Source organism: Solanum dulcamara, chromosome 8, assembly GCF_947179165.1.
Source record: "Solanum dulcamara chromosome 8, daSolDulc1.2, whole genome shotgun sequence".
NCBI classification, from domain to species: Eukaryota; Viridiplantae; Streptophyta; class Magnoliopsida; order Solanales; family Solanaceae; genus Solanum; species Solanum dulcamara.
The window spans coordinates 68,632,829-68,704,917 of NC_077244.1; the positions used below are offsets into that span (position 1 = coordinate 68,632,829).

The following is a 72,089-nucleotide window of genomic DNA, read 5'->3' on the forward strand; positions in this document are numbered from 1 at the left end:
AAGCATATGAGAGATGCTTATACCATTTGACATACTATAGCTGAATGACCTTACAGGGAAGAAAAATCCAAAAGTGACTCTAGTGGGATCTTTTCAATACTTTGGATGATCATATAGGAAAGAAAATTTCAAAAAAAAAACTTTAGTAGGATCTCCTCAATAATTGAATGACCATATAGGAGTCTTTCCTTCTTGTTAAAGATGTGGTAAGAATGAGTACATTGTCCAAATCCAATATTTGGAACTCACTTCTCTCTTCAAATTTTGGTGATAAATTTTTCCCCAACTCAATGTCAGAAAACAAGCCGCCAAAGCTCGTGAAGGTTGTGGATCAAACTCTAGCAAATCGGCGAAAGCAAGAGATTATTGTCATATAGGACACAACACAATATTTCTTATGCCGACAATTGGATTTTAACACTTGTAGGTTGTAATATCAAAGAGTTGAATCTAAGAATAAAGAGACCTATTAATGAAGGAGAATGTGATTACAAACAGTACTTGACCAAGGCAATTTTCAATGCCAAAGCACTAAACTTGCTAAATTTGAATGGATTTAAGGTTAAATTGCCCTCTAACGGTGTAATAATGTTTTCAACTTTGCAAGAGTTTCACCTATGTGACGCTTTTTTTGGACGAGGAATTTATCCAAGCTCTATGCACAAACTGCTGCAATTTAGAGGTTTTATCTTTGCAGTGCTTTGACGGACTGACCAATTTGTGAAACTTGTTTAAAGAAGGTTAACTTGGAATTTTGCCCTTCTGGATTCGAATTGGTTGATATTGCTGCAATTAATCTTGAAGATCTTAAGATCTCAAGTCATGGGGATCTACAAAATCTTGAAAAGTTCGACCTTGAAAACTATGAAGATCACGAGTGACAGGCTCAAACAGCTGATAGTTAATGATTGTCGTAATCTGATTGCAGTTGAATTAGACACTTAGAATTTGATTGCCATTCATTGCCAACATTGAAAATGAAAGCTTCAGTTTCATTAGTAGCCAATATCTCATTTGCCTCAGCAAAAACCCCTGACAGCGATGGGTACCGCCGAATTTTCTTAGTAACTTCAATCCATTCATGGCTATTGAATTATCTCCAATAGCGTGAACTGGGATTAGGGCCGCAGACGTAGCATTTGAACTATGCTGAACAGACATGACTTCTACCTCGACTTTGTCCTTTTCGCTATGCATCAGCCATGCTGATGAACTGAAATGACCCTAATCTATCAAAAAAAATAATCTTGGTCCCCATCTTGGCATGCTTAAATGAGTTTGCTTTATTGCATCTACTGTAATCTTCATCAGCTACTTGTAGTACAGAGTTTCAATGGACAGAAATTCAAGAGAAGGCAAACTGTCCTGCTTAAGTTAACTTGAAGTTAGCTTTATGATCATATTACTCTAATATCTTATACTGATCAGCTAGTGTTTTGAAAGGCATCCCTACCTACTCTATGTCTTTACTGCCCATATCTGCAAATGTTGAAAAAGGGGTTTGAATAAAATAACCTGACTTTATGGGGATGAAATTCTAAGAAGAAAGGAATGCAGTCAGCATTTAGTAGGACCGACGGGCCCATAGTACCCAAGAATAAAAGAAGTAAAGGTATGGGAATCAAAAATATGAAATGCTCAACAAAAGTTTGCTCTTCAAATGGAACAGGAGGTACGATGAGCATGGATGAATTCTGGAAGAATGTGATAGCAATAAAATATAGCAAAACTGATAACTGGTGCACTACATCGGTGGCTACTTCATACTGAGTTGCATTATGGAAACCAATTGGTAGAATATTTTAGGAGGAATTTATGGATGGGGAATAAGAAAAATGAAGACATGCAATGGCAGGAAGATCAATGGTCGGATAAATGGCTGGAAGGGTCAATATTGGAAGAGCTTTTTCCTGAATATAGTCATCCTCAAGAATCGCCCAATCTCAAGATGCTACATTGAGATGGATAGAAATTTTAATTTCAGAAGTTTCAGCGAGTGATAAATAGATAGGTTTAATTTCATCTTCTGTTGCAGAAACTGGAAGCAGTATATGTGGAGGTGGATCAAGTTTCGATAGTATGGACAGGCTGCATGGCTGGCAGATTCTCAGGTAACTCCTGTTACAAAAGTTTGCTTCAACAGAAAAGTAGCAGTAACTCACTGTCCTTGGGAAATGATTTCAAAGATGAGTTCCTATAAAGTTGCAAGCTTTTTATGGAATACAATTTATGGTGCCTGTTTGACACAAGACAGCTTACGAAGGAGAGGATATCAGTTATGCTACAGTAAGGATCATCAGTATGTTCTGCCACTTACTAGTCCTTGAAATTATTTCCTCTGTTGCATGTTATTGGTTTCTGTTGGTGAAATTACAAGATGACAAATTATAATTGAAAAATAAAATGAAGAAAATAAATTCACTTCTTGGCTGAGACGCGAATATCTCGCTCTCTTTAAGGAGATTTAAGCCCACTGCAGCAAATCTTTTCACCGGTCCAGCAGTAGTCCTCTTGACTTGTCCCCTCCAGAATACAACAGTCTTATCACAAAATGTAACTCAACAAACTTAATGCACTCAATGTTTTCTTCCATTTCAAAACAAAGAAGACTTCTCTATTTAGAGGGGAGGAAAACATTCAAAAGATGAAAAAAATAATGGAATGTCAACATTAACATTTAGTGCACAATTATTATTTAGTGCACTACTTACTAGTGATAATTAGGTTAATTTCTAAATAATGGAATGTCATCATTAACATTTAGTGCACAATTATTATTTAATGCACCACTTACTAGTGATAATTAGGTTAAAAGAAATTATCACTTAGTGCACCACTTACTAGTGATAATTATGTTAAAAGAAATTATCATTTAGTGCACCACTAATTATGTTTAAAAAACATAATGAATTGAGTAATATATGCACTAATGCAAAATAGAATAAAGATGACATTATATGCCATCAATGGACAATTGCTAAAATTGCAATTTAATAAAATCTAAAATTGCAATTTAATAAAATGTTAAAATGCCACACTAACCGTTTCTATTTCTTTATAAGTACCTGCTCTTTCTATCTCTTTTCCACATTCACAAAACCGTTGGGATTTGTGAAATCGAAACCATATGCAGATTTTTCACTCCATTGGCTGATTGGCAACAAGCTAAGATCCTACCCAAACTACACTTTTTGGTGTATCATGGTTGGGATTTGAGAAATAAAAGGAGATGGAACATCATGCAACAAATTAGTGCAACTTACTGTAACCTTAGAAAGTAGCTTGAGAGTTGAGTAGCTTGAGAGTGAGGTTTTTACGAGTCTATCAATACAGTTATCATATACACTTTATATTTTCTTTAAGAGTAGTTAAGAATCTTCTGAACTCAAACCACTTTTGTACTTTTGATAGAAAAATGCCATAGATAAAAAAACTAATTACAGCAATCTCATAGCCCACTTTTTTAGTTTATCTCTTTGTTCATGTTGATCAACAGAGAAACCATATTTAACAATCTAAAATCAAAATCAATTGCAAGTCAGAAGCTTCATGGTAATGAGTTGAGGAATCTTGACATTAGTATTTAGTAAGGCACTGGAAGAGCCCGTGGCAACGCTCCATGAGCTGCTTTGGACATTGTATGGAATTTGCACTCCACTGATAACAATTGGCTTTCTTCAACAGTGATTGTGTTGATTAGTTGTAGAAGAATGTGCTCGAGTTCTTCCCCATCAATCCACTCGTGGACCGCTGCTTTTACTAGTGTCCTGTTTTCGTTTATCAAATTCCAAGCAGGGAAATCTTTTCTTGGCATGACAAAATCAGCTTCCCTGAGCTTCAAACTGGGGCAGAAATCGCCGATTCCATCACCTAGATAGATCATTATTTTCTTCCCTTCCTTAGCCATGGTGGCTTGAATTCTTTCTACTATCAGACCCTGCATTAAACAGAACAACAATTAGGAAAAAGAATTAGTTAATTACATGTTATATTCTAAAATCATTTTTTTTTAAATGGATGGAGTATTTATTTACCTTGCACATGTTGGGAGGGCAGAGATTGCATCCATGAGGGGATGTGTGAAAATCAACATAAGGGAGGATTCGAAGCCTGCCTTCCTCATCGACGTAGCCTGGATTCGTGTTGATCTCCGAGAAACAATCCCTAATTCCGAGATGCTTCAAGATTGTTTCAATGAAGAATACATTTGCATCGCTTATTACCCTCAAATCACAACTGAATTATCACACATTGGAATTAGTATAAACCCATAACAAATTCTCTGATTTCTATGAAGCAGATTTAAAGAAAGCAGAGGAAATACAAAATGGCTGTTCTTGAAAGATACATACCCTAATGCATGTGCTGATTTAATGGCTGGGACAATGCTGGGGTGTATGGGAACCCGTTTCAGTACCTCTTTAATGTCTTCAATAGTTTTGCCTTGTATATGAAGCTCCTTCATCATTCTATCCTGTAATTTGAAACCAAACGGAAATTATCAGCCACTAGCAAGAAACAAAAAATGCAATATCATATCATTGTTAGACAGCCCGTTGCACAAAGATCAAGAGACAAACATAAAAGTATAGTACGAAAAAAGGGAATAAAATGAAGAGCAAACGAAAACTAACCATGAGAGAGTTCCAGGGCATAGTGGGAAGAAGCTGATTAAACAAATCAGTAGCACCCAACTCATCCACCACCCAATTATCACTATCCACGTCGATAATCGTCTTGTCGAAGTCGAAAACCACTACAATTCCAGCCATTTTTTTGAGTAACTTCTCTAAGGGTTAAAGACTATAGAAGAACTTTGTTTCTTGTTCTTTTGGAATTTATTTGGTTTTGTGAACACCAAACTGAAGAGGGAGATTTATAGGGAGGGAAAAAAAGGGAATTAGGTACAAAAAATAAGATGCTAAGGGAATATTACACAAGTTAGTGGTAAGTTAACGCAAATCCACTCAAATTCCTATAGCCACTTGGTTTTGTTCTTTCGGCATCCTCAACTTATTTTGGATATTAGCCGTTAGATTTTGGTATACTTGATTGTCACGGATCATCCGACGGTGAATACATACATTTTGCTTTATGGAAAAAATAACTTTCATGTATTAGCCGGGAGGTTTATGGAAATTCGAAGGAATATGACAGAATATTCCATGCAGGGGAATTTAGTTCTCCGAAAATTGAACAAAATCCTTCTAAGAATTACATAGGAGAATAAATCTACATTTATGTGATATAATATAGGAATTACTTAAGAATAAATCTAGATTTATTTATGTGATGTGATATAGGAATTACGTAACTATGGGTTTTTTCAGTGTTCTTTGATTATTATTTTTGAGGGAAATTACGTGAATAAGCAAATATATACTAGTTAATTAGTTAACATAGTTATAGTTTATTTAATTTGTAATTCTCCACTAACATTTAGCATTAATTATGGTTCGAGTTTGTATAATTCAAAATTTGTATAACCTTTGTATGATATAATTTTGTATAATATAATTTGTATAACTGTTTAAAGTTCAGATATTTGTATTTGTATAAATTCGTTATTTCGAGTTTATAAAAAAATAGCTCAATTATCCGCGAATTATACAAACGAGGCAGTTTAAACTATAGTTATAGCTAAGGAGCCCAATTAAATTTATTATAGTGGCTATTTATGAATTTTTTTTTTAATTACTCCCTCCGTCTTATACTAGTTGTCCCTTTTTTTCTTTACACGCCACTTAAAAATCATAAATAAAAATGGTAGTTCTACTAATTTATCCCTTAAATATTTTTTCTTCAAACTTTACAAACGTGTTTGCACTTTCAAAAAGGAATTAATTGTATGGCTAAAAAAAATATTTTAAAAAATAATGTTCTCTTAATTTTCTAAATTGACAATTAATTTGGACATTTATTTTTAATAAAATGTGAACAACTAATATGAAATGGAAAGAGTATTACATAAGTGTCATAACTCGAGCCTGCACCCTAGGCATGACCAGCACTCAAAGTGGTCACAAACGAATCTTTGGCCTGGTTTATTACTATAATGAAGATTATAAGACATGTGTAGAAGGTTTTAGAAAAAGAGTATGCAATAACTTTAAGCATTATTTTACATATATATATATATATATATATATATATATATATATATATATATATATATATATATGTAAAACAATGCTTAAAGTTATAACTCTACTGACTCGTCTATGAAACTTCTAACATACTGAAGATAGGTTACTAGGACAAGACCCCAGGCTACCTAAATACTCACTTAACAATATATACCAACTACTAATACTTAAGATAAATTGAAATCCTCCAAAAGTAAGGAGGTCTTATTAAAGTTGGATAAAAGTAGTATTAATTTGTGTTTGTTGTCATGAATACCTGTGCCGAATAACGCCAGTACATGAAATGTACGTTATGTAAAATAGAAGAGTGAAACAATTGTCTAAAACTTAACATACTAAGCTGATTTGAAGCAAGGTCAACTGATTAGTAAAACATGTCTGTGTGATTTAACAAAAAAAAACTTTAAAACTGAATATATGCAATAATATCAAATACATAAAATAATATAACATTACTTTTCTTGGGAGTTTCTCTAATCGAAAACCATCACTTTGAGCATTGTGATGATACAATGTCTTGTCTACGTTGCCATAGACATCCAATACCTTGTCAGGGTAAAGGACAAACTTAACTAATGGATTCAATCTTTGAGTCCTTACCAGGGGCGTTCTAAGGAGTCGCCTGCATCAACGACACGATCATATCCTACGCTGGTGGTGCAATTTTGGAGTTTGAATTATCTAAACCCTCACCTAATCCGGCGTTCAATATTACTCCCAAAACACACAATGTGCTCAATAATTGTAAAGATACCCCACTATAGGGAACATGTCCCACTTTAAGTCTATGCTCAATAATACTTGAAAACTGAATTGAACTCAACTTTAAAAACTTGACTATGCTTTTGTGAAAATTTTACTATGCTTTCTCAATGTGAAATATGCTTTCTTTAAGAAACTGTCTATACTTTCTTTATGAAAATGTGCATTTTGATTCAAAAATATACTTTTTTGAAACTTTTCAAAATTAATGCACATACTTAAAGCAAAATATACTTTCTTGAACTCTTTTTTAAAATACTTCTTTAAAATCTTGAAACTTATTTTACTCATGAAAACAATGCATGTGGAATGTTATGACAAGATTCTCAACAACCTTTAGCTAAGAAGGGGTCATGTGGTAAAATAGCAGGAACCCAATCAATCAAGGATTATTAACAACATGAAGTATAATGATTTCAATAATAGAAACAATAATGGGAATATTCTAAATAGAAGAATTCGACAAATCATGAACTTTGGGAAGAAATCTTAACTTTGATCTTACTAACTAAGATTATAGATGTAGGGTGTGAGAAAGAACTTAGTTCCTCAGTATGATGGTCTTACATACCTTACTGATGAAACTTGAAGAAGAACCTTGGAAGATGAACAGTAGCCGTCCGACATTTCTTAAAGCTCCGTTGAAGATCAACTTACACTTTCAGCCAGTCGGTGAGTCCTCCTAGTTCCTGGAGGATATTGGGCCTTCCTGTACAGTTTTTGGATTATCTCTTCTTTATTTAGATTGTCGGTAGCCATGGGCTTGTCATTGGCACCTTTTAGACTTGAATAGAGGCTTCATAGACTGAGATGTGAGGAGGTCGAGCGGTCATCTTGAGGATTCCTATTTTGATTATCGTCTTGATTGTAAATGTTTGGCCTTCGGCCCTTATGATATGAGAAGTATTTCTTAAATTGAGTTTTCTGCTAATAGAATGTGCTTGAATGAATGAGTGATTGTCCCAAGTGGTTCGCTCGGAGGTCAGAGATGGCCTTCGGGTGCCGGTTACGTCTAGGGTACCCTCCCGGGACGTGACAGGCATCATATTTTTCTCATAAAATAAGCCATCAAATTTCGTATCAAGTAAATATACCTAATTTGCTTGTACATGCTATACTACAACAACAACAACAACAACAAACCCAGTATAGTCCCACCATGTGGGGTCTGGGGAGGATAGAGTGTACGCAGACCTAACTCCCACCTTAAAATGTAGGGTGGCTGTTTCTGAAAGACCCTCGGCTTAAGAGAGAAGAACAAGGGAGGAGAAACAAGGAAAACAAGACATAGGTCAGTAGAGCCAGGCATATAGCAAACAATATAAAAATATGAATAATGAGAGAGATAAAGTCAGGGTAGGAAAGATTGGGGATAAATGAGCATTAACTACTATAGATAAAATAGGATACCCAAAGTAAACTGGGCCAACTAATATAAGCAGTAATACCATGCAAAAATCATATGTTAATAAACAAATAAGCGCGACTACGACTACTATGGAGAAAAGATAGGCCACCTAGCCCACTATCTTAGTCTGAGTCCTCCACAGCCTCATATCTAAGATCATGTCCTCGGTGAGCTGCAACTGTGCGATATCATGTCTAATCATCTCTTCCCAATACTTCTTCGGCCTCCCTTTGCCCCTCCTGAAACCGTCCATAGCCAACCTCTCGCACCTCCGCACTGGAGCATCTGTGTCTCTCCTCTTCACATGCCCAAACCATCTCAGTCTCGCTTTCCGCATCTTGTCCTCCACTGATGCCACTCCCACCTTGTCTCTGATATCTTCATTCCTAATTCTATCCATCCTAGTGTGCCCATACATCCACCGCAGCATTCGCATTTCCGCCACTTTCATCTTCTGAACATGAAGTTTCTTGATTGGCCAACACTCCACCCCGTACAATAGAGTCGGTCTAACCACCACTTTGTAGAACTTGCCTTTGAGTTTTGGTGGCACTTTCTTGTCACACAGCACTCTGAAGGCGAGCCTCCATTTCATCCACCCTGCACCGATACGGTGTGAAACATCGTCGTCGATATCCCCATCTTCCTGTATAATAGACCCAAGGTACTTGAAGCTTCTTTTCTTTTGAATGGCCTGGGTACCAAGCCTCACTTCCCCGTCAGCCTCACGCGGTAGGACATTGAAACTGCACTCCAAGTATTCTGTCTTGGTCCTACTCAATTTAAATCTTTTAGACTCCAACGTCTGTCTCCAGCCCTCCAGCTTATCGTTAACTCTGTTGTGAGTCTCGTCAATCAGGACTATGTCATCCACGAACAACATACACCAAGGCACCTCACCTTGTATTTGTCTTGTCAATTGATCCATCACTAGGGAGAATAGAAACAGGCTAAGAGTTGATCCCTGGTGCAACCCCATCGTAACAGGAAAGTGCTCCGAGTCCCCTCCTACCGTCCTTACCCTGGTCTTAGCTCCATCATACATGTCTTTAATTGCTCTAATGTACGCCACAGGTATATATTTCGCCTCCAAGCATCTCCATAGGACCTCTCTTGGAACTTTGTCATAGGACTTTTCTAGGTCAATGAATATCATGTGTAAGTCCCTTTTTCGCTCCCTATACTGCTCCACCAATCTTCTTACAATATGAATGGCTTCTGTAGTCGAGCGCCCCGACATGAATCCAAACTGTTTCTCTGAAATAGACACACTACTCTTCACCCTCATTTCTATCACCCTTTCCCACACTTTCATAGTGTGACTTAGCAGCTTGATACCTCTATAGTTGGTGCAGCTTTGAATGTCTCCCTTGTTTTTGTACACGGGAATGATTGTACTCCACCTCCATTCTTCCGGTATCTTCGATGTCCTGAAAATGACATTAAACAGCGCAGTCAGCCACTCCAATCCTACCCTACCTGCCTTCTTCCAAAATTCCCCAGAATCTCGTTAGGTCCGGTCGCTTTTCCCCTACTCATCCTACGAACAGCTCCCTTAACCTCCTCAACCTTTATTCTCCTACAATACCCAAAGTCGCGACGCCTATCCAAGTGCTCCAAGTCTCCCAACACAAAGTCTCTGTCCCCTCCTTCGTTCAAGAGTTCGTTAAAGTATGACTGCCATCTCTGTCTAATGTGGGATTTCTGTACCAGTACTTGTACATGCTATATTATATACACAAAATCATATCATGTGCAATTAGTCATATCTCATATTTTTTATTAGGCCAGCAAACTCTTTTTTTATTTTTCACACAATCTTCATATATTTGAATCAAAAGGAATTGTAAGACTCACACAACCAATAAAGTTGTATTTCACAATTTTTCAAGAGAAAATACATAGAAACCCCATTAAACTATGACCCTTTTTTTAAAAAGACACCCAAACTTTGCAAGGGTCCTATTACATCACCAAATTAGTTTAAAATGAAATTATTCAATTATTTTTGTGCATCTAACACAGAAAGTGTATATCACTCTCCTAAAGAACGTGAAAATTAAAAAAAAAGATTAAATTTTATTTTGCAATATTTTTTATTAAATATATTTATAACCTTTTACTTTACTGTTTAAATCTTTATTTTTATTTTTTTCTTCTTCTCCTTCCTAAGCTTCATCATTGAAGGAGGATGGCAATGACTTCAAGGATATTCTTTTCTTTCTCTTTCTCTTTTCATTTTCCATTTTGATTGGATTTCGATGACGAAGAGATTCAGTTGTAATTGATTTTCTCTGCAATAGCGACGATTTTATTGTTTCCTCTTTGATTTGTTCTTTTCCTTTTTGGCCGGCAGGGGTGAGAAGCGCCGGAAAGTTGATGGCGACGACATCGAAGAAGGAATCGTCGGCGTTATTTTAGGTGACACCTTATCAATTATGGGGGCTGAAATTATCCTATCTAGATACAACCCATGTTGATTTGGAGCAAAAATCAAAGACAAATTACACACAAAAAAGGATTTTAATAAAGATTTGAATTTTTAATTTTAATTTTGATTTGATGATAGAAATGGTGTTATAGCAATGGAGGTGATGGTGGCCACGTCACTGGATTGTCGGCGAAGAGGAGCAAAGGGAGGGTTAAGGCGTTAAGGAATTGAAGAAGGAATGGAAAATAAAGAATTAAAGCTTAAAAAAACAAAAAACATAAATAAAAATAAAGATTAGAAAATTATGTAAATTTGACACATGGCAAGCAATAATTGGTGTGTGATTGCACCTTCTTGCTTATAGGTGGGATTGGCAGAAAAATGAGATATTTATTTCACTTTAAACTAATTTAGTGGTGTAATAGGACCCTCGCAAAGTTTAAGTGTCTTTTTAAAAAAAGGGTCATAGTTTAGGGGGGTCTTTTTGTATTTTCTCATTTTTCAATATAATGTGACTTGTCAAGAAAAGTTTCATCACATGTTTTTAGGACATTTTTCATTTCAAGAATGAAATTTTTCTCCCCCAAAATATTTAATGTCAAAAGGGTTGCTCAACATTTTTTTAATCATTTCTTTGATAACATGTTAGAGTCAAATTCATCAACTCATATCCAACAATAACATGTGATTTTTTCAAGATTAATAAAGGCACTTGTAATACTCTTTTTAGAGCATTTCTCAAATATGCAAAAATCACAATTTCACAATGATTTTTTTCCTCATCTCATGAACCACCACTATTTTTAGAATTTTGAATATCACTTTGAGTTCATGAAAACTATTATCACTTCATTCATAAAAATATTAAGTAAAAAGTATTTTACCTTTTCTCTGCTTGAATTGAGCAAGTAAAAAAAAATATTTTACCCGTACATCTCTTCTCTTTCATCTCTTGAAGAGAGCGACGTTTGAGCAGAATGATGAGATCTCCAATCTTGATATCCGTATTTTTTCAAACTGTAACAGAAACATGAATCTCCTTAAAATTGTAGGTGTAATATACCACAATTACAATAAATTACAGTTGAAAATAAAATAAATAAAAATGAATAAAAAATATTCAGGATGAAGTGCGGATATCTTGCTCTCTATAAGGAGATTCAAGCCCACTGCGGCATAATCTACACCGATCCAGTAGTAATACTCTTGACTTATCTTCTCCAAGATACAACAGCCCGACAAAGTTGTACAACTCAAGCAACTCCAGATTAGTTAAAGAGTCCAAAGCTCCACAAAAAGAACACCTTCCTTCAATATATAATTACTCTTTTTTGTATAGTAAAATAGTTGAAGACTTAGAATAATTTCTTTGTCTCAACTCTCTCTTTCACTACATTAATCTCAATTTAAACACAAAATAACCTTCTCATCTTTTCTTACACTCTTTTCTCTTGTTCATTTCTTGCACACAAATCCATCACTATTTATAGGTGAGGAATTCTTCCTTGCAATGAATTGAAAGATTATGGGTAGTAAATTGGGTAAATGAATGGCCCAAATATTACATAAGTTACAAGAATAAAGAGGTAGAATAATGGTGAAATGAAGAGATGGTGGTTACAAAAGTTATCAATAACTAATGACCACATTCTACCACCATTGATGAGAGTAAAGAGGCACAAATGTAATGTCCACCTATTGACATAACATGATACATAATGTGACATATTATATATTTTTATTAATATTAAAATGTCACACTAACAAGTAATTTAATAAAGTGAGAATATATTTAATTAAATATTACTCCTAAAAATTATGTACAGAACGCATATGATGCATCTAATTTTTTTTGATATAAAAATCAAATGCGGGTAAATATTTACGGTAACAGTAACAAGAAGGGAACCTGAATTAATAAGAAAGCAAATGGTGTTTCTAGATTAGGAGATATTCGAGCATAATTCCAATTGTTATTTCAATAGTGGTGGTGGTGATTATGATCGATGCTTTAAAATATAAAAAAAAAAGAAGAAATATATGAAGAAATTAAGAGAATTTCAATTGTTATGTTAATAGTGATAGTGGTGATTATGATCGATGATTTAAAATATAAAACAAAGAAATATATGAAGAAATTAAGAGAATGTTTTATATATATATATATATATATATATATATATATATATATATATATATAAAATATAGTATAAGTTTCATTAAAAAAAAGTCAATCGAACCCATCTCTTCCCTAGCACTAAGTGAATCAGATTCAGATTATATGTGCATGTGGTCCAAATATTGAATATGAAATTAAAGTTATCAATTGAAAATGGAGCAAAAATATTCACCTTTTGAATGATGATATGTCGGTTCTTTCCAAAGGAAATTACGTAAAAGCTTTGCATAATTATTACGCTTTATCTGCAATATGATCAAGGTACTGTACTAGTAGTCACTTCGTGAAATTCAATGAATTCTGTATTTATCAGTGCTATGAACTCAAGAGTAACAATTCTGCAGTTATCAGTGCTATGAACTCAAGAGTAACAATGGAAGCTTCTACCATTAACAGAGAGGAAGAAACTAACTGAAGAGCTGATTTGTGAAATGTGAAACTTAGCCTCATTTCTATTGAATCAAGAGTATATATATGATCAGAAGAAGAGAATGAAAATATCTAATCTAAACTAACTAACTGATCACGTGTGAAGTGCTAACTAACTGACTAACTAATTAGCTTAACAAACTAACTAACTAACTGGCCTAACTAAATGTGACTGTTGTACAATAATCTCAACACCCCCTCTCAAGTTGGAGGTGGGGACAACACAGCCAACTTGTCAAGAATAGAAGAGTGTTTAATTCCCGTGAGAGCCTTGGTCAGAATATCAGCCTGCTGATCCTGTGTGGCAACATGATGCAAGGAGATGAGTCCTTGTTGAAGAACTTGCCTGACATAATGACAATCAACTTCAATGTGCTTAGTCCTCCCATTGAATACAGGATTCTTGGCAATATGTATAGCATACTGACTATCACAAAATACTGAGATTGGCTGAAGGAATGGAACGTGTAACTCAGTAAGTGATCGACTCAGCCAAACCAGTTCTCCCACTATCTTCCTAAGGGACTTGTATTCAGCCTCTGCAGATGATAATGAAATAGTGTCTTGTTTCTTGGATTTCAAACTTATTGGGCTACCTCCTACCAACACTATGAACCCACTGACAGATTTTCTAGAGTCAGGACAGAGGCCCAGTCTGAATCACAATAACCTCTAATATGAAAATTTGGTTCTTTAGATATAAACAGCCCTAAGGTAGGATCAGACTTCAAGTACTTTAAAAGATGGAAAGCAACTTGTAAATATGGTTCTCTGGGATCTTGCATGAATTGGCACAAATGTTGGACACTAAAAGCAATGTCCAATCTGGTATTAGTTAGGAAATTAAGGTTCCCAATTAGTTTTCTATAATAAGTACCATCTCTGAGGGTTGTTCCTTTATTTGCTTTCAACTTGGTATTAGGGTCAAGAGGAGAAGTTAGTGGACTTAGGTGCAGGCAGTCATACTCTTTCAATATGTCAAGAACAAATTTCCTTTGAGATATGACAATTCCCTGTTGTGTATGTAACACTTCCATACCTAAGAAATAGTGTAGCAGTCCCAGGTCCTTAATCTTGAATCTGTTGTACAGGTAGACCTTTAAATCTGCTATCTGGTAGAGTTTGTGCCTGTAAGGACTATATCATCAACATACACTGCTACATAAACTGACATGTTTTTTTTTTCTTCTTGAAGAATAAGGAGTAATCATACATAAAGTGAGTGTAACCCTTAGAATAAAAGGGCTTCAGTGAGCTTAGCATACCATTGCCTACTAGCTTGTTTAAGTCTATAAAGGGACTTATTCAATTTGCAGACTAAATTTGGAGATGTCACTGCAAGTCCGGGTGGTATCTCCATGTATACTTCTTCATTCAAATCTCCATTAAGGAAAGCATTGTTGATGTCTAGCTGGTACATGGTCCAACCTTGCTTGACTGTTGTAATGAGTAAGGCTCTAACTGTGGTCATCTTGACTACAGGGGAAAAGGTTTCAGTGTAGCCAATACCAGCTTGTTGAGTATAACCTTTGACAACAAGTCTTGCTTTAAGTCTTTCAATACTACCATCTGTTTTATGTTTAACTTTGTATACCCATTTGCAGCCTATAGCTTTCTTTCCATAGGGCAGTGGAACTAAATACCATGTGTAGTTAGAGTATAAGGCATTAAACTCTTGAGTCATGGCAACTTGCCATGCAGGATCAATGGCAGCTTTTTTGTATGAAGTTGTTTTTCTGTCAATGCAAACATTTCTCACAAAATCTTGACTAGCAGGAACTAAAGTATTGTGAGCTAAATGGTGATGATTGAAAAATAGAGCTCTAAAGGAAGTGGAAGGTAAAGTGGAAATTGGTATTGATGCTTTCAATTGTGGTATATAATGGACATAATTTTTCATATGAGCTGGTGTTCTAAGGCTTCTAGTGGATCTCTTAGGTTTAGGTGGATGAAGCTCACAAAATTGATTGGTTGATGCAGATACATATGGTGGTGGAGTAGGATCTGATGGGTGTGAAGGTGAGGATATTACAGGATCATGTGATAAACTGTGCGAAACACTGTCTATTTGAATTAGTTGGAATGTCTTGTGTGACAAACGTAGCTGATTCACTCAAAATATCAATTAAAAGAGGAGACTGCAATGAAGAAGTAGGTGGAACAGAAATAGAAGACATATGGAAAAAAAACACAGCTTCACGGAAAACAACATCCCTAGAGATATGTATTCTGTTTGTGGACATATTTAGGACCTTGTACCCTTTAGTTTCAAAAGTATATCCAACAAAAATGTGAGGAGTAGCTCTAGGTTCAAATTTTATTCTGTGGGGTATGGGTACAGTGGGGTAACATAGGCATCCAAAGCTTCTCATATGAGAATATAGAGGCTTCTTTTTATACAAGACCTCATAAGGACATTTTTTTTTCAACACAGTAGATGGGTGCCTATTTATAATGTATGTAGCACATAGGATACATTCTCCCCAGTACTTGATGGGTAGTTTATATTGAAATAAAAGTGCCCTGGCCATCTCAAGTAAGTGTTTGTGTTTTCTTTCCACCACACCTTTCTGTTATGGTGTGTAGGGACATGTTTTCTGGTTAATGATTCATTTGGTGTAAAAGAAGAGAGTTGCTTCTGTATTAACAAATTCCAGACCACTGTCTGTTCTAACTATTTTGATGGTGGCTTGGAATTGGTTCTCTACCATGACAATAAATGCCTTTAAGGTTTGTAAAGCATTGCTATTAGAACTCAATAGTTATATCCAAGTGGATCTACTGAAGTCATCTACAATAGTGATGAAGTATTCGAAGTGGTTGTGAGTGATTGTATGGTAGGGTCCCCACAAATCAACATGAATAAGTTCAAAAGGGTGTGAGGTCAGTGTGGTTCTTGGTTTGAAGGGTAGTCTTTCTTGTCTTGCCATAGGATAGATAGAACACATAAATGGATGTTTAGGTGAAAATTTGACTGGGTTAGTGGAAATATCCTTCATTTTGACAAAAGGGACATGTCCCAATCTATTGTGCCACATAACATTTACATCATCTATAGTGTATGCATGAGAACCAGAAATCTGAGAAATAGAAACAGAATCAGTCACATGATCTTGACTCTTGAGAATATAAAGGAGAGATAACAGGAGAAATAACAGGTGAGTTCTCAGCATTCAAAAAAGAACCACACTTCTTATTATTCAATGTGTGGAAAGGGCATACTTCATTACAAGTATTACACAAAGGTACACTATTACAGGAGAAGTTATTGTTCAGAAGTGCAGAATCAGAAATCTTCAAGCACTTGGGACATAGGAAGTAGAGACCAGCTTCTGCCCTACCAATCACCTGAGGCTCTTCATTGAAGGGGCCTGCATGAAATAATAGATTTTATTGAAACTGATAATGGAATTAGAATGTAAAGTCATAGTGTGAATGGAAATCAAATTATATTTGAAAAATGGCACTAACAACACCTTTTCCAAACTAATCATTGATCTTAATGTCACACTACCAATTTGAGTCACCTTGACTTTATAACCATTGGGTAGTACTACTAACAAAGGATAGGGTAGAGTGATAAAGCTATGTAAAAGGGATATATTGAAGGTCATATGGTTTGAAGCTCCTCAATCCAATATCCATGAGTCAGATTTATTTCTTAAACATTCACATGACAGTTTTCCAAAATCACTAGAAGAAGTACAGATAATTATACCTGCAAAGTCAGTTGTGCTATTAGCAAAATGTGAACTGGTGGTTGATCCTTCAGCTCCATCTGAAAATGCTGAAGCATCTCTTGAACATGACTATATTGGTCTTTAGTGAGACTCACATTGAACACCTCTTCATGTTTTTCTGTTGATCTACTAGTAGCCAAATCTTGTGTGCAATGGACATTTGTCACTGTTCTATTCCCATTTCCTCTATTATATCTAGGAGCATTGTTATTCTGACCATTGTTCTGATTGTATCTTAGAGGTGCTGGTCGGAAAGTGTTAGGTCTCTGAGTTGTGTTGTGCATATTGTTATTCCTTTGACCTGCTTGATTGTTGTTGTTTGGATAGACATGAAGTAGATAGCAATTCTCCCGGAGATGACTGGAACTCTTACAGCAGTCACAAAATCTGTCCTTATAATGAGATTGAGAGTTAGAGTTTAGTGAATAATTTGTCTTATAAGCTTGAGGTTTACCAGCACCTGCATGTAAAACAGTAGATTCCAAAGTAAGATGGTTGGCAGGCTTTCATAACTCAAAATAGATGACCTAACGGCCACCGCCCGACTAAACATACCAATAGTCATTTCCCTCTGATGTTCATCCTGGACCAACAAAGAGAATGCCTGTGCCATGAAAGGCAGGGGATTTATCATGAGTATGCTTCCTCGTATTACTATGTAGATTTCATTTAGTCCCATTAGGAATTGGATTAGTCTTTTGTCTTGCTCAGCTTTATGAATTGTTGCCTTTGCTCCACAAGTGCAGTTGCAGGTGCATTGAGTTTTAACATTGAAAGTGCTAAGTTCTTCCTAGAGTTTCTTCAATTTGGTGTAGTATCCTGCGATATCAAGGGAACCTTGAGACAATTCATTGATTTCTTTTTGTATTTGGTACAATTTTGCACCATTAGTTTTCTCATATCTATCTTCCAGCTCTCTCCAAAGCTCAATAGAATCCAGAACATATTCAACACTATCAGCTATCTCCTTAGACAATGAATTCAGAATCCAAGATGTGACAATGTCATCACATCTCTCCCATTGTCTATACGTTTGGTGATCAGGTTTTGGTCGTGGACATTCTCCATTGATGAACCCTAACTTGTTCTTTATTGATAATGATCGAAGAACACTGCGTCTCCATGATCGATATTCAATTCCGGTGAACTGCACCGGCACAAGCATCGCACCTGGATTATCAGAGGGATGTATATACAGAGAAATGCCCCCTATCTTAACTGGATCACGACTCATAAAATCTATTCCTACTTGGAGGAGATTCATCAATTTCATCACCATTTGTCATTGTTCAGTCAATCGAAGATGAAATTTTCTCGAGAAAAAAAAATGAATAAAAAGAAATCGCGAATCAGACGGAATAAAGGGATGAAGAAACGAATACTTCAGAATCAAGAGTGTATATCTAATCATAAGAAGAGAATGAAAATATCTAATCTAAACTAACTAACTGATCACGTGTGAAGTGCTAACTAACTGACTAACTAATTAGCTTAACAAATAACTAATTAACTGGCCTAACTAAATGTGACAGCTGTACAATAATCTCAACACACTTTTTTTACTTTTGATAGAAAAATGCCATACATAAAAAACTAATTACAGCAATCTCATAGCCCACTTTTTTAGTTTATCTCTTTGTTCATGTTAATCAACAGAGAAACCGTATTTAACTCTCTAAAATCAAAATCAATTGCAAGTCAGAAGCTTCATGGTAATGAGTTGAGGAATCTTGACATTAGTATTTAGTAAGGCACTGGAAGAGCCCGTGGCAACGCTCCATGAGCTGCTTTGGACATTGTATGGAATTTGCACTCCACTGATAACAATTGGCTTTCTTCAACAGTGATTGTGTTGATTAGTTGTAGAAGAATGTGCTCGAGTTCTTCCCCATCAATCCACTCGTGGACCGCTGCTTTTACTAGTGTCCTGTTTTCGTTTATCAAATTCCAAGCAGGGAAATCTTTTCTTGGCATGACAAAATCAGCTTCCCTGAGCTTCAAACTGGGGCAGAAATCGCCGATTCCATCACCTAGATAGATCATTATTTTCTTCCCTTCCTTAGCCATGGTGGCTTGAATTCTTTCTACTATCAGACCCTGCATTAAACAGAACAACAATTAGGAAAAAGAATTAGTTAATTACATATTATATTCTAAAATCTTTTTTTTTTAAAATGGATGGAGTATTTATTTACCTTGCACATGTTGGGAGGGCAGAGATTGCATCCATGAGGGGATGTGTGAAAATCAACATAAGGGAGGATTCGAAGCCTGCCTTCCTCATCGACGTAGCCTGGATTCGTGTTGATCTCCGAGAAACAATCCCTAATTCCGAGATGCTTCAAGACTGTTTCAATGAAGAATACATTTGCATCGCTTATTACCCTCAAATCACAACTGAATTATCACACATTGGAATTAGTATAAACCCATAACAAATTCTCTGATTTCTATGAAGCAGATTTAAAGAAAGCAGAGGAAATACAAAATGGCTGTTCTTGAAAGATACATACCCTAATGCATGTGCTGATTTAATGGCTGGGACAATGCTGGGGTGTATGGGAACCCGTTTCAGTACCTCTTTAATGTCTTCAATAGTTTTGCCTTGTATATGAAGCTCCTTCATCGTCCTATCCTGTAATTTGAAACAGAAAGGAAATTTTCAGCCTCTAGCCAGAGAAAAAAAAAATGCAACATCATATCATTATTAGGTAGCCCATTGCACAAAGCTCAAAAAATAAGCATAAAAGTATAGTACGTAAAAAGGGCATAAACATGAAGAGAAAAAGGAAAACTAACCATGAGAGAGTTCCAGGGCATAGTGGGAAGAAGCTGATTGAACAAATCAGTAGCGCCTAGCTCATCCACCACCCAATTATCACTGTCCACGTCGATGATCGTCTTGTCGAAGTCGAAAACCACTACGATTCCAGCCATTTTTTTGAGTAACTACTCTATGGACGTTAGAGACTAAAAGACCTTTGTTTCTTGTTCTTTTGGGATTTATTTGGTTTTGTGAACACCAAACTGAAGAGGAAGCTTTATAGGGAGGGGAAAAAAGGGAATTAAGTACAAAAAATAAGATGCTAAGGGAATATTATATAAGTTAGCGGTAAGTTAACGCAAAGCCACTCAAATTCCTACAGTCACACGGTTTGCTTCTTTCGTGATATCGTACGGTGGTTTTATGGTCAAAATTATTTTTCATTTATTAGTTGGGAATGATTTATGGGAATTCGAAGGGAATATGACAGAATATTCCAGGGGAATTCAGTTCTCCAAAAATTACGATTGAACAGAATCCTACTAGGAATTACATAGGAGAATAAACCTAGATTTATGTGTATACAATATAGGAATTACACAACTATATGTTTTTACGATATTCTTTATATTTTTTTATTTCTTTCTTCGTTTTATATTAGTTATGCACTTTTTTCGTTACACGCCCTTAAGAATTTTTTTTAGAACTTTACAAACTTATTTACACTTTAAAAAGGAAATAATTGTAAGGGTAAAATGAAAAAAATATATATTTCTCTAGTATTAATAAATTGAATAATTTAAAATAGCTATTTTTAGTAATGTGGATAACTAATATGGAATGGAGAAAGCACTACGGGAAGAAAAATGACTTCCGTGCGTCCGGACATAAGTAAGAAAATTCTCCTCATAAAATATATTTTCAAACACCAAAAAATAATTCTCTGTGTATAGTATTTTTGTAAAATATAATTTTAGCATACCAAACACGCATATTTGAATATTTAGCAGTGACAGTAGGGTAAAAGTTAATCAACACGGAAATTTACATCAAACATGTAAACTTATTATTGTTAAATAATTTAATCATGTAGGGATACATGTTAATTAGTTATAAATTTATTATAAAATATTAAAATCTATATACAAACTACATACACATATCATATATCTATATTCTTAATATAAAATTCAAATGTAGGTTAATATTTACGGTGACAGTAACAAGAAGGTAACTTGAATAAGAGAGCAAATGGTGGTTCTAAATTAGGAGATAATCGAGCTTAGTCTCCCAACTGTTAGTTTAACCGTGGTAATGGCGATTATGATGATTTAAAATATAATATAAAAATATATGAAGAAATTAAGAAGATGTTTTGTATATTTTGTTTTATATATAATATAAGTTTTTAACAAAAAAATTACATATAATTTTTCATTAAAATATAATTTGATGTAACCTATCTCTTCCCTAGCGCCAAATGAAACAGATTCAGAATTATATGTGCTATGCCATATTAAAGTTATCAATCGAAATGATGAAGCAAGAAATATTCACGTTTTGAATGATGATCGTAACGAATGTTAACTCATTCCGGAAAAAAATATGTGGAAGATTTTTATAATTATTATGAAACTATGCGATCAAAAAATATTTTTATGATTGAAGTTATATACTCTAATATAGGACTCAATATATTACTAAAATGCAATTTTTTATTTTCTTCCTACTATATTGAGCTCCAAACTTTAATGACATGCATATAGGATTAGCACTATTGGAGATTTGGAGCAGCAAGATTTGATCCCATTTATTTGCACAAAGTACAGGATGTATATTTGTGTTATTAATCTGTATTATTAAAATACTGAAAATCGAAATATTGAAAAATTTCATAAGAAACAGGAAGGTTTAAAGAGTATTTTTAAAACCAGTAAATAAAAAAGAATCTGAAAATATTTTTATTAAGAAAGAAAATCGAGTCTACTGAATGCACAGTGTTTCCTTTAGAAAATTATTCTCCCAAGTATCTGAGGTTAATGGAATATATCCTCCATGATAAAACAATCTTACTTGCCAGTGTATCGGTACCTAAAATCATGGTGCCAGCGAACCACTCAACGACAATAAAGAACACTAGAATTTATTTGTGCAGAAGAAGAAGTTCAGAAAATTCATTGTTGAAAAATGATAAGAAACCCCTCTATTTATAGACTACAAAGAGTAATATGAACATCTGCTTATTGTACCTTATTGAAAAAAGACACAACTCTTCAAAAAAAATTACAACCCTTCAAAAAAGTCACAACCCTTCATTTTTCATTTATACCTTTCAAAACCAACAATTTGTAGGTATATTTTACTTTTATCTTCATTTTTGTAAATATAGATCCAGTGGCATACCTTTTACTTTGTGTATCCATTTAATTTCTATGTTTTATGTATCCTAATATCTTGATTAGAATAGAACTTATTTATAGATATGGATAATTGAATGACCTAAACTTTGTCAATTTGGAAGAAAGAAAAAAACTTGAGAACAGTTTAACAAGAAAGGTAAAATAGAAATAGTGTCATGTATGATCCGTCCAATAAATTTTGTGATCGAACAATTAAACAACACATATAAGTTTTACCAAACGGTAAAAGTTTTGGCAAAACTTGCAAATAATTTAAGAAGGCATGTAGAATAAATGTAGTACCAAGTCTTGCCAATCAGGCAAAATTTAACAATTGAACAATAAATGCATGTTTTGTCAATTCGACAAGATTTATGAACAATTTAATAAGATAGATAGAATAAATGCATGTAGTGTGATGAATTCTTGACAAACAAGTAAAACTTATTAATAATTTAACAATTCAGGTAAACTTTGCTCATCCGGTAGAAGTTGTGAATAGTTTATACCAAAATTAGGGTAGCTCGTATAATTAACTTGTGAACATGGCAAGTTTTCCTTATTCTATAGAATTTGTGAATAATTGTTTACAAAGTTATGTCTAGCTTGACATAACTTCTAAATCAAGACATGGTCTGCCATCTGAGCAGATTTGTGAACAATTTATACCATAGTTATATCTTGCCTGGCATAATTTGTGAACAAGATATAATTTTTCAATCCGATAAAACTTGTGAAGAATTTGTATGAAAGTTATGTTCTCGCTTGACATAATTTATGAACAAGACATGGTATGTCATCTGAAAAGATTTGTGAACAATTTGTCTTGTAGTTATACACTACCTGACATACCTCTTGAACATGATATGATTTTCCAATCCGACGGGATTTGTATCAAAATTATGCCCCATTTGACATAACTTGTGAAAAAAATTGAAATGTAGATTTGACAACACTCGTAAGTAATTTAACAAGATAGATAGGATAAAGATTATACTTAAGATATTTCCTCCCAACACAATTTGTTAAGAGAGTATTTCATTCTTCCAATACAAATTCTTCAAGCCATGACAAAAATTAAACAATGGTCTCAAATGATCCTATTTGTGCAAATCTCTCTGTATGTAGCAGTGTCTTATGGACCATTTTAATACTCAGCCCATAACTTGTATGTTGGCCTTCTTCTCAACCGGGCTTTTGTAATCACTTACTAGTTACTGCACCAATTTCAAACGGGCCAAAATTCAATGGCTAGTAATTTACAAGCCCAAATATTTTAGTGGATGTTTAAGTTTGGTGGCTTATGACCAAATAGTTAAAAGTACTACTATTAATCAACATACTTATCTACAAGAATATCTTTTATGTTTTGGCAAAAGTAATGGTAGGGGTTCTTGACAAGATGTGAAACTTCACCTCTTTTTCCTTTCTTTTCACACTTCACTTCTCGTTTTGATGATGAAAGGCCACCTTTTTATATGCTTCATTCACATTTCTGATTCCTTTTTATAGCTAACCCAGATAGGTGGCTAGTCCATGTTGTACAGGGCCCGAAATGAATCTGATTGGGCTGGCACGCACGGGCTAATTCTTGGGAAGACTACCTAACTATCCGCGAAAACTAAACTAATTACATTCATAAATAATTAAATGGAAAAATTACCTAAATACACAATAACACAATCTATTTTATCATATTTTTTAAAATTCTCTATTATTTGAAAAAATTATAAAAATTTCTACTTGTTAGGAGTAGTGGCTGTCCACATTATGGGACCCACTATAAGAAAATTTACTCTTTCATCCTTATCTCATCTATTCATTCAGGCTATAAATAGCCATACACGGAGAAGAAATAAACACACCTATTTTCCTTCTATTCTGTTCTTCCTCCTGTTCCCTTATTTACTCTTTCTCAAATTGTTCATTTGTTTAAATTTTATAATACGTTATCAGCACGAGGCTCCGGCTATTTGGTTTTGAAGGTAACAAAAAGCGGTAAGAATTTTATTTAATTTTCTTTTCATAAAATGGCAAATATTTCAAAAATTGAATTTGTTGCTTTGGATATCTCTGGAAAAGATTACTCCTCATGGGCACTAGATGCCGAAATTCATCTTGAATCGATGGGTTTGGCAGACACCATCAAAGATGATAACACGGCATCTAGTCAAGACCGTGCAAAAGCTATGATTTTCCTCCGCCACCATCTTGACGAGGGTCTTAAATTACAATATCTTACATTAAAAGATCCCTTGAAATTGTGGAAAAATTTAAAAGAAAGGTATGACCACCTGAAGTTGGTCATGCTTCCACAAGCACGTTATGACTGGTTAAATCTGAGACTGATGGACTTTAAAAATATAACTGAATATAATTCTGCTTTATTTAGAATTATAGCTCAGTTAGCTTTATGCGGAGATGAAAACACGAAACAAGATAAACTTGAAAAAACATACTCCACATTTCCACCCGCGAATATGCTCCTGCAGCAGCAATATCGCGAAAAAGGCTTTAAAAAATATTCTGAATTACTTTCTCACCTTCTTATAGCTGAAAGACATAATGAACTATTAATGAAAAATCATGATAGTCGGCCAGTTGGTTCTTTGCCACTCTCTGAAGTGAATCAGGCAAATTCTAACCAACGAGAAAGAGGCCATGGCCCCAGTCGTGGTCGTGGTCGTAGTCAAAGAAGAAATTTTAATCATGATGCTCGGCTGACACCGAGAAATAACCAGCAATATAAAAGGCAGGGTAAAAAGCCAGAAGCTTTACCGAAGAATAATTCAAAAACAATATGTCATAGATGTGGATGTGTGGGGCACTGGTCGCGGATTTGCCGGTCATCAAAACGCTTGGTTCAGCTATATCAGGCATCGTTAAAGAGGGCAGAAAATAATCCAGAGACAAATTTTATCTCTGAGGACAATATTGAGCCCATGCATCTGGATGTAGCTGATTTCTTTAATTTTCCAGAAGTAAATATGAATGTTGATAAGCCCGATAATATTTAAACAATTCTCTTTGTTGTTGTATGTATTAAATATTATGTTTGTATTTTTCTAGATCCATGTAATAAAATAAAATTTTGTATAATAAATTATGTATTAATTATAATATTTATTTTCTTTCTTTGTGAACAAAATATGGAAATGCCTCAAATCTTGTTTGGATCAATGATAAATCACGAGGATATTTGTGTAATTGATAGTGGAACAACTCATGCTATATTTAAAGACGAGAAATATTTTTCCAATTTACTTAGAAGAAAAGCTAATGTTACTACAATTTCTGGTAATTCAAAAATGATAGAAGGCTCCGGAAGAGCTACTATAATTCTGCCTAAGGGAACAAAAATTGTTATAGAAGATGCACTATTTTCTTCTAAATCCCCAAGAAACTTGTTAAGTTTTAAAGATATCCGCAGAAATGGATATCATGTTGAGACACTAAATGAAATAAATATTGAATATCTTTGTATAATCAAGAGTGTCTCAGGCCAGAAATATATTTTGGAAAAATTACCAACTTTGTCATCTGGCCTATATTATGCAAAAATTAGTGCAATTGAAGCACATATGATCGTAAACCATAAGTTTACTGATCCAAATACATTTGTGCTATGGCATGATCGAATAGGTCATCCTGGATCAATAATGATTAGACGAATTCTTGAAAATTCAACTGGACATCCGTTAAAGAACCAGAAGATTCTTACGAATGATAAATTTTCATGTGCTGCTTGTTATCAAGGCAAATTAATTGCCAGACCATCGACCCTGAAGGTTGGCATCGAATCTCCTGGCTTTTTAGAACGTATACATGTAGATATATGTGGACCTATTCATCCACCTAGTGGATTGTTTAGATATTTTATGGTCCTAATAGATGCATCATCTAAATGGTCTCATGTGTGCCTGTTATCATCTCGCAACCTGGCGTTTGCGAAGTTGTTAGCACAAATAATAAGATTGAGAGCGCAATTCTCAGATTATCCAATTAAGGCCATTCGCCTTGATAGTGCTGGAGAATTTACATCCCAAGCATTTAATGATTATTGCTTATCAATTGGGATAAAAATTGAATATCCTTTTGCTCATGTTCATACTCAAAATGGCCTTGCAGAGTCATTTATAAAGCGCCTACAATTGATAGCAAGACATCTACTAATGAAAACAAAATTGCCAATTACTGTTTGGGGTCATGCTATTTTACATGCAGCAACACTTGTACGTCTCAGACCGACACATTATAATAAATATTCTCCGTCACAATTAGTATTTGGTCATGAACCAAATATAGCCCATTTAAGAATTTTTGGTTGTGCGGTATACGTGCCTGTAGCACCACCACAACGTACAAAAATGGGCCCTCAACGAAGGTTGGGCATATATGTTGGGTTTGACTCACCCTCTATAATTCGATACCTTGAACCGTTGACTGGAGATTTATTCACTGCTCGATTTGCAGATTGTCGGTTTGATGAAACAAATTTCCCGCCATTAGGGAGAGAGAAAAAAGAACCCAAAAAAGAAAAAGAAATTGCGTGGAAAGTTTCATCACTATCACATTTTGATCCACGCACCCGCACATGTGAACAGGAGGTCCAGAAGATCATCCACTTACAGAAAATAGCAAATCAAATGCCAGATGCATTTACTGATTTGAAACGGATAACTAAGTCACATATCCCTGCAGTGAATGTACCTATCCGAATTGATGTCCCAAAAGGACCATCTATAAGTATCATAGCTTCTGAATCCCAAACACGCCAGAAACGTGGTAGACCGTTGGGTTTAAAGGATAAAAATCCTAGAAAGAGAAGCGTGAGAAATAATAAAGATGATACTACAATAGAACCTCCTGAAGAAGGTCAAGATTTGAGTAATCCTAATATTCCTGAAGAAATCAGTGAACCCGAGACTCAAGTGAATGAAGAACTTTCAATAAGTTCTTTCGGTGATGAGATAAAATTAGATCGATCTAAAATCACGATTGATAATGTTTTTGCATATAATGTTGCACTTAACCTTATGCAAGATAGTGAAAGTCTTGAGCCTAAATCCGTCGAAGAATGTCGACGTAGATGTGATTGGCCAGAATGGCAAAAGGCAATTCAATCAGAATTAGACTCACTTGCTAAACGTGAGGTTTTTGGACCTGTAGTCCAAACCCCTGAAGGTGTAAAACCAGTTGGCTATAAATGGGTTTTTGTGCGAAAACGAAATGAGAAAAATGAAATTGTAAGATATAAGGCACGCCTTGTTGCACAAGGATTCTCTCAAAGACCCGGAGTCAATTATGAAGAAACATATTCACCAGTTATGGATGGAATAACTTTTCGATATCTCATCTGTTTAGCTGTACATAAAAATCTTGAAATACATCTAATGGATGTAGTTACAGCTTACCTTTATGGTTCACTTGATAATGAAATTTACATGAAAATTCCAGATGGATTAAAATTGCCTGAAGCATGTAAAAAGTCTCGGGAAATGTACTCAATAAAACTGCAAAGATCATTATATGGTTTAAAACAATCAGGGCGTATGTGGTATAATCGCCTCAGTGAGTACTTGATAAATGAAGGCTATATAAATGATGTCATTTGTCCATGTGTTTTTATTAAAAAAACGGAATCAGAGTTTGTTATACTCGCCGTTTATGTTGATGACATAAATCTCATTGGAACCCCTGAAGAGGTCCAAAAGGCAATTGAATATTTAAAGAAAGAATTTGAAATGAGAAAACTATTTTCTCTTCTGCTTCTTTTGTTATTCTCTCCTAGTTAATATTTCTTAAATTGCTCAACTAGTTTATCTGCAAATTGAACATTTAGCAGACGGGGTTTTTGTCCATCAATCTGCCTACACTGAAAAAATCTTAAAAAGATTTTACATGGACAAAGCACATCCATTAAGTACTCCAATGGTTGTTCGATCACTTGAAGTGGAAAAAGATCAATTTCGACCTCCAAGAGAGGATGAAGAAATTCTTGGTCCTGAAGTACCATATCTCAATGCTATTGGTGCACTTATGTATCTTGCTAACGCAACTAGGCCTGATATAATATTTTCTGTTAATTTGCTAGCAAGGTATAGTTCTTCCCCAACGCGAAGGCATTGGAACGGTATCAAACATATTTTGCGATACCTGAAGGGTACTATTGATATGGGTTTGTTTTATACTAACAAAGGTTGTGCAGACCTTATTGGTTATGCAGATGCAGGTTATTTATCAGACCCACATAAAGTTCGATCTCAGACAGGTTATCTGTTTACACACGGAGGGACTGCTATATCATGGCGATCTACAAAACAGTCCATTGTTGCTACTTCTTCAAATCATGCTGAAATAATAGCAATTCATGAAGCAAGTAGAGAATGTGTGTGGTTGAGATCGATGATATAGTTCATCAAAGAAAGATGTGGTCTGGAAAATAATGTTAAAGTACCCACAATTATATTCGAAGACAATGCCGCATGCATAGCTCAATTGAAAGGTGGCTTCATAAAAGGAGACAGAACGAAACATATTTCACCAAAATTATTCTTCACACATGATCTTCAGAAGAACAGTGAAATTGATGTACAACAAGTTCGTTCAAGTGATAATCTTGCAGATTTATTCACAAAGGCATTACCAACATCAACTTTTGAGAAGCTAAGGCATAAGGTTGGAATGCGCCGTCTCCAAAATATCAAATGAAGTTTTCATCAGGGGGAGTAAAATACGAACTGCACTCTTTTTTCCTTAACCAAGGTTTTGTCCCACTGGGTTTTCCTTGTAAGGTTTTTAATGAGGCAGCAATCAAAGCGTATTACCAGATATAGATGTTCAAAATAACTTTGTATATTTTTTTCAGTAGATTTTTTTTTTACGCATGGACATCCAAGGGGGAGTGTTAGGAGTAGTGGCTGTCCACATTATGGGACCCACTATAAGAAAATTTACTTCTTCATCCTTATCTCATCTATTCATTCAGGCTATAAATAGCCATACACGGAGAAGAAATAAACACACCTATTTTCCTTCTATTCTGTTCTTCCTCCTGTTCCCTTATTTACTCTTTCTCAAATTGTTCATTTGTTTAAATTTTATAACACTACTCTCTTTTATTCTTGGATACATCACTTTACGTGATGTATCAGGATGTACGTGATGTATCGAGGACGTTGAGTGATGTATCCGGAATTGATAGTGATGTATCATGACATTTTGAGATGTATCCGAAATTGATACGCGATGTATCAAGACATTTTGGGATGTATTCGAATTCCACCAAATTTAAGGAATTTTTGTAATTTGAAAAGGAATAGGGATAGAATATAATTAGCTCGTAACACTATGAATTTTGTGTAATCTCTACTAATTAAATACTATCCTTAAAGTAAGAAAAAACTACTTTATTAGACATATATCCATACCATATTTATTAATTCTACCTATGCTTTTAAATTATTATATATATTTTTACTAATTAAGAATTTTGTACCATATTTTAAGCTAGATACAAAATTAGAGCAATTAAAAATCTGAACACATTTTGTAACCCCCAAGTAACGCATTCATCATAATCAACTCACACTCTCTCATCATAATCAACTCACACTCTCTCATCAATCTCCCATCTCATGTTCATCACCCCCATTCTCTCTCTTCATTCATTCTCCCTTAGCAGATTTCTTCCATTAAATCATAAAACTCCGTATAAAAAAAGGAGCAATACAATTTTGAGGTTTATAACTATCATTTAAGTCAGGTGTTTGATTTTTCTATAGCTTTTAATTCACATGGTCTTTTACTTTTTGATAGTTATATCAAATTAAGAATAAGAAGCTATACAATACATTATATATCAAAATGCTAATAGTTGTTAACCAAAAGAATTGCAATGAAAAAAAATACAAAATGAATAGGTAAAATTTAAAATTAATGGACTAAAACGATAGCTTTTAATTTTATTTTTGCAAATGAAATGAACGGGGTAGTAGATTAACAAATTTGTATAATCGTTGATGAAAAAAATAGAGTGTTAGTCAAAAAAAAATTAAAACTCAGATCTTATTTCTTCTGTTGATGAACTTCTTCTTCTTCTTCTTTTTATCAGTTTTGATTAATATGTTAGATCTATAATTACATTAATATAGTAACATATTGGGATAAAAATTTGAAGAGAACAAGATAATAATTGTGAAAGATTCGTTAATGGTAGAATATTAAATAGAGAAAATAAAGAAAAAGAATAAAGAAGAAGAAAGATGAAGAAGAAGAAGGGGGAGGAGGAAATAAAAAATATATATGATTTTTTAGGCTCTTCATGCGCTTATTTGGAGTGAAAATCACATAAGTTGCCAAGTTAACAAAAAGTGTCAAAATGACATAGTCCGACCTTATCTTAGATGTTCAAAATGTACCGGGCTTACTTGAGATGCATAAGTGAAAAATTGTGTCAACTTTAGAGGGCTGTCGATGGATTCCGCCTTGAAAGTATCAAACACATGTATCTAATATCCGAATTATGGTAGAAATAGTAATATTGAAAACTAACGTAAATGAAAATAATTTACTTCTAAACTAGTGAGATTTGTGTTGTTTACCCTTAAAATATTATCCTTTAAAGCCATTTGATAAAGTTGGATTTCTTTGACAAATGTGAACGAAGCTCCACAGCATAACTAGGTTATATTTTGTTTGGTTAAGTTTTTGAGAGGTTAACAGTGATTTTTTTTTAAAAATATTTATTTTTTAAAAGAATGAGTTGTTTGGTAAGTTTTTGAAAGAAAATAAGTATTTTTGAAGAGTAGCAAAAACTATTTTTCAAAAGCTAAAAAAATAATTTTTTTCTCAAAGTACCTTTTTGATAAAGACCTTTTAAAAATTTTGGTCTAATGTAGATTCACATCTTGTAATCTACTCTCACATGTTCTTTTTTTTTTTTTTTGGTTTCTCATCCGGTGTTCGGAGCCTGGAACCCGTAGGTTCCGATTAAATTCGGATTATGCACTATAAGACCCATTTGCGAGTGACGATCCCAATAATATTTTCTCTTCTCCTATCCTTTGCTTAGTTTTATTTTTGATCAAGCACTAATTGTTATTCAAAAATACATTTTAAATTTATTAATTAAATACAAATTATTTTCTCGCTAAAAATATTTTATTTTTAAAAAATACTATTGAAAAAATGAACTTCTCAAAATAAATTAATTTTAAAAGTCTAACCAAACATACTAATCATGTTGCTTCTTTATCTATCATCATGCAATTTATTTGTTTTTTTCTATTTTATCCTACTCTCTTTAAACTTGTTTCAAAACAGAAGGCAATATTTACGTCAAATGGTCCCAACAAGCTCAAAGAACTTATACCCCTAAATAGGACATAATTCGAACTTTAATTTGACACGTGTGTGCTTGATGTTTTGAAAAAATAATTTTCAATTTCATTTTAATGTTTGATTGGTCAATTTTTTTTAAAATATTTATTTTTTTTAGAAAAATAAATCTCTTAAAAATAAGGAAGATGACTTTACTAGTGGAAGTAGGAAAAACAAGTTCTAAAACAACATTTCATATTGATTGTGTCTCCCCTCCCCATTCTATTTTAGAACCATCTCTATTCTATATACTGATTGGACGCATCAAGAGAAGATTCATTCCTTAAATAAAAAACATTCCTCAACCCTTCGATGATACGACATAGTACATATCATTTACTGTAAAATCTTCAATTTTCTGTGTTACCCATGTGGTATATATCATATATTGATAAAGTATTATAATTATAGCGTATTGGTTCATTCATTCATGAGACGTTCTTTAGCCTTCTATGATATTCACATGGTATACATTATATACTGACAAAACATCATAGAGGAATGATCATCTCTTTATTTTTTAAAACTCCTTGGCTATTTAGTCTTTATGACACTTACATTGTATATATATCATATACTAATAAAATATGATAGAAAACTGATTAATTTCTTTAAAAAAATTCCAGTCTTCTATGTTATTGGGTACCCACGTGACATATATCATGTATTGATATACTATCATAGAGGACTAATTTATTTCTTAAAAAAAGAGTTCAATCCTCTTTAATATCAATCCGATATATGTCATATATTGACAAACTATCAAAGAAGGTCGGTCATTCATTAAAAAAAAACAACAGAAAATTTATAAAAAGACAAAAAAGAGCTTAAGCTTAGCTTTGATATTTTAATTTTTATATTATTTATCAAGTTTATTTGTGAAAAAATTATTAAAAATAGAGTCATATTATAGATATAAATTTGTTTTTATTTTCAAAAGTTTTTTTTATTTCTTATTAATTTAAGTTTTAACTAATAAAATAGTGATTCTAATATTTTTTCTCAATTATTTTTTAATTGTAGTTCAATTGTTAGTATTGTATATTTTTGTTAATCCTAAAATGGTTAAAATATTAATCCTAAAATGGTTAGAATATTTTTATCTTTATAAGGAAAAATAAAAGGCGAAGAAAAGAGAAAAGGATAAAATATAATAAAGAGATTTGTTGAAAAAACTTACATTGAACTACACATAATAATAATAATGGGAAAATTTATTATTAATTTCGAGAAACATGATAGACTCGTGTTTGATCTTCTTTCCTAAACCGAATGGCGTTTTTGTTTGAGTCTGCATATGACTCCAATGCAAGCCAAGGAGATGAAGGAAGCGGTCTCTAAGCACGAGCATGGATGCTTCAGCTAATTTGGTTGTGGCCAATGGATAATTAAAGTAATTAATTGATGTATGGATAAAAAGAGTAATTAATTAAGTGAAGATGGATATTTTGGAGGTACATACGTAAAATATTTAAATTATCATAAAATTGAACATTTAAATATACACATTATTTCACATGATATATCGCATGAGACGTACGTATTCTACGTAACATATCACGTGAAACACTTGCATCTCATAAGACAGATCACGTGAGACAAACTTAATTCACATGACAATTTACGTGAGATACACATATTATTACAATTTACAAACGAGAAAAAAAGTGGAGGAGGAGGAGATATCTTCAATTTTAAATAGTAAAATGTCACGAGCTTTGTGCATTCTTTATTTGTTTGGATTTTTGTGAAATCACATTATGCTTCATTTTGTAAATCACTTTTTGAGAAAAAAAGGAATCTTAAAAGCCCATATACGTTATGTGTTTAAGCTAACGAATTTTCTAGATGGTATCACTATTTCAAGAAAAGAGAATTTTAATAACAACATTTCTATTTTCATGTTTCTTTTTTCCTATAAAGGTTTTATATTTATATACCAGAGAACAAAGTTAAATATCAAAGTATTTCATAAAATAATTATACAAGAAACTAAAAATTATTTGATATTTTTTCTGCTCTTTCATTACATTATTAAACGAAAAAATTACACCATTTAATTTTTTCACTTTATATTTAAATTTATTTCACTATATTCGATCAATTATTATATATAGATACACACACGATCCATTAATGAGAACGAGCATTACCCATTTGCCCTCCTTAAAACTTTAATTAGTGAGAGGTTGATAAATAAATTTAAAAACTTAAATCAATAAGTACAAATAGCCTGTTTGGATTGATTTATTTTTAAGTAGTTTATAAGTTTTTTTTAAAAAATAAGTGCATGCCAATTTTTTTTTGACTTATAAACTGTTTTCAACTTATAAATTGTTTTTCATTTAAATAAACCCAACTATATATTGAGTCTTATTTTAAGCACAAAATGACTTTAAGTTGACCAATCAAACATTAAAAAAAAACTGAAAACATATTATAAGCAGCTTATAAGTCAATTCAAACGGCCTCAAAGTATCATTACATTATTGTCTTATTATAATGATATTTTTTTTTGAACTTTATTAATGTAAATAAACATATATAGTTTTTACAACTTTTTAAATATGTAATTAAAAGGGTCATGAGCCCTCTTTCAGTTAAAAAAAAAAGAAGAACTTTTTAAATATGTACAAATAATTTTTTTGTTAAGAATATATATGCCCAAATTAATATATGCAAAACATGTGTGTTTTAATAAGATTTACACTATATGATTATGATTAATTAAATATATTACATAAATTTACGAGTTAATTATGATAAGTTTGATACCTCTATCCTGTTGGACTTAATTTTTTTTCCAGAATTGATTCGCCACTGATGTTTCTTTTTTCTCTTTTGACTCGACGATGTAAGGTTAAAGCAGGGGTTATGCAAAAAATAGAAAGTAGAGAGAGAGAGCTTTAGAGAGAGAGAGAGAGAGAGAGAGAGCTTTAGAGAGAGAGAGAGAGAGAGAGAGAGAGAAGGGTGTTCACCGAAGGCTGAAAACGGTTTTGCTACCTCCAAATTCCCTTTGTTCTCTTTCTGAAATCCTCATCATCACCATTAGAGAGAAACAAGGGATACCGCTGTGAGAATCTCGTGTTCCAAGCCATGTGTCGTTATTCATACTTGTAATTTAGTTGATTTTTGAATCCAGCATTTTTCTATGAAGTTAAAGCGATCTCAACAGACGACGGAGTAGTCGATGAAGTGATTTATATCTTAATTCATTATTGTTGTTCACTCAATTGATTCTAGATTTCACAATTTTTGGATCCTCGCTTTTTCTGCTTCCTTCTCCTCCCTTGAGGGGCTGTTGATTTTTTTTTAATCGGTGAGAAAAGATGAACGGTGGTGATGTCACAGCTCCGGCGGGAACACCAGCTCATTTGGAGTGGAAATTCTCTCAGGTATTTGGTGAACGTACGGCCGGCGAAGAAGTTCAGGAAGGTAATAAATACTGCTTTGCTTACTATGGATCCACACTTATTTTTTGTGTCATTGTTTCTATTTAGGTTTTGCTAACAGTTTTCTATCTGCTAATTTGATGGTTAATTGCACAAATGATTAGTTCATTGTTGAAAGCAGAGAAAATCTGTTAGATTTCGATCACGGATTTGATGGAGTGATTTGCATGAGGAGTTTACTGGATATGAACAGTAATGTTTATGAACTGACCAAGTTCACTTTTTTAGCTAAAGTTCCATTTGTTTTCTTTCTAATTTTGGAGATCCTTGAACTTGTGTCTTGATGTCTCTCATGTTTGGCTGGTGAATCAGTACTTGTTATCGATTTAATGAAACTTTATTCAATTGCAAGGGTGGTCAATTGATGGTGCGGGTGATGTATTACCTTGCTGTTCAAGTGTATAGAGTTCGGATACTTCAATCTAAGTCATAAGAGCATAAATTGCTTGTTACAGTCCTGAATTTGCCACTCATGCATTTGCATGACAAGGTGGTTCCATATTTTGCTTTTAGGTATACTCTCCCCGTCCACCTGTATGAGTTTTGGGTGCATGTACCCTCTAGCTTAAGGTTGTTCAAGCTTTTATGATACAGTCAGTGACATCTTTTTAGCTCCTATAGTAAGTTTCTTGAGATTGCAGGGTGTGTTTCAATACCGTGGGCTACTTGCAGACCAATTTATACTGGCTGAGATGCCTAAATGGTCAAGGTAGACAAAACACCTTTCTTGAGTTTTGGAAAGATTGGAGATTGCCCATGGAGGTGTTGGCTTGAATCCAGCCAAGTGTTTAACAGCACATGAAAAATGGAGACTGTCCCAATGAGAAGACTTTGGTTCAAGATTGTTCTGCTATTAGAAGTTGATTAGAAGTTGTCCATTTCACATAGTTCCAAAGTTTTTCGATGAAAATTTATTCACCGTTGTTAGGCTTTCTGATAGTATTTTGTATCTGCTCAGTCTTTTTTTTTTGGTTTCGAGATGCTACATGAAGGGGAACCTTGGAGAATGGTAAAGTTATCTCTGTGTGACCTATAGGTCACGGGTCGAGCCGTGGAAGCAACTAGTAATGCTTGCATTAGGGTAGAATGGTAAAGTTATCTCTGTGTGACCTATAGGTCACGGGTTCGAGCCGTGGTAGCAACTAGTAATGCTTGCATTAGGGTAGACTGTCTACATTACACCCCTTGTGTGCGACCCTTTTCCGGACACTGCGTGAACACAGGTGCTTTGTCCACTGGGTTGCCCCTTTTTTCTTTTCTTATCGAGATGCTATGTCATTGGACTCTTGATAGGTGATAAAGTTGTTCATCGTGAATTTGATTGACAGCTCCCGGTCAAAAGTTCATATGCATCTGCCGAGTGTTCTAACCCTCTGCAGCTCCTACCCTTGTGCTTTAGCTTCCTCTTTTAGAACTATCCTGATTCTATTGCCCAAAGTTTTTTTCTTTCTTTGGGTTTAGTAGTGGGATTTTATTGATTGCACCAAGAAAGAGTTAGTATGTACATCAAACTACTTCTGATCCCCTTAATAAAGAAGGGATTCCATAAAGTCGTTAAAAGTATCTACATCGCACTCAATCCTGAGGTTACACCAAGAAATATATGTAATGCTCTAAATATAAGTGAGTGTATTGGTGAATATTTGTTTCAAAACACCTATTGTTTCTTTCCTTCTGTAATGACCAAAAAATGCAAAGAGGGATAGTGTTCCAAAAGTCTTTGAGATGCTTCTTCATTCTCTGCCTGTCCCAGCTATATACAGCCTCTTCCAGTGTTTCTGGACCCATTGCATCGATAACACATTAAGGAACAAGGTCCATGCCGCCCATGTGTATTGACTATACAAAAATAAAAAGATGAGAGGGAGATCCATTGTTGGCTTCACATAAAAAAAGCACCTACTGCATAGCTGAAAACCTCTTTTTGTAAATTGTCCTGTGTTAGGAACGCTTCCTGTACAGCCAGCCAGCCAGCCAAAGCAAGGTGCTCTTGGTAGTTCTTTTGTCTTCCTCACTGCTTTCCATGTCCATATCTCCTGCCCATGGAGATTTTAGCTGGTTATAGCAAGATTTTATGAGCTTTCTTTTTCTGTCCTCTGTCTGTGCTAGAGAATCAGGAAACTGGCCTTATTCAGACTCCTTCTAGTCTGGATAACAGCTGCACGAAGTTCTCTACTTCCCAATTGTAGAACTTTCTCCTCAAGCCAAATTTCAACCTTCGTTACTCCAGCATTCAGCAATTGTTGCATCTTGCTTCAGCAGCAACAACAACAACAACGACCCAGTGAAATCCCACAACGTGGGGTCTGGGGAGGGTAAAGTGTACGCAGACCTGACTCCTACCAAGGTAGGACGGCTGTTTCCGAAAGACCCTCGGCTCAGTAAAATAAAAAAAGAAGTCAGATAAGAATAAGAAGTTCAAAGCAATATGGAAAAGCAAGTAACAAAAGCAGCCCAGATAGGACAGAGCAATCAAGATGCAGAAAGTAATGAAAGTAATAAATAAAAGGAAATTATAGTGCGCTAGAACGCCTACTAATAAGGAAAAATAGCGAGACTACGAACTAGCCTTCTACCCTAATGTGGGTCCTCCACACTCTCCTATCTAAGGTCATGTCCTCGGCAAGTTGTAACTGCGCCATGTCCTGTCTAAGCATCTTGCTTCAGCATCATACTAAAATTTCAGGGAATTTCTGTTTCAGGGGATATTAAGTCCAACCAAGGATCCAGCCAGATTCTGGGTTTTAAGTTATCTCCTAAACAATAAATCATTGATGATCTAACATTCGCCGTATGCTCCATTTGTTTGTTTAGTTATTGCTGAAACGTTTATTTATGTCGGAGAAGTATATTTTGTGACCTTTGGTATAGCTTAGTTCATTGTGCCAGTTAAATAATTACTGAAGTACCTAGCAGGTAAAAACATAAAAGGTGGAAGTATTAGGAAGTTGATTAACTGGTAGCTTTTTCATAATTTTCACAGTGTGGGCCGAAATGCAACTCCTACAGAAGTTAAATCCAGATTAGAATTCTCTTTCTGACTTTATTCAGCCATTAGGGTTCCTTTTTTGTAGAACATGGATTGTCGTTGAAGGAAGTCGTTTCCCCTCAATAGAAACCACACTCAAGCTCCTTATTGTCGTGCCTTTTTGGCTTGGACAATTTCGCTTCATTCCTCATGGCTTATTGGTCAAGCATGCAGAATGTGCACAGTGGAAGAAAAGAGGCACTGACTGATATACTGTTGATCATTGAAGATTGCCGAAGAGTGCCTAAAAACAACACTTGTAGTTGCAGAAGTCCTTGTTCATGGAGCTAGTTTGCTTGTCTCATGGCGGTCTTCTCTACAGTATTGGATGCCAACAAACTTCTTTTATGTTGCAAGGCTCCGTGGAAATCCATGGTGGCACCAAATTCACTATGTTTCTTGACAGTTATGCCATGTTTGAATAGAAGAGTTGCATTCCATCAACTATAATTCTCTTTGAAGAAAGTACTTTGAGATTTTATTGCGTGGTGAAAGTAACTTATCTCTTTCTTTTGTATTTTTGTCTGGCTCTAGCATTGTTGAGATTTTGATTTTACCCCTTCTTCCAGTGTTATTAAAAGTGAAAGTGCAAAGAAGCAACAAGTTACGTTGAGCTTGAAGCAGAATGCGAGAAGTGAAACACACTTTTTTGAACTGAAGTGCACAAGTTGTGAAAAATTTTAAAATTACCAAAATATGAATTTAGTACTATAATAATCAAATTAGAATTATCAAATGCTTATTTTAGCATTCTTTACGTCGATATTAATATAACTCCTCAAAGTTGAGATTCGAATAATCAACCGATCCTCAATAAATCACTTTGCGCACACTTCTCTAAAGCGCGTGGCTTCACTCATGAAGAGATAACCCCGTCGCTTCTCATTGTTTCGTCACTTTAAGCAGCAAAGTGATGACATTTAATAACCTTCCTTCTTCAATAGTTGTGTTAATAATTCATGCAAATGTTTATCATTTCTTTACTAGAATAAGCTCATTATTTCAGAGCTTTCTTTGCATGGTATTTGAGTGAGTTCATTTAGTGTAGGCTTTATATAGTTACCTCTAAAAGAAATTGTAGGCTTTGGACAATTCTCAACAATGCTGCTCTTATCCTGATGTTGAAGCGTAATGATTATACGTTTGAAATGCATTGTATGAGAGACACCTTATGTTCTTGAACCAATGACCATCTTTTGGCTAACCTAGCCTCATCTTTCCCTTCAAAACTGTGAATGATACTTTCATATCACACGCCTTCTTAGTGATAAAAGAAAGAAGAATCCATCTTCTTTCTTTTTTGATTACCTTCCTAGCGTGTGGATAAGATCGAATCCCTTTGATTTCTCAAGAGGCTTATGATCCTTATCTTCTCGAGGAATCCTTTAATATTTTCGACCTTGGTTTCGTAGGAGCAAGTCAGAAAGATTGAGAAATATAACCACATGGTTTAATTTGCTCTCAGTATCCACGAGATGATCATCTTAGGGTGATCATTATGTCGATGGATGTTCTTGTTACACTCGTAGTTTTTGAAGGATGCGAGCCAATTATGTAGCATCTACATTGAGAATTCAAGTATATTAATCTAACTCCTCAAAGTTGAGATTCGAATAATCAACTAATTCTCATTAAATCACTTTGGGTTTGTTATTTGAAGCGCGTACTTCTCTAAAGCGTGTGGCTTCACAAATAAAGCAATAACTCCCTCACTTTGCATCGTTTCATCGCTTTAAGCATCAATGTGATGGCATTTAATAACACTTCCTTCTTATAGTTGTGTTAATAGATTCATGCAAATGTTCATCATTTCTTAACAAGGATAAGCTTGTCATTTCAGAGCTTTCTTTGCATGGTATTTGAGTGAGTTCATTTAATGTGGCTTGTATAGTAACCTATAAAAGAAACTGTAGGCTTTGGACAATTCTCAACAATGTTGCACTTATCTTAATGTTGAAGCGTAATGGTCATACATTTGAAATGCATTGTATGAGGGACACCTTATGTTCTTGATTAGATAACCATCTTTCAGTTAACCTAGCCTCCTCCTTCCATTCAAAACCGTGCATAAGACTTTCCTCTCACACAACTCCTAAGTGATAAAAAGAAAGAAGAAATTCATTTTCTTTCTTGTTTGATTACCTTCCTAGCGTATGTGGAAGACCAAATCCATTTGTTTTCTAAAAAGGATTACTAACCCTTAACTTTTTAAGGAATGCTTCATCAAATCCTTCACCATTTTTCAACCTTTTCGACCTTGGTTTCGTAGGAGCAAGTTAGAAAGATTGAGAAATATAACCATATGATTTAATATGCTCTTAATAACCACACAATGATCATCTTAGGGTGATCATTATGTTGACGATTGCTCTTAGGATGAGAACCAACTATGTAACATCTATATCAAGAATTTAAGTATATTAATCTAATTCCTCAAAATTGAGATAGAATAATCAATTGATTCTCAGTAAATCACTCTGCGCACGTTGTTTGAAGCGCACACTTTTCTAAAGCGCGCGGCTTCACTCATGAAGGGATAACCCCCTCGCTTCACATAGTTTCGTCGCTTTAAGCAGCAAAATGATGTCATTTAATAACACTTCCTACTTCAACAATTGTGTTAATAGATTCATGCAAATGTTCATCATTTCTTTATAAGGATAAGCTCGTCATTTCGGAGCTTTCTTTGCATGGCATTTGAGTGAGTTCATTTTGTGTAGGCTTTGTATAGTTACGTATAAAAGAAAACCTAGTCTTTGGACAATTCTAAACAATACTACACTTATCTTGATGTTGAAGCGTACTGATCATAATTCATATGTTTGAAATGCCTTATATGACAGGACACCATACATTCTTGAACCGATAACCATCTTCTGGCTAACCTAGCCTCCTCCTTCCGCTCCAAACCGTACATGGGATTTTCACCTCACACAACTCCTAAGTGATAAAAGAAAGGACCCATTTTTTTATTTTTTTGGATTACCTTCCTAGCGTATGTATAAGGCCGAATATGTTTGATTTCTAAAGAGGATTACTATAAATCCTTCATCAGTCATCCCCAATTTTTTCAATCTGTTTGACCTTGGTTTCGTAGGAGTAAGTTTGAAAGATTAAAAAATTATAACCATATGATTTGACTCGCTTTCAATATCCAAAAGATGATCATTATGTTGATGGATGCTCTTGTTACACTCGTAGTGTCTGAAGGATGAGAACCAACTATGTAACATTTTTATCGATAATTCAAGTACTTGACTACAAAGGTGGATCCAATATATAAAATTTATGGGTTCCTTACGATCTCTAATACAAAAAACACATTATTATAAGTGAGGTTCCATTTCTTCCATTGGACCAAGAGTTTACTTTGCTATAGGGTTCCCGACAAATAGTTTTTATATATTTAATGGATTTCTCAATATAAATATAGGGTTTACGCAAAAGCTACCCGATACCCTAGATCCCACCTGCGTGACTAGTGAATCTGCTGCCAATAACACTCTGTGTTGCGGAATTTTTTTCATGGTTGCATTCATCTGAGTTCATTAAATATAGGATTTTATGTTTAGGATAATGCAGCATTTATGCGGCTATGGCAATATTCAGGTGAATAGAAAGAGACAGAGAGATGTCTCTCAATATTTTGCATGGATTTCTCTTGATATTACCGGCTTGTTCTTTGGAGCATAGTTTGACTAGTAGTTTTAGGCATTTCGTGTTACCCAGAGGTAGTTGCTGATAGTTTACTGTCAGACTTTTGCACACAGATGAACCTTTCTGGGAAACAACCAAACTGTCAGATCAAATATTACATAATGGATTTGATGTCATGTAATAATGCTGCTAATTCTTTCTGCAGTTGCATAACTTTCTCAAATAGTGGGACAATATTTTACTATGCTAATGGTGCTTAGAAAATTTTGACACTCCTTTTGAGTCTCATGATTTGTTTTCTGTTTCTGTTATTGCAGTTGATGTTATCTCAGCTATTGAGTTTGATAGAACTGGCGACCATCTTGCCACCGGGGATCGAGGGGGTAGGGTGGTATTATTTGAAAGAACCGATACGAAGGAGGTTGTTTCTTCAACCTTGTAGTTATTCAGATTTGGAGGTTCTTTTAATTGATCAGGTCTTTTCCTTGCACTTTTGTTTAGCATGCTGGAAGCCGAAGAGAATTAGAGAGAATGGATTATCCAGTTGCTCGGCATCCCGAATTCCGCTACAAGACAGAGTTTCAAAGCCATGAGCCTGAGGTATGTGACTCATCTCTGTTCCTAACCACCTTTCCTGCTGGATTTTTCCCTTAGGAACTCTTGTATCGTGTACTTGTCTGACAAACAATATTTAAAAGAGCTTCAGGAAAATTTTACCTTAATGTTCCTGTGTCCTAGAAAGAGCTGGATATTTTAGCCACCACTTTCCTGTATCAATGGTGGATTACTGCCCTTCTTTTTAATAATTGTGGTGTCCAGACCAGCTTGCACGCATCTTGACTAATTCCACGGGATACTTTCTACCTCCCACCAGCACATGCAACCGGGTAACTCTGTCAAGGCTTAGAGAAATGTGAAGAAATCACCTAGCATTTTTGCGAATGCTGAAATTTGAACCTCAGACCTCATGGTTTTTAACCCACATCATTGACCACTACGCCACACCTTTGGGTGCAAGTAGATTACCGCTTTTTAACTGCTAGTTTTCATTCTTCATCTGCTCTTATTTCCTCATTTTGCCGATTCAAGTAGAACTCTAATTTCCTCTTCTGCATCATTCAGTTTGATTATTTGAAGAGTTTGGAGATTGAAGAGAAGATCAATAAGATCCGGTGGTGCCAAATGGCTAATGGTGCCCTCTTTCTTTTGTCTACTAATGACAAAACTATAAAGTTCTGGAAGGTAAGGTAGCTCATTTGATTTGCTACTCCACAATCCTCAGTGGTAGTAAATGTAGCATAGGTGTTTGATTACCCCTATCAAGTAAAATGAAAATGTATTGTGTTCCTTATTTAACTTTCCCACAGTACTGTTGGATGGGGGAGTGATATTAATAGTAATTTCAAGTGTGTAGTCTGACATGTCTTCATCTTCAAATTCATGCTAGTTTTAGAAAGTTGTATTAGGAAGAGGTAGAGAAAGTTATGTGGTGGGATGCCTGGGAAAAATAATAGTTGGTTGAACGCTTTGGAGAAATTGTCTTTTGTAGGGCGTATTGTTTCTTTGTAGTTGTACATCAGCTTTGAATAAAACCCGTCTTCCATTCGTGTGGACTGCATATTAGTTGAGATGCACATTTTTTGACAAGCTACTGTTGAAGCACCTAGTTCTTCTTGTGACTATCTATATTTGAGGCTTCCTATCAACATGCTAATTTGTTTCCTGAATTTTTCAGGTCCAAGAGAAGAAAGTTAAGAAAATATCTGACCTAAATATTGACCCTTCCAGAGGTGTTGCAAATGGCAGCATGCTCAGTTCAAGCATTTCTTCCAGTCAAAAACAGTATCTTGCAAATGGGTGCTACACAGTTGGATCTTCTGAATGTTTAAGCAATGATATGTCGTTTCCAACTGGGGGTCTTCCTGCATTACGCTTACCTGTGGTAATTGGACTCGAGCTATATATGCAACTGCCTATCTTGTACTACGTGTGGCGTCAAGTTTTTCTATGTGCATTGGTTTTTGTAACCTCTCCAAGTATGTACATTGGTTCTCTTAAGTATGTCCAGCATTACCTTTAAAAACAGCAACTTCCATCGATATAAAGTTGCATATAATTGTCCGAAAGAAAATACTTTAGAGAGAATAATATTTCACGAATTATTATTTAAGCTCAACTCGTATATGATACTCCTTACTTTGGTTTATTTGGAGAATATGTTTTGACGACTGTGCATACTATTCCGTAACATCTGTTAAGGTGTATCAATTTGGTTAATTTGTTCATCCATGTTGTGGTGTTCACATTTTAGTATATTACAAATTGCTCCTTTTAATATTTATTGATTATGCGTACAAGCTAGCATACATATGTACATGTGTATATGTGCTTGCATGGCAGCACATAGGTGTGTATATCCTCTTCTCAGGCCGGATAACTGAGAACCCATATGCCTTTGTTCTCCCTTGATATTTTCCGCATTGCTGTAGGGATTTTCATGGGGCTTTAGTTCATGTTCGCTCTGACAAATGCTGATTGTTGAATTTTTCTCTCTTTATTATTCATTCATCTGCATCTAAGAGCTTTGGAATCTGAATTGCAGGTTACTAGCAGTGAGACCAGCCTTGCTGCTAGATGTAGAAGAGTGTATGCCCATGCACATGACTATCATATCAATTCTATTTCAAATAACTGGTGAAGATCCATGCTACATTAAAATATAATTTACAATGTCTCTTCTATTTGTGAGAACTTAATATTAATTTTTGTTCATTTCCTTCTTCCACCTAGTGATGGGGAAACATTTATATCAGCTGATGATCTCCGTATAAACCTTTGGAACTTGCAAATAAGCAATCAAAGTTTCAATATTGTTGATGTCAAGCCAACAAATATGGAAGATCTAACTGGTGAGTTTTTGATATGTCGATCTCGACTTCTATTTTGAGGTCAATTCATGATAGTTTTATTAGCTTATTTTGTTTCAATGAATGCTCCAATGTGCTTAGATGTTTGTCATTGCAGAGGTGATAACTTCAGCTGAATTTCACCCTACTCACTGTAACATATTGGCTTATAGTAGTTCAAGAGGATCAATACGTTTGGTAGATATGCGGCAGTCAGCATTGTGCGACTCGCACTCTAAGTTGTAAGCATCACATTTACTTAACTTGTAGTCCTTTGCTGATGAGTATTTCTCTTCTTTTTCTTATCTTCTAAAACAAAACAAGATATCACCTGCAAAAAAATATTCTGGAAGAGAGCTAAGTTCTTACCAGTATAAGGGGTCCTGGAAAATGATATTCTTCAAGTTGAGAGATACTTATTTTAAAATTACTTTCTCATAGCTTTTATAAGTTGAAATGTTGGTGCTTTTATAAGTTGAAATGTTGGTTTTCTCCTATACGCAGGTTTGAGGAACAGGAAAGTCCTGGCTCAAGATCCTTTTTTACCGAGATAATTGCTTCAATTTCAGATATAAAATTTGCAAAGACTGGAAGATACATACTCAGTCGTGACTATATGACCCTGAAGGTTGGTCTTTCACTCTTTTCTCTAGGAATAAACCTTTTCAGTTGACTTATATGACAGATGTGCAATGCTGCATATGATATTCTTGACTCTCTAAGTACTGTCTGATATGTAAAAAAGTAAGGAAAACAGACTTCTCAGAAGGTAATATGACTGTGGTCCATGGGCAAAGTCCATTACATCTCTAGGTCACATTCCTGGTAATTGGTTTAGGAACATGTTTAATGAATGATCTGCGGCAAATTCTTCACTGCTGGAGTGTGATCTAATTTTCTACTATACCAACTTATTCCCGAAAAAGGCACATCGATAAACATTTATAGTGCAATTAGATTCCTTGATGAACTATTTAGTTAGAAGACTTTCTGGGATTTTTGGAAGATGGAGCTATGTCCACGTATGTGGTGCTTTTCTTATCTTCTCTGTTCAATTTTTGCAGTGTTGTTTCACAAAATGGTACCAAACGGGTACTGCAAAACTTTCAAGATTTTACTCTCTAAAAAGTTCAAAAAAGTTATACCTTTTGCATATAATTTTTGGTTTCATCACTAAATAAAATCCCAAGACATCCATCTTCAAGTTTTATAGCCAATAGTACCTCTGAGACCCCTTCAGAGCATTTTCTGTTCTTTTCTTTTCATAGCTACCACATAATGCATAGATGAGCTGTCTAGGAAAATGCCTTGACATTCTTCATTATGAACTAGAGAGCCTCTCCAATTGCAAAATAGTTACTCGCAGTTCTTTTCATTGCCTGATGGAAAGGTCGTGTTCATCAGTTCATTAGTCACATCAGATTTAAAAACAAATAATTGACAGATTCTTCAATCCTTCCACCCATGAATCGCTTATTTCAACACATTTCTCCCCTTCTCTTATCATTGTTATCTGTAATTGATTGGCATGCTTCTTTAATCCTCGTGTTTCATGTGGAAAACTTTTGCAATTGAGTTTTTTTCCGCTAAGTCTCATCTTTCAAAAAGCTTAATTACATACAAAACATCATAGTTTCATTAGGTTAAGCTTCATTTGCATCTTATGTTCGTGTGTATGAAAAAGCTTTTTTGAACTTAAAAGTGCAGTTTCTTCATGTTTTTTCTCTGCTTTTGTATTACTGGCAAGAATGTGCATATGTCACACCATAAGGGTAACTATTATATTCAAGTTTCTGCTAGATCTCTACTTTCTCTTAGCTTTAGGTTAGGTGGACCTACTGGTCAATTTTTTCCTTTTAAGGAAAGAAAGAATGAGAAGAAGTGAGGGGTATAGACGCTGGTCTTCAGTTTGAATTTGCTGCTCTCTCTACACTTATTTCTTTTTGCCTGACTAGGTGATTCTAACCTAATTATGTGTAAGAAAGATTGTTCCTTTGTTACTGAAACTTACCTTACCTTGCAGCTATGGGATATAAACATGGATTCTGGTCCAGTTTCAACTTTTCAGGTTCATGAACATTTGAGACCAAAGGTGAATTGTTTTCTCTCAAAATTAGGTGCTTGTGCTTGGTTAGTTTCTCATTTGTGTCAGCTGATTAATAATTTTATTGTATTGCTATGCAGCTATGTGATTTATATGAGAATGATTCTATCTTTGATAAATTTGAGTGTTGCCTTAGTGGTGACGGTTCAAGAGTAGCAACTGGATCTTATAGGTGTGTAGACTTCTTTTTCGTTCTTTCTATTTGTTTCTCCACCAATGTGATTTATTTTTTCTACAAAAAATTTCTACTATTTCAGCAATCTTTTTCGCGTGTTTGGTTGTGCTGCGGGAAGCACGGAAGCAACTACATTAGAAGCGAGCAAAAACCCCAGGTAACTGTATTAAAAGTTTTTCAGCATGTAAATTTATATGGACATGTCGTAATCTCATAGCTTTTGGTGCCGTTGATTATTCTCCTTTAGAAGACAAGTCCAGACCCCTTCGAGGCCTTCCAGGTCCTTGGGCAGCAGTATAACACGTGTTGTCAGGAGAGGTATGCTTTTCTAAATACAAGGATATAGTTTCTTCCTATATCTGAGTATGCTCGTTATCTATGTAGCTGAATCTTTATGATGCATTCCAGGGTCAGAAAGTCCCGGGGCTGATGCTAACGGAAACTCACATGATTTCACAACCAAACTGCTCCACCTTACATGGCATCCAACTGAAAATTCAATTGCATGTGCTGCTGCAAACAGCTTGTACATGTATTATGCGTAAGTCATGACAGGAGGAATTGGGTTCTCTTGGGTTGTGTTTCTTGGAGTGCTTTTCCGGAAGGCTTCTTTTCAAACCAACTCGAGGTTCTACCATTTCTCACTTGCAGAATCCATGCCGACGTATATTACATGCTCTTAAGTTAGGGTCAGAAATGGCTCAAACAATGGACAATTTAGCAACTTCCTTGTCAACAACCCGGCGTTCTTGTTCTCTTCTTACCATATTCTCCTTCACCCTTCTCAAGATCTCCGATGTATCGGGTTAACATCAGGAGAGATGTCTTTATAGTTCGCCCTCAAGCAAAACTGTTAGATGTGCAGAAATTGTCACTAGATGTAAGGTAAATGCAGTTATACTTTAAATCTTGCTGGAAAAGACCTGCTGGCTTAACTTTATTGGGTAGAATTATTTTTTGTAGGATAATTTGATGTTTTTTTTTTTTTTTTTTTTTGCAATAGATTATCGAACTAAAGTAGCTTTGTTTTTCTCTCCTGTAAAAGTTTAGGGGCGCTGGTATTTTTTTACCTGCATTTTATCTGCTTTGGTAAAGTAAAAGTTGCACTGCCATCCTTTGTATCACTTGGGATTCCTCGGTGCTTTGCATCCTTCCATCCTAAAATTTTTCAACACTTCTGAAATTCGTTTTAGGGTGAAAAGTTCATGGATGATCCATAGGAAAAAAGAAGAAGCTATATAGAGTTTGAGTTTTGGAGTTCATCTACACTTTTGAGTTTAGTTAACTCAATTATATAAACGCTAAATTATTAGATAGTCCCTCAACCTTAATATAAATTGTCAGTTAGCCACTCTAACGTACTATTTAGCGATCAGTGGATAGACACCTCTACTTGATATAGTTGTATCTTTTGGACACCTGTGGTTGTGTCCATAAGTCTTATTACAAGGCCAAGTGCGTAAAAATACTTAGCTTCTGTTTGGCCATTTGAAATTTGTGTTTGAACATGCATTTTACTTGAAAAAAATTGAAAATTTTAAAGTGGAAATGAAATTTCACTCTTGAAAATATTTGAAGATCTGATTTTGGGATCAAATTTTATTGTTAAAATAAATATCTAAAGATAAATTTTCAAAATTTATGAAGCGTTAGCTTAACCTCTTGCGTATCAAATGAACCGGCCAATTATTGAAGACAAGTGTAATTTGAAATGAGTGGATCAGTAATACTGCTACTTTCTTTGATTTAGATAGAGTGATTATTTTGGATTAAGTTTTTATGACTGAAGTGACAGATAAGGTTAAGGGCTCATTTAGTTGGAAATAAGTTACCTGGGGATAAGTATTTCACCATGTATATGATTTATCTCATTATTAAGGTATAAATATTGAGATAAATAATTCAAGGACTATTAATACATTCAACCAAATACAGAATAAAATAATTTTACATTTTATCGTGAAGTTATTATATCTTATACTTCACACCTTATAAATGCAGAGCCTTTTTGTTTTCTACTTTTCTTGAAATTATTTTAGCGAGGGGTTAGGTGATCATATCTTTTATGACTAAACACATTCCTTGGCATCTCTTACATGACAAAAATGACACAAACAACGCTACACATTTCTTTCCCCCAAGGTGCCCTTAGAATTTTTTTCCCTTCTTAAAGGATTATTCATTGGATATCAACTATCAAACAACATGCTCTACTCGTTTTCAACCCTATTTTCACCATTACCTCCAAATCTGGATTGGTGCCAATCAATGGCATCTGAATTTTAAATTAGTTCAGGTTCATTTTATTAATATTATATATTTATTTGACTCAACCAAATCTATTTTCTTCCCGTGTGAAATAATTTACATTCAAAGAAGCCAGTAATATTGTCAAAGATTATTTCAATTAATAGGGTTTATTTTTCAAATTATTTGAGAATCATAACAGTTATGAAACAAGTGTTTCACAGTTTTTTTCTATTAATCACATCTCTTACAAACACTATTCACATGATATATATTTTTTTCTCATTATATTATTTACTGGTAAGATATTAATCACACATCTTCTTAGAAAATATTTATGTTTCTTACTTATTTTCATAGCCTACAGAAAATCTCAAAAAGCTTTAGGAAAATCATGACTACTAGATTGAGCAATATTATCACTAGTATCCCCTGCTTGCTTAATTTTTTTGCAAGTTGATTACCTCATAAGTTCCTACTTTCGAAGTGTCAAATTAATCTCATCCTTAGAATCAGTAGTAGATAAAAAAACTCTACATTGTGGATGATATTAATTATGTGATAGTTCAATTAAAGCTAATGCAATTTATATCTCCTAAAGAATTTGTAATCTAAGAAAAATGTACAAACAATAGGAAAGTCCTTGTTCGATTTCGTTTTCCAGTTGAGTAGTGCATTTAGTATATATGGTTGTCAGAAATGATTCCTGGTGGCCCTGGCGCAAATTGTCCAAACAGGGACGCTAACTCATGACTCATGACGTGTGCTCGCCGATGGATTTGACACTTTGCCCCCTCCCCCCCCAACCGTGAAATCATTCAAATGTGTGAAAAACGCATATATATGACAACATGGAATCAACAACCATTTTATTGACCAAAGTTGACAACAGATATTTTACGAGATTATTTTATCCCGTATTTTTTTGTATGGTGAGATAAAAAAATCACCGTATTAGTTAATTTCTTAAATCAAATATAGAATAAAATTAAACCTAAATTTTATCTGGAATTATTATCTTTATCCCATGTTAGCCCTCCAGAACTTGGGTCACAATAGAACTTGGGTCACAATTACCTAATCCGAGTATCTCAACCACCTTCCATAAAACCAAGTGCGTGAATGTACTGACGTCTCAAAAAAACCAATATATAATGACAAGTGTAATTTGAAATTAAAAAGAAAGTGTAAGTAAAACTTTCTTGATTTATGAAGTGTGATTATTTTATAACAAGCTTTTATGACTAAAGTGACAGATTTATGACTAAAGTGACTAAATGAAATAGAGAATAATACTTCATTTCGAATGGGATCCGAGCATTTTTTCTTCTTGATATTATATTTTGGCAGTGAGGGGTCAAGTCATCATATCTTTTATGACTAAACGCGTTCCTTCACATCTCTAATTACACAATAAAAATGAGCAAAACAATGGTACACATATTTTTCAACTGTCTTTGAATTTTCTTACTTTCCTAAAAAGGTATTTTTTTTTTGTTTTTGCATTTGGTGTTCGATGTCTGCATTGAAGCTTTGATTAAATTCGAATTGCACATTGATGGCGCTCCCAACAGAGTTTCTCCATACTCATGATTCAAATTCGAAATCTCTGATTATGGCTTGAATAGTCCACTATTGATTAGATATATATCAAACACATTACACATGCATTACTCATTTTTCACCATTACATTCAAATCTTGATTGATGCAAATCAATGACATCTCAAATTCAAATTAGTTAAGGTTAATATACTGCAGTTATTTTATATATTTATTTGACTCAATCAAATCTATTTTTTCTTCCAGTGCTAAACAATTTACTTTTAAAAGGTCTCTACTATATATTAACACATATAAGCGATATATGTTAATAAGAATCTTCTATGTGTATTTTTTAGAAGAAGAAAAGGAATATGCATCTTCTTAAAAGAATTTAATATCTTACGCAATCGTCATACTCTTGGAAAGGAAAAAGAATTAGAATGACCACGACATGGAAGGTAAAAAAAAATATAAAAGGAAAATTGATATATAAGTAATTATTATTGTTATGATTTTTTTACTTTTTATATTTTTTTTAACTCCTCCCAAAGTTTTTGCTCTTTTTGTTCATTATTGAACTTATAATCTTATGAGTAGAAGTGAGCGGTGCTTAACAAGCAGCTCCCTCTTGTCATATATATTGTGATTGGCTAATGGATGATTATTATTTACTAACGCATATAAATATTTTTGGCTGAGGAGTGAGGACCATATGCGTAACATTCCCAAATAAAAAATTGTCTAAAATCTTTTGGTGGAGCATTTCTTTTGCTCTTAAAATAAAATAAGGAAAGAAAGCAAAGGAGGATAATGATCACTATTTTAAGTTGCCGTTTGGCTTTAAATAGTTTTTGAAATAAATTTAAAAATTAGTGTTTGTTCATATAATTTATTATTACTTGACAAATATATTTGACAAACATCTCAAGTTTCCAAGTTTTTTAAAAAGCTAGAACTTGGCAACGTGGACAGTTTTAAAAATTTCAAAATTATTCCAAACTTATATTTTATAAAAACACCATCTACCAACTTACTCCATTAATATAATCAATCGACACCATTAAATAATATCTCTATCTATTAATAAATAGTCGAACTATTCATTTTTGAATAACTTTCCTTTTCCACGACATGGTATGTAAATTAGTAATTTCATTTTTTGATAGTACTTTAGAAAGGAAGAAATCAAGAAGAAGCATAAGTATGATCTGAATTACATTTTTTAAATTTTTGTAGAAAAATATTACGTTTTTGACGCTAGTCTTGAAAATACAAAAGAATTTCTAGCTCCATATAAAGGAGTGCGATATCATTTGCAAGACGATGGAGGAAGTGAAAGAGAACTTAAGAATGACAAAGATCTATTTAACTATAGAAATACATCTTTGCATAATGTTGAAAGAATATTTGATGCGTGGAAAGGTAGATTCAGAATAGTACGACAACGCATGAACAACCATGACTTAGACATGCAAGTGAAAATAATAATTATTTTTGCCGTATTACATAATTTTTTGCATGAAAATCAAAGCAGTGATGAAATGTTCACTGAATATAAAAGTGATGATATGATCGTTGATGAAAATGGTGAACAATCGACTCAGAGTAACAATATTGTTTCATCTTCTCAGTCATTTGATCTAGAAATGAAAGCTTGTTGGGAAGAGATTATTCGTAGAATGTGGGAAGATTTTATAAAAGAATAATTTGTTATTACCTAGATTTTATAAAAGAATAGTTTGTTATTACCACTTCTGAAAAAGAATAGTTTGAGTGACAAGATTGAGAAAAAAGAATAATTTATTTTTAATTCGATTAGGGATCGTTTGGTAGAGTGTGTTAGCAAAAATAATGCATGCATTAATTAGGTGTATTAGTAGTACTTTGTTTGGTGCATTTTTTTCATGGTATGTATAACTAATGCTTGACTCTATTGTGTATTAAGATTTGCATTACTAATACCATGAATTTCTAGGTATTAGTAATGCAATGGATTTAATGCTTGCATTATTATGATTAAAGACTCAATTACCCCTCAAAATTCTTTTTACATATTTTCCATCATAATTGCTGATGATATTTTTGTAAATAAATTTTTTTATGCAATGCATGTTATTTTTTAATACACTAAACCAAACAGGGCAGCCCGATGCACTAAAGCTCCCGCTATGCGCAGGGTTCGAGGAAGGGCCCGACCACAAAGGTCTATTATACGCAGTCTTACCTTGCATTTCTGCCAGAGGCTGTTTCCAAGGCTTGAACCCGTGACATCCTGGTCACATGACAACAACTTTACCAGTTACTCCAAGGCTCCCCTTCACACTAAACCAAACAATGCATAAGAAATATTCTATGTATAGTTAATACAAGCATAACTAATATAAACATTACTAATGCAAGCATTACTAATACATTTTATTTAACATTATTTTAATACATTCTACCAAATGACCCCTTAATGTATTACTCTTGCCCATATTTTTATTTTGTTATTGTTGATTGTTATCAATTATGTTATAAGGTTTTTTTAATGAAATATGTTCATTATAAAATAATAACACAAACTTATGGATATTTTTAATAATTTTTAAAACTTACGAGCACAAAATAATATTTTTTAAAATTTCACAAAAATTAAAAAAATTTATAGTCAAACGCATAATGAAAGTTCACCGAAACTTCATCAAAAAAAAACTTGATGAGAATATTTGAAAATTTGCGGTCAACTGTTTACTAAGGTTGGTAAACATAATAATGACAAGAATTGACCTTTTGTCTCTTTGTTTGAATTTTGATATGCCAATTTCGTTGACGAAATGTAATTATTCCCAAGTTTTGCTTTAGGTTTTTTATCTTTCTATTTTCGATCGAGTAAATTTCACTTTATCATTTAAAACTTTATGATGAAGACGACATACCTCTTAAATTTTTCATGGAGATAAACTTTCAAATCAAGAATATTTTGGCCAAAACTATAAATTTTCTAGTGATAATTGTACAAAATTATAACTTCATTATTTGATTCGATACAATAAAGGGCAGTCCGGTGTATTAAAACTCCCGTTATGCGCGGGATTTGAGGAAGGGGCCTGACCACAAGGGTCTATTGTACGCAGCCTTACCTTGCATTTCTGCCAGAAGCTGTTTCCAAGGCTTGAACCCGTAACCTCCTGGTCTGTGTCAACAACTTTACCAGTTACTCCAAAGCTCCCCTTCTATTTGATTCGATACTATATTTAAGAAAAATAATAAAGACTTTTAAAATTTATGATTTAAAATAATTTTTAGATATTTGTGTAACTAAAAATCATTTAAAAATAAAAAGAGAATCAAAATTAAAATATTTCTAATTATAGTAAAGCGATATTTATTTTAAAACGTATTAATTTTTTTTATATAAAATGAAACAAAAAAAGCAGTACTAGACATGGGGCGTGCCGGATATGTTAGATCCCACGTCAGTTAGAAATTTAAAAATAATCTGACAATTCTTATTTCATAAATTAATTTTTACGAGTACTCAACACTGAGAATTATTTCTTTATCACTTTAGAAAGAATTTTTCATCATTTTTCGAATGGTGCTAAAATTAATGATACCACTTCAGAAGACTTTAAAATCGTTTTGTTCAATTTGACATCATATCATTTTACTTTATGCAACCGGAAAAAAAGTTTTTGACCAGGGATTTTTGTACATATACAAAATTTAATAATGTTTCGATAGATAAAGTGTAATTTGTCCTCTTTATCTACACCAAATACAACTTTTGAGAGAGACTCCAATAACACCCTCTACTCCCAATCCCAATTCCATAAGCCTAAACAGAGCAAACAATACAAGGAAAAAAAAAGGTTCTTTTTATTGAGAGATACAATATGCAAGATCCATCATCAATATATTCACAGATCAATCCTCAATTCCCAGATCAAGAAGTGTTGAAATGTCCTAGATGTGATTCAATCAACACAAAATTCTGTTACTACAATAATTACAACCTTTCTCAGCCTCGCCATTTCTGTAAGAATTGTAAAAGGTATTGGACTAAAGGAGGTATTTTAAGGAACATCCCAGTTGGTGGAAGCTCTCGCAAGAACACAAAACGATCTTCTTCTTCTTCTTCAAGTAGTATTAAACGCTCTTCAACTTCATCAGCAGAAAATCCAAAAACAGAGCTTTTTGCTACACCTGCTGTTCCAGCTTTTGATCAGAATAGCCAGATTCTTGACGCAAACGGGCCTTTCGGCTCGCTATTGGTGTCAAACGGGCCGGAGATAGGTAATTTGTTAGGAGCTTTGAATTCTAACGGGCCTGATTCGGGCTCAGATGCTGCACCTCAAAGTGGGAAAAACAGTAGAGATGAATATTTGGGTGAAGAATCTAATTGTTGGAATGGTACTAATGGTTGGGCTGATCTTGCTATTTACACCCCAGGTTCAACATTTCAGTAATTAATAATTACTTACTAGATTATTCCAACTTGTATCAGTACTGTTACTACTTAAGTTGTTGCTGATTGCATACTATTACTAGTTGTGTCTAGATCAGCTTATCGCGCAGCTGCTCAGTTAATTTTACGGGTATTTTTTATTAATACTTGTACTGAGTAACTCTATTAATGTCTACGGAAACTTAATATTTTTGCCTGCCATCATGCTTAATATACTGTGAAATTGTGAGCAAACAAGCTCACTAATCCATTGAAGATCTGAAAATGCAGAGAGGAAATGTAGAGAAGAGGTAGAGATAAGTTTTATTATCTAAGCATTCTGAAAAAATGTATACACTATGAGCTTAGTTATATTACTAGAATGAAGTGCAAAATGTGCCCAAATTATCCTAACTAATTAACTATCTTTAACAGCTCATTGCCAGCTCACAAACTAACTAACTCAATGTAACAATAATCACGTCAATTGACTGCAGCAACAAACTAACTAACTTGAGTAATAAACTAACTAACTGCATGTTTGAACACACCCCCTCAAGCTGAAGGGTGCAACATATTGAGCACACCAAGCTTGCCCAAAAGATGTGAATGTTGAGATTGACTCGACCCTTTAGTCAATAGGTCTGCAACCTGTTGTTGAGTGTGGACATAGGAAGTTTCAATCACACCAACTTTGATCTTATCTCTGATGAAATGGCAGTCAATTTCAATATGGTTAGTTCTTTCATGAAAGACTGGATTTGCAGCCAACTGAATAGCAGACTTGTTGTCACTTTGAAGAGGCACACCTAGCTCAGTAAACAAACCAATCAACCAAGTGACCTCAGAGACAGCTGAAGCCATGCTTCTATACTCAGCTTCTGCTGAGCTCCTTGAAACAGTGTGTTATTTCTTAGATTTCCAAGATACCAAAAATTTCCCAAACTTGACTACGTATTCAGTAATGGACCTTGTTGTATTAAGATATACAGCTCAATCAGAATCACACCAACAAGTAATCATAGTGGTAGGCTGAGTTTTCAACCAAACCCCTTGTCTCACTATGCCTTCGAGATATCTGACCACCCTGGTATCTGCTTCCCAATGAGATTGCTTTGGTGATTGCATAAACTGACTAAGATTTTGTACTACATAACCAATGTCTGGTCTTGTGATAGTTGCATATAGAAGTTTACCAACCAATCTCTTGATAAGAAGTAATGTCATGAAAAACAACATCCTTAGTGTTGCTGGTCACTAAATCATGTTCCACAGAAGTAAGTCGCATGTTGGATTCAAGAGGAGTAGATGCAGGTTTGGCGTCAGTGAGACCTGTATCTGCAATGAGCTTTAGATGTACTTCCTCTGGTTTAGAATGACTCCCTTAGAAGATCTCAGAACTTCAATACCCAAGAAATACTTGAGTTTACCTAGATCTTTAAGTTTGAACTGGTGGTGCAAGCTATCCTTTGCTCCACTAATCATTGTAGCATTATTACCAGTGATAAGCAAATCATCTACACACACTAATATAATCACTATATCCTCTCCTTTCTTTAATGTGAACAAAGAATAGTCATATGCACTCTCTGTAAAACCAATGGTCAGTAAGGCAATAGTTAACTTCAAATTCCATTGTCTGGAGGCCTGTTTAAGACCATATAAAGACTTAGTAACTTGTATACTTTGATCTCACCTGATTTCTTAAAACCATCAGGCATTTTCATATATACTTCCTCATCTAAATCCCCTTGTAGAAATGCATTATAGACATCCATTTGATATAAGTTTCAATCTTTGGACACAGCTAAAACAATCACACATCTTACTGTGACCATCTTAGCAATAGGTGAGAAGGTGTCATGATAATCCAAACCTTCTTGCTGACTATATCCCTTGGCTACCAATCTGGACTTGAATCTTTCTACTTCATCATTGGCCTTGTATTTTACCTTATAAACCCATTTAGAACCAACTGTATTCATCCCTTTAGGTAAGTCAACTACTTCCCAAGTATGATTATCTTCAAGGGTTTGAATATCTTGTTTCATGGCCTGTATCCATCTATCATCTTTGGCTGCCTATTTGAAAGTTTTAGGTTCCATATAGTTAGAAAACTTACTCAAATAGCTTTGGTAACAGAGAGTCAAGTTGTCATAACAAAGAGAATTGGCTAGGGGATGCTTAGTGCTACTGTGTTTGGTACTAGAAAAGGCATAGTCTTTCATCCAAGTAGGTGCCTTAGTGGTCTTTGAAGTCCTTTTAACAAATGGAATCACATCTGTAGGAGGATGTGCTGCCAGTGCTTGAGGTTATTCACAAATAACATCTTCTTGAGTTGTACTATCCTCAGTGGCTTCAGTGACCAAATGAAGGACATCTACCACTTTAGTGGCTGTCTGAGTGGTATCAACCTCTTCTTCAGTACAATCTTTGTCAACAACTTCTTCAAAAATACACTCTAAAGGGGAACCAACTACAGTTGAGGGACCTATCTGTGGTAAAACTTGAGCAAATGGAAAGGTCTCTTCCTGAAAGATCACATCCCTACACACAGATATCCTGTTGGATTGAAGGTGTAACAATATGTAGCCTTTCTACAATTCTAAATAACACATAAGGACAGTAGGAACAACCCTTTCTGCAAATTTATCTCCCTTAGGTAATACTAAGGCATAACATAAACAACCTATGACTCTTAAATGAGCTAAACTTGGTTGTTTAGAATAAAGCAACTCATAGAGACTTTTATTATCAGTAACTGATGAATGAAGTCTATTTATTAAATATACTGCATCTTTGATACAGTAACCCCAATTCTAATAGGCATATGTGACTGAAATCTGATAGCCTTGGAAATATTGAGAATATGTCTTATGTTTTTTTTCAACCACACTATTTTACTGTGGTGTGTGAGAAAAACCACTCTGATGTAGGATTCTTAAATCATGAAATAAACTTGTGCATTGAGAATTAAAGAACTTAGTGCCATTGTCAGATCTCACAATTTTCACACAAGTACCAAATTGAGTCCTAATCATTAGTAAAAAATTCTTGATAGAAACAATGGTTTCAGACTTCAATTGCAGCAAATAAACTCATACAAATCTGATGTAGTCATCTACAATTGTTAAGAAATAATGCTTCTTGTCTATAGTAGGAATCTTATAGGGTCCCCGAAGATCCATGTGAATTACATCAAAAGGCATACATGCTCTAGAAGTGTTGTTAGGGAAAGCAAGTCTAGCTTGTTTAGCTAATGGACAGATTGAACATTTATTCAATACCTCACTATCTTTACTACTGTGAACTAGTTTTAAGTGTTTCAAGACCTGAGAAGATGGATGTCCAAGTCTTCTATGCCACAAACTTGCATCCTGTACTACTGCTCCTGTATTTACTTTGCATATTTCTTCTTGCCTTTGCTTTGTTGAAATGTCACTCCTGAAAATGTAAAGTCCTCCATCTTCTTTACCAATTCCCTTCACCATACCACTGAAGAGGTCCTAAAATACACAAAAATCAGGATAAAAAGATACAAAACAAGGCAATTCTCTTGTAATTTTGGAGACTGATAATAGGTTGAACTTGAAGTCTGGCATATAGAGGACATTCTTCACAGTATCATTATCAAATACATATGCTTCACCAACATGACTAATATTCACCCTATCTCCAATGGATAGATGGACTTGGTTTCCTTATGACTTGGTTACATCATAACTTTTGCGCATTGAGTTTTTATTTGTTGTGACATGATGTGAATCCCTAGAATCCACTATCTATTTCTGTGTAACATCACTTGACATTAAACAAGTAGCAATGCCTGCCATGTTGACTTGCTTATAATCCTACACATCTTTGTTCAGCATTGCTAATATCTGCTAGTATTCTTGTTTTGTGAAAGCATGTCCTTTTCCTAAGTAATCCTTATCCTCTTGACTGGTTGTAGCTTGAGAGTGATCATAATGACCTCCTGATACATTGTTTGCTGATGAGTGTTGTCCTTCATAGCCACTTGGATGGGAAGATCCTCGTTAAATTTTTGTTTGTTGGATATTGTCTCCTATTGCTATTACCAAAACCTGTTTTCTTCCTCTACTTCCAATCATTTGGATAGCCAATTAATTTGTAATAGTTGTCCTTGGTGTGTCCAGTAAAGTGACAAAACTCGCATTTCTTTCCTTTGTAGTCTCTTCCCTGATTCTTATTGACATGCATCACAACTTGATCTGGCTTCTCAACTATGTTGTCCATGTATGATGAGTATTGAATTTCATCCTCTATAATCATGGTGTAAGCTTGATTTATAAAAGGTGTAACTCTTTTCAGCAGGATCTGTCTACGAGCTGAATCATAAGACTCATTCAAACCACTCAAAAATTGAATTAGTCTTAACTGTTGAAGGTGATCACTATATACCTTTGATTGAGGGCAATTACAATAAGAATTTAGGACTACAATATTAAATTCATCCCACAATGCTTTCAATTTTGTAAAATAATTTGATACAGAGTTTGTACCTTGTGCAAGAATAGTGATTTCTCTGTGCAGCTAATAGACTCTCATACGATTCACTTTATCAAACCCCTCCTTCAAATCTGCCTAAACTGAAAATGCACTTGTTGCATACACGATTCCACCAAGTAATTCCTCACTCACTGTGTTCATCAACCATGAAAGCACAATTGTATTACATGTTTTTCTCTGCTCATGCAGCTCATCATTGTATAGCTCCTTAGTACAGGCTTCCGTAACAAATCCATATTTTCATTTTTCTAATTGTGCAACCTTTATCGACCTGCTCCAAATCTCATAATTCTCAGATCTAGTCAACTTTGTGGGAATCAATATAACTCTTGAAGCGTCTGATGGCCCGACGTATAAAGGATCATTTTGATCAATCTTTACAGCTGTCATTTCTGTGATTTGAGAAAAAACTTGAAGAGAAAACGAGTCTAACTAGAATCTGATCCTAACTAGGATCTGAAATAACTGCAATTCTTCCTCTAAACAGCTTGCATCGAATTGCTCTGATACCATGTGAAATTGTGAGCAAACAAGCTCACTAATCCATTGAAGATCTGAAAATGCAGAGAAGAAGTAGAGAGAAGTTTTATTATCTAAGCATTCTGAAAAAAATGTACACACTATGAGCTTAGTTATATAGCTAGAATGAAGTGCAAAGTGTGCCCAAAATATCCTAACTAATTAACTACCTTTAACAGCTCATTGCCAACTCATACACTAACAAACTAACTCAATGTAACAGTAATCACGTCAATTTACTACAGCAACAAACTAACTAACTGAGTAACAAACTAACTAACTGTATGTTTGAATATATATGTACATAATTGTGTGTGATTTAAGACTTTATGTATGTTATCCCGAGGGAAATGATAATTGATGAAATTCTTTCTTTTTCTTTATGCTGATCTTTTACTAATTTTCATTTCTAACCTAATTCCATTTAATGACGTTATTTTCATCAGTTGAAAGATAATTTTTTTGGTGTATTGATGACGATTATCCCAAGATTTACCGTTGCTCCAATAATGTAGGTACGTAATGGCAGACGTGTATTGTCTATAATAGGTATATAGTATTATAGTGCTGCTTGCGCAATTACCATATATGAGTTTTAAGTTTTATATATTAACCATGTAAAAATATACTGTATAAGGTAATTACAAGTAAACTTGAGATGATAAATATCAATTAATGAACTGATAAAAAATGTAACTATAACTAACTTGTCGTCACATGTTAAACTAGTCTATCAAACGAATATCTATCTATAAGTGGAGTGAAAATTAAAAATGATATCTCTCAATTTAGTACATCCACCTTAACTTGGTAATTACCGCGTCAAAAAATCGTTATAGTAGGTGTTTGGACACAAAAATGACAATTAAAAAATAGTACTATTTGAGAAAAGTTGATTTATTTATTTTTTAAAACAAATAAAAATGAAAAAATTGTATGAACGAAGGGTAGCAAAACCTTTTTTCTTTCCTATTCGGCTGTGTTCAAAACAAGAAATTGAGAAGCACATTGAATTGTGTTATGTGGTAGTTGGTGGAGCTGCTAGTCAGAATGTGATGTGATGATTATCAACTAAATAAAATTGTCAAAGGAAGCAATTTTTATCAAAATGGGTGACAAATCATGATGTACAACTCCTATATATGGACCACTTTTGGGGAATTTATATTTGATTTCTATCTTATTAAACCAACTCACATGAGAATGTGGACCTCTTATTCACTTGACCAACTCCCCCTTCAATATTATATATGTACCATCAGTTTTAGTGATATCGGTGGATTATCCTACAAATAAGTGTGTTCAATTCTCACGATCTGTCAATGCTAAAAGAAATTATTTTATAATTTTTGAAAAAATACCATGTGTGTGATGACAAAAGGTGGATGTAAATGACTTATGATTCATGCAGAAGTCATAGTGAATGTGTTATCAAATAGTCCAATATTAGTGCAAGTGATTGGTCTCTGTTTGCTAACCAAATTTGCAGCCTTCTGACTTCAGTTTCTGATATGCCAATAAATGTACTGCTATATTTCTAAGGTGGAAAATTCATCATAATGTTTCTCATTTATTGTTGAAAAGAAATGATAGCTAACCATCGATCTGTTTAGCGATTATTAGGCAAAATTGACTTTCAATTCTTAGGAAGATTTGATATGTCCTTATGCCACTAACTAGTGGAGGGGCTTTTTTTTTTTTTTTTTTTTTTTATCTACCAAAGAATTTTTTTGGTAGTATATTAAAATTGTAATATAAAAATAAAAGTACATAAGTTAAAAGAAAGGAAAGGCAAGAACAACTATCCTAATTTGAAATTTAAACAAGTTGTTGAATTACATCTAATGTCGAATGGAGCGTACTCTGCTGCGGATCCTCTGGCCTTCGCTTTTTGCCATTTCAGACACCTACAATCTCTCACCAGGTGCTATGGTTCAAAGTCAAAAGAATATTTATTCAGGCTTCCAGGATGGAGTAGAAATCCTCCGTATTCGTTGAGATGTAACTGCAAACTTATTGCCTTGAATATTTTCATTGTCTCAGCTTACAAATATATCTACTAGCCAGAGCATTTGGCTGCTGCTGTTGTTCTTCGACTTATTGCTAATCACCAGGTATGTGATGGTCTTTGGCTGGTCTAATCCTCATGTATGGTATGTGTAATTTTTTCGTATTTAGAATTTTCTTTGCTTTTACAGGAAGTGAAGTAAAGTTGTCAAATTGATGATCACCTGCAAAATCAAAAGCATAGTTAGTTAAAAAATCAGCCAGTCCATTTCCTTCTCTCAAAACATGCTCCACCCTCACTTCCTTATCCCTCCTATGCCTTGAGATGTCATTTATGATCATTGATATACTCCATGGAGCCTCCCACTGCCCAGTTAAGATCATTTTCATAGTCAATGAATCTGTTTCCAACACCACTGGCAGCATTGTGTGTGTAACACAATATAGAAGACCTTCATGTATTGCCCTTGCTTCTGCTATCAAGCTCGAACCATCTGGTATCCTTCTTGCTGCTGCATACTGGAGATCACCTGCTGCATTTCTAATACAAAATGCCAGAGAGCTTGGTCCAAGATTTCCCTTTGAAGCTCCATCAGTGTTACATTTATACCATCCTTGTTTAGGAAAGTCCCATTTCACTATCTTGCTTACAATTCTGGGCCTGTATGCTTCAAATGTTTGAAGAATTTGAGGTAGGCATCTTGGTAAGTTTTGCTGCCATGGGAACCTCATTCTGGTCATATGATATATGATCATGTTTATCTCATATATCACTTTGTTGATGGACATCTTCCCTCCATGTAGAATTGTGTTCCTCCACTTTCATATCTGCCATATGGTAACCACTGGAATTGCTTTAAAAATGGTGCTGAACTTTGAGAGATGCTCTGTGTTCCACCAGATTTGAAGTACTTGCTTCAGTTGTTGAAAATGTGTTGTGATCCCTGCAGCATTTTTAACATAGTTCCAAACTTTTGTTGCAAAATTTCCTGTAATAAAAAGGTGGTCCACAGTTTCATATTGTTTGTTATCACAGCAATAACATGTTGCCTCTGTATTGATCCCCATCCTTCTTACAACCTCTCCAACTGGTATTTTGTATTTCCACAACCTCCATGCAAAGAAAGAGATCTTAAATGGTACCCCTGGTATCCATATATTTTTATAGATATCTGATTTGGTTGCTTTGCTCCTTAATAACTCCCAAGCAGTACCTAAACTGAATTTATCTGATGCTGTCATCATCCATCTTGGCTTATCCCACTCCTCATTTGGTTCTTGAAAGTGCAAGTCTTCTAGTATATGATCCACAATATCAACAGGAAACAATTGATGCAATTTTTCCATATTCCAACCACCCTGCAACATTATTTGTTTTACATCTTGAATACCTTCATCTATTACAAAGTCTTCTGGGATGATGTAGTATAGGGCCCCCAGTTTTGTCCAGTTGTCAAACCATATATTTGCACTTCCACTCCTTGGTTCCCACCATATTTCATGCTCTATGTTATCTCTAGCCTCTATCATAGCCTTCCATACTTGAGAGCCCCCCTTCCACTGCACAGTTTGAGGGTTGTGTCTTTTACAATATTTGATCCACAAGTAATTTGCCCATAGTGTATTTGTTGTCCTGAATTTCCACCACAATTTTGCACATAGTGCTTTAGAGACATCAAACAAAGATCTAAATCCTATTCCTCCTTCTTCTTTTGGCTTACACAGATTCATCCAGGATGACCAGTGCCTTTTTTTGCCTTCCTCACTATTATTCCAGAAGAATCTTGCAAAGATTTTGTGCATATCAGTGATTACACATTTTAGAGATTTGATGGCTGATAATAGATGTATTGGTATACTCATTAATACATTATTGATCAGGATAACCTTTCCTCCAAATGATAATAATCTTCCTTTCCAATTCTGCAGCCTATTCTTGATTTTCTTGATCAGATCATTGTAGTCAGCTTTCCTTTTTCTTGAATGTGTGATAGGGCATCCCAAGTATTTGAAAGGAAAAGTACCTCTTTTGAAGCCAGTAATATTCTCCACCTGTTGTATCAGTCCATTAGGCACATTACTGTGTACATAGAAGGAGCTCTTGCCTTTATTTATAAGTTGGCCTGAAAATTGCTCATATTCTTGTAGCACCTGCATAATTAATTTTAAAGAGGTATCATTAGCCACAGAAAAAATTATTGTGTCATCTGCATATGCCAGATGATTCAGATTTTCCCTCCATTTGGGCATTCCATAACTTCTAAATTCATTATTCTCAAATAAAGAGTTTAATGATCTAGAAAGAAGTTCATTCGATAAGATGAATAAAGCAGGAGAGAGAGGGTCTCCCTGTTTCACCCCCCTAGTTGAATGGAAGAAACCATGTGCTTGACCATTAAGGAGTACTGAGTACCAGTTATTTGCTATCAATCTCCAAATCATATCTATGAATATTTCTGCAAATCCCATCTTCCTTAAGACTCTGATTAAATAACTCCATGACACTCTGTCATATACTTTGGCCATGTCAAGCTTGAGTATCACATTTGCTGGTTTTCCTCTTAGCCTAATGTCAGCCACTATTTCTTGAGTTAGGAGGACATTTTCAATGATACTTCTTCCTTTAACAAATCCAGACTGGTTAGGAGATATTATAGAAGGTAAAATGTTTTCCAGCTTATCCTGAACCACTCTAGAAATGACCTTGTTGATGAAATTGCTGAGACTGATTGGTCTCATATCAGCAAAAGTTTCAATGTTGTTCTTCTTTGGTATCAGTACAAGATTGGTATGTGTGACTGATTTAGGCAGAGTTTGGCCAACAAAAAAGGCTTTCACCATTTTGTGTACATCAATACCAACAATGTCCCAACATACCTGATAAAAGGTACCACTCATCCCATCTGGACCAGCAGTACTATCTGCAGATAATGCAAACACAACTCTCTTCACTTTCTCTAAAGTTGGTGTGCTCACCAGTTGTTCATTAGTATCCTGATCCACCATACTAGGAACATGTTGTAGCAAATGAGAATCAAAAGTGGTAGCCTCTTGTGAAAATTGTTGTTGATAAAATATGCAAGCTTCTTCTGCTAAAAGTGGCTCCCCTTCTACCCAATCTTCTTGTTGATTTTGAATTCTTCTGATCTGCAATCTTTTCCTCCTACCATTCATAATACTATAAAAATATCTTGTGTTTCTGTCACCCTCTGCAAAACTAGTCATGTGTGACTTTTGCCTCCAGAATTCTTTCTCATAATGAAGGTATTTTTTTAATGCTGCTTGTGCTTGTTGCAGTACCATCCTATTCTCAGGGGTAGGATCCTCTTCAAAGCATTGCTCCTTAATTTTAACCACCTCTTCTTTTACTGTTATCTGTTTAAAGATATCACCAAAAATGGCCCTACTCCAAAGAGTTAAAGCAGATTTCATATTTTTCAATTTCAGCTTGAAACTGATAAAATCATTTCCTTCAAAATCTGTGATCCATGCTTGTTTAACTGCATCCAAAAAGGTGTCATGTTCTGTCCAGAATTTTAGAAATCTGAAAGGCTTCCTTATGTGTTGTGAAAGTTCACCACAAGTAAGTATTAAAGGAGCATGGTCTGAGCCAGTTCTGGATAAATGTTCCACCTCCATATGTGCAAACCAATCTTGTAATTTTGGGTTTGCAATCATCCTATCCAGCCTTTTGAAGATACAATCACTACCTGTCCTCCCATTCCACCAAGTAAACAAGCTTCCCTTATAATTTATCTCAAGCAGCTCACATGAATTGATACAAAATGCAAAATCCTCATATTCATTTGGAAAAACAGGCAATCCACCAATCTTCTCATCTTCATTCATAATGACATTAAAATCTCCACCTACCAACCAAGGTAGTTCCATGTGATCAGCCAAACTGTACAGACTGTCCCATAAACTGATTCTATCAAGGTGATCACACTTTGCATAGACCATGGTTACCATTAGTGATTTATCCATTTGTTGGAAAAACAGCTTTATAGTAAGCTGTTGTTCCTGATCCTGTAGTATCTCCACATCTATATTTTCACTTATAAAAAACCATATTTTACCATTGTTGTTGTAGTGGGCATATGTCATGCCTAATCTTCTCCTGAATGCTTGAATATGCCTATAATGTTGGAAAGGCTCCATTAAAGCTATAATGGCAAATTTGTGATGTCTGTGTAACATTTGAACTCTGTGAAAAGCTTTTTGTGTATTCACTGATCTGATATTCCAAAAAAGTGTCTTCATCATCATTTAAAAATAGGCTTACAACCCCTCCTTGGTACCACTCTTATAGGAATAGTTTCTGTGTTTACTTGTTTCTTTCCTTTCTTATAGCTTTGTTGCTTGGATCTTGGTGAAAGATCAGCTTCTTTGACCACATTGCTTAAAACCTGCTCCACAGAAGCCTCTTCTTCACTTTTAGAGAATTTGTTCTTGCCCTCTACAATTTGCACCTCAGTTCTCACAGGGATGTTATGAGATATTACATCATGAAGTTCCTTCAAAGGAGATTGTTTTCTTTGATGGATTGCTGACTGAGAGTTGTCCATTACCACTTGTGCCACTGCTAACTCTATAATCACTTCCCTTTGAGGAGGAAATGAACCTATCCCACTGTCATTAATTGAAATGTTCAATTCTCCCTCCTTCAATGTATCATTAGGATAGCATTCCTGGATGTGATCCACAGGTACAAGATTTGGAGTCTGGTCTATGTGATCGACCTCCAACTCTTTCTTGGCTGTTGTCAACATGTCAGCTTCAATCTGCATTTCATACCCACTTGATTCTGTACCCTGCATACCATTATCATTTTCCATCTTCTCATATGAATTATCACCATCTGGGACCATTTCTGTCTGCTCCATATTAGATCCTGAGTCATGGCCGTACTCAGAAAGTATGTCCTCTTGAATAGTGCTGACACTCTCTTCATTTACTTGTTGTAAAGTTGCACTTGTGTCTTCATCAGTCACCTCACTCTCACTTTCATTCACTTGTATCTGCACTGTTTCCTCTTTGGCCTTGTCATCTGCTCCCTTGACTTCCACATTGTTATCAGTTTCTTCTTCCAAGATTTTTCCTAACTCATCAAAATTATTACGGATTGAAACCTCAATCCCAATCTCACCAGGTCTCTTATTGTTGTTTTTGCCTTTTTCATTTTTTCCAGGATAAGTAACAACCTTCCCACTTGATAGAACTTTAGGAACATATATTTGGCAGGGATATGTCCATCCCTGGTGTCTTCTGCTTTTTGATACATATCCTTTTTCATGCTCCTTCACCTCCTTCTTTACATCTTCATTTATGTTTGCCACCAGGTCAGGATGCAGTACTCGACAGTCATCAATTGTATGTCCTTGTAACATGCATTGTGTGCAATATTTTGGCAAGTGATCATATTGTATTCTCACCTTTTCCACCCTGATCTGCTTTGTCTTCTCATCTTCAATTTCCATTAGCACACTCTTCGATAGATCTGATAGAAATCAACTTGAACCTTTACCCTTGCGCAGTTAGGTCTAGTTTTATTTATGGTAGCCATATCCAAACAGAGAGGTTTCCCAACTGCAGATGCCAAAGTAAATAACGATTCTTTTACAAAAAAAAGTGGGGAGTAGATTCGGGAAAGAGATCCAGGCCATGGCTACTGATGTTTCTTCCTCAACCTTAAAGGTAGAAGTATAAATTAATGGCCTCATTTGATATGTAGAACCATTCTTAGATTTCAACCAATAGGCACCCTTCGAGGACATATTGATGAAATCCTCCATTAGAGAAAATCTTATCAGTAAGTGTCTATCTCTCAATAGGCCGATATCACACTTTCCCTTCACTCCACACTGTTGAGGGATGATTGTTCTCAACTCTTGCAACTCCGGCCATCCATAAGAAAACTTACCCACTATAGCATTTTGTAGATTTTCCATCTGCTCCATTCTTGATACTTCTGAAGTTGTCCAGCGCACCATCGGAGTACCCTCAAGGTACGATACCTCCTTCCTTGGTATGGGATGACTTTTGGCTTTAGGAGAGGTTCCATGAATAAGTGTCTGAGCATAGTTTGGGGAAGAGTCAGTGGATGAAAGAGCTGGTTGAGTATTGTGGGGTGTTTGAGTAAGGAGAGGGAAGTGTAGAAGGTTCTGAATCGACGGAGTAGCCGCCGGTGTTGGTTGGCCGGCGGCCAAAGCGGCCATGGTCTAGGTTTCAGAGAAGGGGCATGGTTTTAGGGCTTTTTGGAGAGAGTAGAGTTTAACTTTGATGCATTTTGACGAGGGGTATTAGGGGCTTAGCTTAGTGATTACCTTTGATTACTTCAAAGAAGGATGTTGTTGATATTACAAGATTATAAATAAAAAATAAAGAACACAAATTTATTTTTTGGCTGAGGCATGGATATCTTGCTTTTTTTTAAGGAGATTCAAGCCCACTGCAGCAAATTTGTTCATCGATCCAGTAGTAGTCCTCTTGACTTGTCCCCTCCATGATACAACAAATTTATCACAAAATGTAACTCAACAAACTCTGAGCAAGAGTTGAGTTTAAAGCTCCACAAATAAGAATACCCGCCTTCACTCTATAAGAACTCTTTTTTTTAAAACAAACTTAATGCACTTAATCTTTTCTTTTCTTATTTTCAAAACAAAGAAGACCTCTCTATTTATAGGAGAGGAAATCATTCAAAGATGAAAAAATAATGGAATGTCATCATTATCACCATTATCATTTAGTGCACCATTATGATTTAGTGCACTACTTATTAGTGATAATTAGGTTAAAAATACATAATGTAATGAATAATCTTGCACTAACTAAAGATGATAATGAAAGACATTTTTATGCACTAAAGAGAGAATTATAACATATGCCACTTATGCAAATTAATATCACTCAATATTGATATTAAAATGCTAAAACTAACAATCCTCCACTCATTTTAATATTATATAAGAGAGTTTATCAGCTGAAGGAAGACTACTATACATAATAAAAGTGTGCTCTGCATTGAACCTCCACTTAGTGAAACAATAACATTTACTCCAGAGTCATAGTGGTCTCAGACTTGAACTACGATTGCTTAAGGGACATAAAATATTACTGCTCACACATAGTAATCAAGGTGTTGTCACGAGCTTTATAAGCCAGTACATTATGGCCTTGTGCTATCCCAATTTTATGAATGCTTTTGAGAATAAGCCTAATTCTCATAGAAAGCGGCCTACTTCCACACTCACATATGTGAAATCTATCGAGAGTGCTCCTGTAAGTTTTAACACTCCACCCATACGGGCTACAGATTAGCATTAAGAGTTTTTTAAACTCAACCTCCACAATTCACTATAAGAAACAATGCACTCACATCATAGGAAAAGAATAAAAAATAGTGCATTTTTTTCATAACAAGTCATCATATGATTCGTTTTTTCCATTGAACCTGGTTATAAGATCTCTAGTCTCTAGGTTGGATTTCCTCATTTATGACTCATGAATTTATATGCTTCAATTCCATCCCCCCCGATGTGCTCCAGACCTTTTCTCTTGTTAAGGCCTTAGTAAGAGAATCTGCAAGATTTTCATAAGATTTGGCATAATCAACATTAATGGTACCACTTGTCAAATACGATCTTACAGTACTGTGTTTCCTCCTTATTGGTCTGGATTTATCGTTGTAATAATAATTTTGAACTCTACCAATTGCTGCAGTGCTATCATAATGAATTAAAATTGGAGGAATTAATTTTTCAAAATAAGGTATTTGAAATAATAAATCTCTTAACCAATTCATTTCCTCACTAGCTGAAGCTAAAACAATTAGTTCAACCTCCATGGTAGAGTTAACAATTATATTTTGCCTTTTTTATTTTCAACAAACACCACCACCACCCAATATAAAAATGTAACAAGTGGTAGAACAGGGATCACCTGTTAGATTGTTTCAATCTGCATCAAAAAAGACTTCAAGTACAGCATGATATTTTTTATAGAACAAAACACAAGTTTTTGTTCCAATTAAATATTTCATAACTCTTGCTATAACATGCCAATGTTCATTACCTGGCTTGCTTGTAAACCTACTAAGTACTCCTACTGCATATGCAATATCAGGCCTAGTGCAATCAGCCACATATCTCAAACTTCCAATTAAGCTAGCATACTCCTTTTAATTTATCACAACATTTTCACTTTGGATAGGAAACAAGTGTACTTTTGAATCAAAAGGAGTTAAAACATGCTTACAATCAAGAAAGATATATTTTTTCAAAATTTTCTCAACATAATGTGACTGGTCAAGGAAAATTCCATCACATGTCCTAGTAATTTTTATTCCAAGAATAAAATTTGCCTCACCAAGATCTTTCATAGCAAAATTGCTTCTAAGAATGTTCTTAGTATCATCAATAACATTCATATTCGAGTTAAAGATCAATAAATCATCAATATGTTGGCAAATAATAACATGTGTATTATTCCAAGACTTATGATTTATGTACTTATCACACTAATTTGTTTTAAAATCATTTTCAATTATGCAGGAATCAAATTTTTCATGTCATTGCTTTGGTGCCTGTTTCAAGTCATATAGGGATTTAGTAAGTTTACATACTTTGTTTTATTGGCCTGCTTCAATAAAACCCTCAGATTGTTCTATATAAATTTCTTTATTAAGGTCTCCATTTAAAAAAACAGTTTTTACATCTATTTGATGAATATGCAAATCAAAAATTACAGTCATAGCAATTAAAAATCTAATGGATGTAATTCTAGTAATCGGAGAAAAAGTATCAAAAAACTCTAGGCCTTCTAGTTGCTTAAATCCTTTAGCAACTAGTCTAGCCTTATATTTATCGACAGATCCATCCAGTTTTAAATTTTTTCGTAAGACTCATTTGCAACCAATTGTTTTACAACCTGGTGGTAAATCAATTAACTTTCAAGTTTTATTAGAATCTAGTGATTCCATTTCATCATTTACAGCCTCTTTCTAGAAAATAGAATCATGTGAAGATAAAACTTCTTATAAAGTGAAAAGGGTCATCTCCAACATTAAAAACATAAAAATCAGGACCAAAATCTTTTTTCTACTCTAGCTCTTTTACTTCTTCTTAATTCAAAATCATCAATTTCGTTATTTTTTAAAATGAAAGAAGAAGAACTAGGTAGTGATAAAATATTTTGTTCAATCCTTTGACCCCCATTAGTTTTAGAATTAAAAGAAAATTTATTTTCATGAAAAATAGCATCACCTGATTCTATTACAATATTATCTTCAAGACTAAAAAATCTATAGGCTGTACTATTTGAAGCATAACCAAGAAAAACACAAGTAGTAACTTTCTTACCCAATTTTGTAACATTGGGGTCCATTAGCCTCACAAAGGCTAGACAACCCCAAACTCTTAGATATCCCAAACTTGGTTTGTGACATTTCTACAACTTAAAAGGTGTTAGTTTAGTCTTTTATGAGGTACTCGATTTAACACATACACACAGTCAAAATAGCTTCACCCCAAAAATTTAAAGGTGCATTTGACTCAATAAGCATGTCATTAGTCAATTCAATCAAAGTTCTACTTTTCCTTTCCGCTACACCATTAGATGAAGGAGAATAAGAAGGAGTAGTTTCATGAATTAATCCCAATGATCTAACAAAAAAATTAAACTCATTTGACTCATATTCACGGCATCTATCACTTCTAATTCTTTTTATTTTTTTTCCAAACTGATTTTCAACCTCATGGAGAAAAAAATTAAAATTTTCAAAAACATCACTTTTATTTTTCATCAAGTAAACATATGTAAACTTAGAAAAATCATCAATGAAAATGATAA

At 34.4% G+C, this 72,089-nt stretch overlaps 5 protein-coding genes across 6 annotated transcripts; 2 read left to right on the forward strand and 3 right to left on the reverse strand.

The window, feature by feature from the left end:
* Nucleotides 1-3,421: 3,421 nt before the first annotated feature.
* On the reverse strand, nt 3,422-4,862 carry LOC129899293 (inorganic pyrophosphatase 1-like). The gene is made up of 4 exons (XM_055974204.1): nt 4,635-4,862; nt 4,353-4,474; nt 4,035-4,236; nt 3,422-3,937 (listed from the first exon to the last, which is right to left on the reverse strand). The coding sequence occupies exons 1-4, from the start codon at nt 4,770-4,772 to the stop codon at nt 3,584-3,586; spliced, it is 816 nt and encodes a 271-aa protein (XP_055830179.1). The 5' UTR covers nt 4,773-4,862; the 3' UTR covers nt 3,422-3,583.
* Nucleotides 4,863-16,496: 11,634 nt separating this feature from the next.
* LOC129901214 (uncharacterized) lies at nt 16,497-18,498 on the reverse strand. Its single transcript, XM_055976342.1, has 3 exons — nt 17,651-18,498; nt 17,074-17,555; nt 16,497-16,726 (listed from the first exon to the last, which is right to left on the reverse strand). Exons 1-3 carry the CDS (start codon nt 17,772-17,774, stop codon nt 16,700-16,702), a joined length of 633 nt encoding a protein of 210 aa, XP_055832317.1. The 5' UTR covers nt 17,775-18,498; the 3' UTR covers nt 16,497-16,699.
* Nucleotides 18,499-18,635: 137 nt separating this feature from the next.
* LOC129901213 (inorganic pyrophosphatase 1-like) lies at nt 18,636-20,120 on the reverse strand. The gene is made up of 4 exons (XM_055976341.1): nt 19,895-20,120; nt 19,609-19,730; nt 19,291-19,492; nt 18,636-19,192 (listed from the first exon to the last, which is right to left on the reverse strand). Exons 1-4 carry the CDS (start codon nt 20,030-20,032, stop codon nt 18,839-18,841), a joined length of 816 nt encoding a protein of 271 aa, XP_055832316.1. The 5' UTR covers nt 20,033-20,120; the 3' UTR covers nt 18,636-18,838.
* Nucleotides 20,121-34,462: 14,342 nt separating this feature from the next.
* Nucleotides 34,463-48,073, forward strand: LOC129899270 (serine/threonine protein phosphatase 2A 55 kDa regulatory subunit B beta isoform-like). Of its 2 annotated transcripts, none has more exons than XM_055974170.1 (14): nt 34,463-35,074; nt 42,094-42,197; nt 42,278-42,376; nt 42,899-43,018; nt 43,512-43,718; nt 44,379-44,470; nt 44,567-44,685; nt 44,801-44,924; nt 45,187-45,310; nt 46,706-46,774; nt 46,867-46,958; nt 47,044-47,118; nt 47,212-47,279; nt 47,370-48,073. In XM_055974170.1, the coding sequence occupies exons 1-14, from the start codon at nt 34,969-34,971 to the stop codon at nt 47,504-47,506; spliced, it is 1,536 nt and encodes a 511-aa protein (XP_055830145.1). In that variant the 5' UTR covers nt 34,463-34,968; the 3' UTR covers nt 47,507-48,073. The 2 variants fall into 2 exon arrangements, with proteins under 2 accessions (XP_055830145.1, XP_055830144.1); XM_055974169.1 differs by having other exon boundaries at nt 34,465-35,074; nt 47,209-47,279.
* A 6,346-nt stretch (nt 48,074-54,419) lies between these two features.
* LOC129899500 (dof zinc finger protein DOF3.1-like) lies at nt 54,420-55,403 on the forward strand. The gene has a single exon (XM_055974491.1). It carries the CDS (start codon nt 54,631-54,633, stop codon nt 55,201-55,203), a length of 573 nt encoding a protein of 190 aa, XP_055830466.1. The 5' UTR covers nt 54,420-54,630; the 3' UTR covers nt 55,204-55,403.
* The last annotated feature ends 16,686 nt before the right edge of the window (nt 55,404-72,089 follow it).

Coding starts and splice junctions, on each gene's coding strand:
- LOC129899293 (XM_055974204.1), bottom strand. CDS start 4,772: ATGGCTGGAATTGTAGTGGTTTTCGACTTCGACAAGACGATTATCGAC. Junction 4,475..4,634: donor TGCCCTGGAACTCTCTCATG/GTTAGTTTTCGT, acceptor TTCAAATTACAG/GATAGAATGATGAAGGAGCT. Junction 3,938..4,034: donor GCCCTCCCAACATGTGCAAG/GTAAATAAATAC, acceptor TGTTTAATGCAG/GGTCTGATAGTAGAAAGAAT.
- LOC129901214 (XM_055976342.1), bottom strand. CDS start 17,774: ATGGGACTAAATGAAATCTACATAGTAATACGAGGAAGCATACTCATG. Junction 17,556..17,650: donor TCAGAGGGAAATGACTATTG/GTATGTTTAGTC, acceptor TTTTACATGCAG/GTGCTGGTAAACCTCAAGCT. Junction 16,727..17,073: donor TAGCACAACTGACTTTGCAG/GTATAATTATCT, acceptor TATTTCATGCAG/GCCCCTTCAATGAAGAGCCT.
- LOC129901213 (XM_055976341.1), bottom strand. CDS start 20,032: ATGGCTGGAATCGTAGTGGTTTTCGACTTCGACAAGACGATCATCGAC. Junction 19,493..19,608: donor AAATCAGCACATGCATTAGG/GTATGTATCTTT, acceptor GTGATAATTCAG/TTGTGATTTGAGGGTAATAA. Junction 19,193..19,290: donor GCCCTCCCAACATGTGCAAG/GTAAATAAATAC, acceptor TGTTTAATGCAG/GGTCTGATAGTAGAAAGAAT.
- LOC129899270 (XM_055974169.1), top strand. CDS start 34,969: ATGAACGGTGGTGATGTCACAGCTCCGGCGGGAACACCAGCTCATTTG. Junction 42,198..42,277: donor AAAGAACCGATACGAAGGAG/GTTGTTTCTTCA, acceptor ACTTTTGTTTAG/CATGCTGGAAGCCGAAGAGA. Junction 42,377..42,898: donor TTCAAAGCCATGAGCCTGAG/GTATGTGACTCA, acceptor TGCATCATTCAG/TTTGATTATTTGAAGAGTTT.
- LOC129899500 (XM_055974491.1), top strand. CDS start 54,631: ATGCAAGATCCATCATCAATATATTCACAGATCAATCCTCAATTCCCA.